Source organism: Lycium barbarum, chromosome 1, assembly GCF_019175385.1.
Source record: "Lycium barbarum isolate Lr01 chromosome 1, ASM1917538v2, whole genome shotgun sequence".
Taxonomy (NCBI): domain Eukaryota; kingdom Viridiplantae; phylum Streptophyta; class Magnoliopsida; order Solanales; family Solanaceae; genus Lycium; species Lycium barbarum.
Genome location: NC_083337.1, coordinates 10,380,788 through 10,452,876, shown reverse-complemented (window position 1 = coordinate 10,452,876; position 72,089 = coordinate 10,380,788). Strand labels below are relative to the sequence as shown.

General features: G+C 35.3%; 3 protein-coding genes across 4 annotated transcripts; 2 read left to right on the top strand and 1 right to left on the bottom strand.

Moving 5' to 3' along the window:
• The first annotated feature begins 20,367 nt into the window (after nt 1–20,367).
• On the top strand, nt 20,368–24,599 carry LOC132627703 (NAD(P)H dehydrogenase (quinone) FQR1-like). Of its 2 annotated transcripts, XM_060343288.1 has the most exons (4): nt 20,368–20,464; nt 22,741–22,834; nt 23,289–23,551; nt 24,185–24,599. In XM_060343288.1, exons 1-4 carry the CDS (start codon nt 20,442–20,444, stop codon nt 24,414–24,416), a joined length of 612 nt encoding a protein of 203 aa, XP_060199271.1. In that variant the 5' UTR covers nt 20,368–20,441; the 3' UTR covers nt 24,417–24,599. The 2 variants fall into 2 exon arrangements, with proteins under 2 accessions (XP_060199271.1, XP_060199341.1); XM_060343358.1 differs by lacking the exon at nt 20,368–20,464 and having other exon boundaries at nt 22,741–22,811.
• An 8,546-nt stretch (nt 24,600–33,145) lies between these two features.
• Nucleotides 33,146–37,856, bottom strand: LOC132631669 (G-type lectin S-receptor-like serine/threonine-protein kinase B120). The gene is made up of 8 exons (XM_060347338.1): nt 37,195–37,856; nt 35,866–36,584; nt 35,109–35,219; nt 34,799–35,013; nt 34,336–34,546; nt 34,003–34,240; nt 33,755–33,902; nt 33,146–33,597 (listed from the first exon to the last, which is right to left on the bottom strand). Exons 1-8 carry the CDS (start codon nt 37,710–37,712, stop codon nt 33,292–33,294), a joined length of 2,466 nt encoding a protein of 821 aa, XP_060203321.1. The 5' UTR covers nt 37,713–37,856; the 3' UTR covers nt 33,146–33,291.
• A 19,213-nt stretch (nt 37,857–57,069) lies between these two features.
• On the top strand, nt 57,070–59,734 carry LOC132609397 (uncharacterized). The gene is made up of 4 exons (XM_060323372.1): nt 57,070–57,162; nt 57,265–58,203; nt 58,308–58,465; nt 58,732–59,734. The coding sequence occupies exons 1-4, from the start codon at nt 57,070–57,072 to the stop codon at nt 59,732–59,734; spliced, it is 2,193 nt and encodes a 730-aa protein (XP_060179355.1).
• Nucleotides 59,735–72,089: the final 12,355 nt, after the last annotated feature.

Here is a 72,089-nt window from a genome sequence, read left to right as displayed (position 1 = left end):
ATAAGATGAAATATGTAAAATATAACCAACTAACCTCCTCATAAATGTATGGGATAAAGTGTGTCAGTCATATACACACATATACATAATCGACACAAGTATACTTAGCATATAAAACTGAAAGAGATGCAGAAATGTAACATGCTTTATAAAGCTGTCCGAATCAATTAACACAAATTAAGCAAGCCAACTGATTACTATATCTCTGGTGGCATACCCGAAATGAGAATATTGAATATTACCTAATCATGAGGAATCTTAACTGGAAAAACAGTGACATTAAACATTCCTATTCAGACACTGACTCAAATCAAAAAGGACTTGAATGTAGCGACCAGATGCAAAGAAGCCAAACAGGGACAGCAATAAAGAAGGCAGCAAAATAACAACCACGAATAGCAATTTTCCCAAAAATAGGCGTCAGAATAGAGAATTTGCTCAGTCCAGTATAGCAACACAGTTGGCTCAAAATTTACAACCGCAAGTTGTTCCTAGGACCACAGGTTATCTGCCATTAAGGACACACCACAACCCAAATGAAACAAAACTTGTCTATAAAATAGGCATCAGAAACCAGACCAGTTCCTCTAATAAGGCAATGACCTTTTCTTCAACTTAATACTTCAAACCAGCAAATAGCCATAACAACGACAAAATGCAATAACCTCTTTCCATCAAGCGTAGCATTCATCAGAGTGGTATTATTTCATGACAAACAACAAACAGCCGCAATTCCTAGTAGGCTAACTGAACCTTTCAAAAAATGCACAAATTATTATGCTGAAATGATGATTAAAATGCAGCTAGAATCCTCAGATTCAGCAGACCACAACAATAGCAGCAAGGCAAAAACCATGCAGGTGGCAATCTTGTCCCAACTGAATGTCGACAAATAGAGGAATTGGAGATTAGATAGGACTGATGTTTAATTAAAACAGAAGAACAGGGAAACATATTAATAGCTAACATTGTTACTATACTTAGGCCAATGATCACATGAGAGGAATCTGACTATTAAAGTTATCTTAGATGACAATATACTTGCTAAACATAAGTATCTTAGATGGCCAAAGTCAGTTTCAATCTACTTGCTTGAAAGATATTAGAACAGATAAGAAATGTGGGCTTAACTAATCTAACTATCAGTAATCCTTGTTAAAATATTAAGACGGATCCCAGTAACTTAGACCAAACAAGGCTTACATTGCTGCTTCAGCATTACCAAATCAAGATGGAAAAATGCACTAAGTTTAACAATGATCGTAGACAGGGGAAAAGCCGGATATGCAGTGGTTTAGTTAACTAAATTGGACTATCGTTTAAGTACACCTAAATGAGCTACTTGGTCCCTTTAACTCTAAAGTCATATAAAAACTGATCATTTCCTCAAAATCTCTATTGTTTTCCAGCCAGTTTCTTATTAGTATCTCCTAGACATACATCATAATTTAGGCTAGTTTACAGCTAGCATATCATTTTGACCCTAAATGATTTTCAGAGAAAAGTACCAGTTGTCCAAACATTATGACCTCTTTTAGACCTTGTTTTAGACAAATGAATATTTAAGGTAGGTGGTTTTAGCCTTATTAACATTTTCAAACATTTAACATGAAGCGCAAAGTGGACATAGTTCTCATGTGGCGGACTAACACAAATTTCCTATCATTTTCAGTTTCATAAGTTCAGTAACCATATACTCAGACTAAGACACAAGTATTTCAATTCAAAATAAACCAAAATCTTAGAGCAGAGTCATTATCAAATCCTACAAGAACATGACAACACACAGACCAATCCGAATAGCGTGAACAAATCAGTGATAGATTCAGGGGTACAAGGTGACATTACGTAGTTGTACAGACCAACACTACCAAACACATTGGCATTTGCAAGGCTAGACAGGCCCTTATGTTCATACTAAACTTAAGTGAGTCGAGATAAATAAGGAGGATGCTGATCAGGAAGTTAAAATAAAGGCATATTGATTCAACACAAAACTATTAAGCTATACTTAACAGAGTAGTATAAGCCATTTCCCGAACGACTACACTGATATTTTATGCCATTTTGATCTGACCTCCGGATACTAAACTCATGCTTGAACATTAATTCGACTATGTCTACTAACAAAACCAACAAATGATGAACCATACAAGCATTTAAGTAGACTAGATATCAGATAGATTCTCAAGCATCCGAGCTACGATAGACATCTTTCAAATTCGATTAACGATTAGTATTCTATCCTAACAACATCCAAACATCAAACAAACAACACGACGACAGGGAAAATACATAATTAACGAACCAGAGCAAAAACTAGAGACTGAAAATAAGAAACGTATTCAAGATTTACCTTTTTTGTGCGCAGTGAAGTGGGTATGAGTCTCGGATTCGTACTCGAACTCGAAGAAATCGATTAAAGTAACAAAGTTTCCAACCAAAAATTAGAGTAATCGTTGGCTGATCTTTTCCAGTAATCTTTGATGGTTGAAACTTTTATTTGTAGGGGGATTTTCGTGGTTCCACCTCTCCCTTTCAATTGAGTAATTCCTCTTCATTTATAGAGTGGGGATGAGGAGGAGCGTATGAGAGAGAGGAGCGGGCGTGATGGAAGTGTCAGGGAAAGATGGCAGAGGCGTGGGTGTGGGGAGAACGTGAAGAGAGAGACGAAGGTGTGGGGGGACAAGGTGAGTGGAGCAGGTGTGGGAGGAGAGTGGAACGTGAGGCGGACAGAAAAGAATGGAGAGAGCACGAAGATGACAGTCGAAGTGGGGAGAACGTGAGGCGTGGAGATGACGATGAAAGAGAGACGAAGGAGACGAAGAGGGAGAGAGCTGAAGGGGTGAGCGGCGATGAAGGATAAAGAGAGAAAGGGGGAGAGAGGCGGAGAAAGAGTGAGGCGGCTGTGAAGAGAAAAGAGAAAGAGAAAGAGGTTAGGGATTTAGGGTAAAGAATAAGGGAATTGGGTCGGGTCTGATAATATTTTGGGTTGGACCGAATTAATAAGGGATGTGGGTTGGTCTAATTAATTAAAGTGTGGTCTAATAATTGTATTTTTATTTTGGGCCGTTACTTTGGCTGAAAATTGTTCAACCTTCCTCCCCTATTTAGTTTATTTTTTGGGGCTTCTAATTTAGTAACTAATACAATATATTATACTATGATAACTAGTGATTAATATGTACAAAATAAAGGATTTGACAAAGTGTTGTCTAGTAATTACTTTAACGAATCCGAACCCGAAAACGAAACGATGATTAAACGTTTAAAATCTGTGATAAAGTAATGCTCATAATGTTGAAAATAAAAGTAGTGATATTAATAGTAGTAGCAAAAAAATATTGTGAAAATAAAGTATTTAGCTCGTCAGTAAATTTAGAAACCCCGAGTAAATTAAATAAAAGAGGGACAAAATTGGGTGTCAACATGCACAATAAGCAGATTTGTAAATTCTTAGGGATAAAAGACAACTTTCCCGAGATCAGCAACTAAACTGGGCATTTAAACTATTTTTTATACAAGAACTTTAACTGCATGGGATCAGTATTAACGAATCACACTTAGAGACAGCCAGTTCTTTAACTTAGACAGAAATTTACCAGAGGGAAAGGGAGGCATTATTCTAAGGGACCAGGCAACAACTTTCAATATCTAATCAAGCAACATTTAGTGTCAAGACTGCCAAACACTCAAATGCATTCAGAGGAATAATCTTGGAAGTTATTTAGGTATGATAGCACCTAATCCTACAAAAGACTAATCCTGGACAGTCTACACTAGTTGATTATTGTTTCAAAAGAATACTTGCAAACAAACGACATAATGAGGAACGAGCAGATATGCCAAAGGCTATGTTCAGAAGTCATTTTTTATTAACCATCCTTAAGGTTCAAACAAGGACAGATCTGGAGTTTTGTTTCAATTCTACAATGAAACTACTTCAAACCGTACACAATGGAAAGAGAAATAAAACCAGTAACGCTCGAGGAAACTATATTCACCCAAAACAAAATTCACTCTCATACCATCATTTAAACTTATTCACACACAGCTAATGATTTAAGGCATTCTACTTATTGTTGGAAAGCGGAGGAGTTTCCAAATATATTGTCCCATAGATTATATTGTCTCGCAACCCAACTGTAGGATTTTAAAACCAACTTAAACAGAACAAGCCGAACCTTAAGCTCATATCGAACTTAAGCCATTTCCCGAACGACTACACTGATATTTTATGCCATTTTGATCTGACCTCCGGATACTAAACTCATGCTTGAACATTAATTCGACTATGTCTACTAACAAAACCAACAAATGATGAACCATACAAGCATTTAAGTAGACCAGATATCAGATAGATTCTCAAGCATCCGAGCTACGATAGACATCTTTCAAATTCGATTAACGATTAGTATTCTATCCTAACAACATCCAAACATCAAACAAACAACACGACGACAGGGAAAATACATAATTAACGAATCAGAGCAAAAACTAGAGACTGAAAATAAGAAACGTATTCAAGATTTACCTTTTTTGTGCGCAGTGAAGTGGGTATGAGTCTCGGATTCGTACCCGAACTCGAAGAAATCGATTAAAGTAACAAAGTTTCCAACCAAAAATTAGAGTAATCGTTGGCTGATCTTTTCCAGTAATCTTTGATGGTTGAAACTTGTATTTGTAGGGGGATTTTCGTGGTTCCACCTCTCCCTTTCAATTGAGTAATTCCTCTTCATTTATAGAGTGGGGATGAGGAGGAGCGTATGAGAGAGAGGAGCGGGCGTGATGGAAGTGTCAGGGAAAGATGGCAGAGGCGTGGGTGTGGGGAGAACGTGAAGAGAGAGACGAAGGTGTGGGGGGACAAGGTGAGTGGAGCAGGTGTGGGAGGAGAGTGGAACGTGAGGCGGACAGAAAAGAATGGAGAGAGCACGAAGATGACAGTCGAAGTGGGGAGAACGTGAGGCGTGGAGATGACGATGAAAGAGAGACGAATGAGACGATGAGGGAGAGAGCTGAAGGGGTGAGCGGCGATGAAGGATAAATAGAAAAGGAGAAAGGGGGAGAGAGGCGGAGAAAGAGTGAGGCGGCTGTGAAGAGAAAAGAGAAAGAGAAAGAGGTTAGGGATTTAGGGTAAAGAATAAGGGGATTGGGCCGGGTCTGATAATATTTTGGGCTGGACCGAATTAATAAGGGATGTGGGCTGGTCTAATTAATTAAAGTGTGGTCTAATAATTGTATTTGTATTTTGGGCCGTTACTTTGGCTGAAAATTGTTCATCCTTCCTCCCCTATTTAGTTTATTTTTTTGGGCTTCTAATTTAGTAACTAATACAATATATATATTATGATAATTAGTGATTAATATGTACAAAATAAAGGATTTGACAAAGTGTTGTCTAGTAATTACTTTAACGAATCCGAACCCGAAAACGAAACGATGACTAAACGTTTAAAATCTGTGATAAAGTAATGCTCATAATGTTGAAAATAAAAGTAGTGATATTAATAGTAGTAGCAAAAAAATATTGTGAAAATAAAGTATTTAGCTCGTCAGTAAATTTAGAAACCCCGAGTAAATTAAATAAAAGAGGGACAAAATTGGGTGTCAACAGATGCCCCTCTTCGACCGGAGATGATGTAAGAATCTTCGGGCGAAGAAGTTGACGTAGTAGCCAATTTTGTTCCGACCGACAAACATGAATTTGAGAAAATATGGGTTAGGAGAATTGGTGGAAAATATTATGAAGGCAGAAGGAATTGTGGTCGAACCTGTTGAGCGAATGTTATTTATGGATTTATAACTTTGCAAGGGTTGGGGACAGGTGACGAGAATGGAGCATATGCTTATAGCCTCCTAATTATAAATGTGGTGCACAACACACCCATAAGTAGGACTCTACTAGACACGATGTAAAATCTTCAAAAAAAATGCCCCAATGTTGAGTTATGGAGACACTGGGGATGTAGAAAGGAATATGAGATTGTGAAAAGTGTAGATTTAGTAGAGTTTTAGCGGAGGATGTGAAAGAGAAATTAACCTACGTATCACGTGTTCGTGGACATAGGCGGAATTGAGTTCGAGAGTAGATCCGTGACCTTTGCTTGTGAGTTTGGTATTCCTCTTCAGCAAATTTTCCCCAGTTCACTGCGTAAGATAAAGTTCCACGTTGTGTTGCGTCCCTGCAGGTTGTATTATCTGCCAAAACTGAAATTCACGTCAAAATTAGTAATAAAGCTGAAAGTGTAAAATTATAAAGAGTGTAAAAATGATGGTAAATATGAGTGTGGGAATGAAGATGAAGCCGTGTGGCCAATGTTGTCTTTGGTTGTCTTCAGGGACTTGAATGAATGTGTGATGCGTATGCCGAGGATGTGATAAGTTCTCTAGTTGCAGTTGAAGATGATAGTGATAGGCCTCCGGCTATCTTCCGGGACTCGATGATAAATGATATCTGCGAAATTTAAGGTAAATTCGTTAAAGTAGGTAAAGTAGATGATGAAATAAAGAAATTAAGTAGGGAGTAAAGTAAGTGTATAGCCGTTTGGCTTATGCAGGTGAGGCCGGGTAGCCATGCGATATCTCCGGTTGTCTTCGGGGACTTGATGATATGTCTCCGGTTGTCTTCGGGGACTTGATGATGCATCTCCGGTTGTCTTCGGGGACTTGATGCTATGTCTCCGGTTGTCTTCGGGGACTTGATGCTGTGCCTCCGGTTGTCTTCGGGGACTTGATGCTGTGTCTCCGGTTGTCTTCGGGAACTTGATGTTGTGTCTCCGGTTGTCTTCGGGGACTTGATGCTGTGTCTCTGGTTGTCTTCGGGGACTTGATGTTGTGTCTCTGGTTGTCTTCGGGGACTTGATGCTGTGTCTCCGGTTGTCTTCGGGGACTTGATGATATTCCTGTAAAGTTCAAGGTAAATCATTAGAGTTGATGATGTGTAGCTGTCTGGCTTATGCATATGGGGCAGTATAGCCAAGTGATGCCCGGTTGTCTTCGGGACTTGATGATCTGTCTCCGGTTGTCTTCAGGGACTTGATGATGCGTCTCCGGTTGTCTTCGAGGACTTGATGATACATCTCCGGTTGTCTTCAGAGATTTGATGATGTGTCTCCGGTTGTCTTCAGAGATTTGATGATGTGTCTCCGGTTGTCTTCGGGGACTCGACAATAATTCCTGCAAAGTTCAGAGTAAAATGGTTAAAGCTGGTGAAGTATATGATAAAGTAATTGGTAAAGTATGGAGCAAAGCGGTAGAATATCTGTTTGGCTTATGATGTTGATGGTATCGTGACAGGCTGAACTAATGACGTGCGATCCTGATTTAATTCGCCTCCAACTTCGTCAACCTACAAAACAGGTGTATAAAGTCATAAAGTTATTGTGATGAAAATAAAAATTAAAGATAGAGTTAGAAATAAAGTCGTTTGGCTTTTTAGGCGAGGCCATATTGAGCCAGATGATGCTTTTCTGCCATGATTGATAGACTTGACTGTTGATCTCGCGGTCTTAAGTTCCTGCACTCAAAGAAAAATTCTTAGTTTGGGAGGGGGAAGTTGATTCGTGTTGACTTGAAGCTTGACGTGGTTGGCGCTCCATTCGTCTTGTTTGTTTGGATCTTGTGATCTCCGTTTAAGCCTCGGTAGATAAACAGTAGTGAAATAATTGAAAGAAAGTATTTCATTTGAAAGGTAGGTATGTAAGTATATGTATAAGGGAATGTAACTATACGTATATAAGTTGTGAAATATGTATATGTAAACGTATGTATGTAAGGAAAGATATATATGTAAATATATGTATATAAGGAAATATATATGCGTAAATATGTGTATGTAAGTTGTAAAATATTTCTGCCAACTTCAGATTGTGACACTTCTAAAGTAATTGGTCTATAATACTTCCTATCTGGTAGCCTTAATCTTGTCGATGTCCAACCGTTCTTTCGTCTATATCTTTTCAAAATATGCCCCAGTTTTGGGTTCAAAAGGGTATGCTAAACTTATGTTGTGGTGTGACCGAACCTTGTATAGGTTGCCTTCGTATCCGCCAAGGAATCAGGTCAGAACGTAGTTCATGAAACATAAAATGGTCTGAAGTTTTCTAATAAAGGGACCGAACCCGATGTGGATTGCCTACGTATCCCACCAAGGGAATCAAGTCAGCGTAGTTCTGTTATATAAACGGTAAAAGGTTTGTTGGATTTTTATCTAGGTGCGACGGATCTGTATGTTGATAGTCTACGAATCCCGCGAAGGACTCAGGCCGTGTGTGGTTTTCTTTGTGTAATGTTTTTTTAGATTTCTCTGTTATAAAGCAACCGAACCCTATGTCGGCTGCCTACGTATCCCACCATGGGAATCAGGTCGGAACGTAGTTCGTACGCATGCAAAAATGGGAAAAATTCTAACCTAGTATGACCGAGTCCCTATGTGGGCTGCCTACGTATCCACCAGGAATCAAGTTAAGCGTAGTTCGCACGCATAAGATATTTTTGGATTTTTTTTGTTGTAAAGCAACCGAACCATTTGTGGGATGCCTACGTATCCCACCGCAGGAATCAAGTCAGCGTAGTTCGTAACCGGTTGTTAAAGGAAAGGTTGCAAACTAGGTTGTCTTACCAAACGTCGTCCTTTGATCTCTTCTTGGATTGCTAGCTTTCAGGCTTATGTTATCACCTATCGGCTATTTCAGTTCTTTTGAGTGGAATCTTGTCTTGTCCCCTAGCTTCTTTGTTACTCTCTCGGGATGTATGTTGTCTTATTCGTACATTTCATGTCACAATCGTAGAGTTGACAGTTTTGATAAATAAAGTAGAAAATAGATGATTAAGGAAAATCAGAAATGCATTCATAGTTTTTGCAATTCAAGCCTCCACAAGATGAAGCAAAACAAACAAAATCTTGGGTACGGTTCAAGCATCAATAAAAGAAAACAAGTTCACTACATGTTCATGCTACCAAGGCTCCCGACGGATCGGGGACGGAGTACAAGTCCAATTCTTCAGAGTCTCCCCTGGTTCGGCACTTCGTGTGATAAGTGTCTCGATGTTGTGAGTCGTTGTAGCAGTAATCTTCATGTGTGTTTGTCTTTGGATTGTAAATGGGAACGACAAAAGTTGATGATATGACCCTTTCCGCACTGGACTCCTTTAAATCTTGGCACCTCCGTGAGCAGGCAAAGGATTGCTGACCCCATTGGGCTTAGCTTCAGCGAGCTGGATTACTCCTTCCTTAATCAGGTCTTCGATTTTGTTTTTAAGTCCATAGCAATCTTCAGTGGCGTGCCCAACAACTCCAGAGTGGTATGCACAGCGTTTGGAACCATCAAACCATTTTGGGATAGGCTCGGGAATTTTTCCTTCAATCGGTTGTATTATGCCTGCTGCTTTCATTCTTTCGAACAATTGAGCCAAGGGTTCAGCGATCTGAGTGTAATTACGGGTGTTTTTGGTGTCAGGGTTTGGACGGGCTCTAGGTATAGTATGTGGTCGATTTTGGTAAGTTGGAGCTTGGTTGGGTTGATACGGACGTGGGTTTTGATGTGGAGGCGCTCGGGGTTGGTAGTAGTTAGCTTGGGTGTTGTAGACATGGTAAGGAGATAGTGGAGCTTGGTAGGGTTCAGGATAGTGGTAAGGGTATAAAGTTTGTTGTGGGTGGTTAAAGTATGGAATGGCTTGGCTCGGCTCATGCCCTCGGGCGTTCATGACTGCAGCGACATCTTCCTTCTTCTTTTTAACCCCGTTGATAGAACCAGATTGGATAGCTTTATTTATTGCTTGTAAAGCAATGAGATCCTGAATTTTCCCCGATTTTATTCCTTCTTCTAAGGCTTCTCCCATTCGGACAACTTCTGTGAATTTTTGTCCCATCATACCTATCATTTTCTCGTAAAATATGCCAGCATGGCATTCAATGAAGGTAGCAGTCATTTCTCTATCATTCATCAGAGGTTGAACCCTAGCCGCTTCTGATCTCCAACGTAACGCATACTCGCGGAATGTCTTAGCAGCTTTCTTGGTTAACTTAGTCATGTAGACTCTATCCGGTGTGATGTCGGTGTTGAAACTGAATCGGTCCATAAAGTCTTGGGCCATGTCACTCCAACCACGCCATTTACGGACGTCTTGTTGTGTGTACCAAGTAAGCGCTTCGCCAGATAAGCTTCTTATAAAGAGCTTCATCCTTATGTTCTGGTCTCTGCCCACTCCAACCAGTTTGTCACAATAAACCCTTAAGTGTGTATGAGGGTCGCCTGTTCCATTGAATGTATCAAATTTTGGCGGTTTGTAGCCTACGGGTAAATCGACGTCAGGTTGAACACAAAGATCTTCGTATTCCACACTCTTAGTTCCCCTAGCAACTTGAAGGTTTCTCATTGCTTCTTTGAGACTGTGGATCTCTTTTAGCAATATGTTATCTGCCCCTGCCTTTGCATCCTTTTCCATTTCTTCGTATTGATCTACCTCGGTTTGGAACCTGACCGTTACTGGGTTGGTAAAGGCTTGTGTTTCTGTGGCATATACCGGAGGAACATATTGTGCATTTGGGGTGACAAAGTGTGCCCCGTGCATATGCTGGGTTGGATAAGTTTGGACGATGGGGGTGTTTTGGACAAGAGGTGGTGTGTTATAATTGGTGTTTATAGGTGGTTGATTTGGTGTGTTTAGAGGAGTGGTCGTGGGTAGTGGATTAGTGTTGGCGGGTAAAGGAACATAGGGAGTATGAACTAGCGATTGACTTGGTGGGTTGGCGGGTGGTGGATTATGAGTAGCATAGGTAGTGTAGGTGGGTGGTTGATTTTGTGGAGGAGTATAGCTAGTGTAAGTGGGTGGTTGACTTTGCGGAAGAGTATAGTTAGTGTAAGTGGGCGGTTGACTTTGTGGGGGAGTATAGGCGGATGATGGATTTGGTGGATTTGCGGGGGTGATCGGAGGTAGATTGTTGTTGGTAGGCACATTGTTTTGGGGGGGAAAATGCTCGGGAACTGGCGATTCGAGTGATGGGAAACGAGGTGGTTCTGGTGCAGTATTGCTAGGTTCAGAAGGTGAATTTTGGAGTGTGATGGACAAATTGGTCAAGTCCCTAACCCGATTTAGTTCTCCACGTAGATTCTCAATTTCTTGAGTCAGACGGGCGATATGTTCATCCCGTTGAATAGCAGTTCCGTGTTCGGAAGTCTCGGGCGGATCGCTAGAGATCACGATGTTTTCTACACCAGTCGGAATAGATGCGGCCGGATCAGACATAGTAATTTCATTTCCTTGGACAACCCAACTACGTTCAGGTAGCGATGACGTCTTTGACCTTGTGATGTAAGGATGGTCGGCCATCGAGTGTCAACACGAATCAACTCTCTTTTGGGAATAAGATAAAGAAACATACAGTATAAACGATGTTAGTCTCATGAACATATCTAGGTAAAGTCATGATCACGTAAAGTCCAGTAAGGCATGTAGCAAATAATTTATCAAGTAGAGTTAAACAAGTTGTCAAACAGATGATTATATCAAAAAATAATAACGCGTCCTAAGATGTATGTGACCTCTTTGTGCCAGAGGTAGGCCTATCGTTTGTTTGAAGGGTAAAGTGTGTCATAATACGTCATCCCGTTGCTTTGATTAATTAAACAAATTCTACTTCCCCAAAATAAAGTACAAAAGTTGTGTAATATTTATTGCATATCAAATGAGTACAACATAAAGTATTTCTTGATCTAAGAAAAGTAATACAATTTCCTATGTCTAAATTTCAGCTCCGTTTTGTGATGTCATTGATCTTCGTCATTCATTGTACTCCAATGCAAATCCATACCTGTCATAGAAACGTTAGTCATGCCCTCCCTCCTAAAGTTTAATTAATTAGAGCAAATAGTCAATATTTAGGCACAATTATCCTTCAAACATGCACATAAAGTATGATTGGTGTCACTCGGGGTCGTGAACCCGCTTGGACGTTTGGGTAAAGTCATCTAATGGATTTAATACACCAAGGGTATTAAACCTCCTAGGTAACGAAATGTATGCTCCTAATAAAGGGTGTTGGTTTAGCTCTATCTTAGGCTGACTAAGAGTTGGCTTCCTATGACCCAAGGTTCCCCCAAGCGGACAACTTGGGAGTGGAAAGTCCGTGGCCGTCGACTGCACCGCCGATCGCCTAAATCCACAACATCAATCCAACTAAAAGGGTAATTTAGTAGTGCACGGGCGCGAACCGCGAAGCCGTTTTAAGTGTGTGAATATGTGTGAGTTTTCCAGAAGTGGAGGAAATATGAACGGAATGACAGTTTATCAAAGCAGTAACACATAAACAGTTTATATCAAACAAACAGTTTATATCAAGCAAACAATTAATAGCATGTAAAAACAGTTAACAAATAAATAAAGTAATTTTCGATAAGCACACAAAGCCTATTAAAACTAAGTTCGTTATGGTTAGAACCTAAGTTTGCCTCCCCAGCGGAGTCGCCAAGCTGTCACACCCCATTTTAACCCGGGAGTTAAAGTTAGAAGTACGACATATTGGAGATTCCTGTTTTTGTTGTTTTTAAGGAGTCGCCACCTAATTATTTATGGTGAATTAGGACACCTAAAGTTTATTAAAGTTATGTTTAAAGTTAACTCTGTTTAAGGTCTGCGAAACTTAAGATTCTAGGTAAGGGTTCAATTAGTCTAAAGGAAAGGTATTAGGCATCCTTTAAGACCCATTAACAATGGTTAACCGACCGGACTTATGTTATTTAATTAAGGCTAAATGTAGATGTAAATGTTTAAATATTTAAGAAAATACCTTGTAAGTATTGCTAAAGTTATTTAAAGTGAAACTTATAGAAAATAATAGTTGCATAAAAGAATTTAGTTATAAATGAACTAAAAAAGAAACAGAATGTGTAATGTTTATATGTTTTGGAGAAAATGACTAACAAATTTAAAAGAGTTAATAAAATCTTATAGAAAGACTATTAGTTCAACGTATATTGTGCGAAGGTTATTTTAAACAAATATGTATTTCAAGTGTTGGACAGAAACTAAAGTAAAAAAAGTTATCCGTTAAAACTAATTTGCTTTTTATTTCTTAGAATAAGCTAACGTTAGTGTAAGATTTGTGACGTTTTAAACTCCTAAGATAGTAAGCATGAATTATGATTCTTTTAGCCGAAATATGTAGTCATGCTGTTTTTGAAAATCAATTATTCTAATAAATAAATATTGTAGATACTCTAAATAGTTTTAAAAATAGAAATGAATGTAATTTGTGGAATTAACTACCCATTACCAAACTAAAACCCTTAATGCCACTAAGGTTTATCTTAATTAACAAGCACGAATATTAGTCATACAATACACATTAAATGCACACAACAATAAAATGGAGGAGTAGATATAATATAAATGGGCTCAGCCCATTTTAGGAAGGCTGTTGTCCGCTGTTGACTGTTGGGCTTCGGCCCAGCAGCCTTAATATGTTGCCGCGAACTGTTCATCACCTATTGGACTTCGGCCCAATAAATTTCTTTGTATCGTTGCTACTTAGCTGCTACTATATGGGGGCTGACTAGAGGAGTTACGCTGGGCTTTGGCCCGACGCCAAAATGCGGGAGAAGATGACGAGTCGCTTGGACTCATATGCGAGATGTCATGTATAAAAAAAAATGAAAAGAAAAGGATTAGTATCTACTCGACGAATAAGATGAAATATGTAAAATATAACCAACTAACCTCCCCATAAATGTATGGGATAAAGTGTGTCAGTCATATACACACATATACATAATCGAGAATTTGCTCAGTCCAGTATAGCAACACAGTTGGCTCAAAATTTACAACCGCAAGTTGTTCCTAGGACCACAGGTTATCTGCCATTAAGGACACACCACAACCCAAATGAAACAAAACTTGTCTATAAAATAGGCATCAGAAACCAGACCAGTTCCTCTAATAAGGCAATGACCTTTTCTTCAACTTAATACTTCAAACCAGCAAATAGCCATAACAACGACAAAATGCAATAACCTCTTTCCATCAAGCGTAGCATTCATCAGAGTGGTATTATTTCATGACAAACAACAAACAGCCGCAATTCCTAGTAGGCTAACTGAACCTTTCAAAAAATGCACAAATTATTATGCTGAAATGATGATTAAAATGCAGCTAGAATCCTCAGATTCAGCAGACCACAACAATAGCAGCAAGGCAAAAACCATGCAGGTGGCAATCTTGTCCCAACTGAATGTCGACAAATAGAGGAATTGGAGATTAGATAGGACTGATGTTTAATTAAAACAGAAGAACAGGGAAACATATTAATAGCTAACATTGTTACTATACTTAGGCCAATGATCACATGAGAGGAATCTGACTATTAAAGTTATCTTAGATGACAATATACTTGCTAAACATAAGTATCTTAGATGGCCAAAGTCAGTTTCAATCTACTTGCTTGAAAGATATTAGAACAGATAAGAAATGTGGGCTTAACTAATCTAACTATCAGTAATCCTTGTTAAAATATTAAGACGGATCCCAGTAACTTAGACCAAACAAGGCTTACATTGCTGCTTCAGCATTACCAAATCAAGATGGAAAAATGCACTAAGTTTAACAATGATCGTAGACAGGGGAAAAGCCGGATATGCAGTGGTTTAGTTAACTAAATTGGACTATCATTTAAGTACACCTAAATGAGCTACTTGGTCCCTTTAACTCTAAAGTCATATAAAAACTGATCATTTCCTCAAAATCTCTATTGTTTTCCAGCCAGTTTCTTATTAGTATCTCCTAGACATACATCATAATTTAGGCTAGTTTACAGCTAGCATATCATTTTGACCCTAAATGATTTTCAGAGAAAAGTACCAGTTGTCCAAACATTATGACCTCTTTTAGACCTTGTTTTAGACAAATGAATATTTAAGGTAGGTGGTTTTAGCCTTATTAACATTTTCAAACATTTAACATGAAGCGCAAAGTGGACATAGTTCTCATGTGGCGGACTAACACAAATTTCCTATCATTTTCAGTTTCATAAGTTCAGTAACCATATACTCAGACTAAGACACAAGTATTTCAATTCAAAATAAACCAAAATCTTAGAGCAGAGTCATTATCAAATCCTACAAGAACATGACAACACACAGACCAATCCGAATAGCGTGAACAAATCAGTGATAGATTCAGGGGTACAAGGTGACATTACGTAGTTGTACAGACCAACACTACCAAACACATTGGCATTTGCAAGGCTAGACAGGCCCTTATGTTCATACTAAACTTAAGTGAGTCGAGATAAATAAGGAGGATGCTGATCAGGAAGTTAAAATAAAGGCATATTGATTCAACACAAAACTATTAAGCTATACTTAACAGAGTAGTATAAGCCATTTCCCGAACGACTACACTGATATTTTATGCCATTTTGATCTGACCTCCGGATACTAAACTCATGCTTGAACATTAATTCGACTATGTCTACTAACAAAACCAACAAATGATGAACCATACAAGCATTTAAGTAGACTAGATATCAGATAGATTCTCAAGCATCCGAGCTACGATAGACATCTTTCAAATTCGATTAACGATTAGTATTCTATCCTAACAACATCCAAACATCAAACAAACAACACGACGACAGGGAAAATACATAATTAACGAACCAGAGCAAAAACTAGAGACTGAAAATAAGAAACGTATTCAAGATTTACCTTTTTTGTGCGCAGTGAAGTGGGTATGAGTCTCGGATTCGTACTCGAACTCGAAGAAATCGATTAAAGTAACAAAGTTTCCAACCAAAAATTAGAGTAATCGTTGGCTGATCTTTTCCAGTAATCTTTGATGGTTGAAACTTTTATTTGTAGGGGGATTTTCGTGGTTCCACCTCTCCCTTTCAATTGAGTAATTCCTCTTCATTTATAGAGTGGGGATGAGGAGGAGCGTATGAGAGAGAGGAGCGGGCGTGATGGAAGTGTCAGGGAAAGATGGCAGAGGCGTGGGTGTGGGGAGAACGTGAAGAGAGAGACGAAGGTGTGGGGGGACAAGGTGAGTGGAGCAGGTGTGGGAGGAGAGTGGAACGTGAGGCGGACAGAAAAGAATGGAGAGAGCACGAAGATGACAGTCGAAGTGGGGAGAACGTGAGGCGTGGAGATGACGATGAAAGAGAGACGAAGGAGACGAAGAGGGAGAGAGCTGAAGGGGTGAGCGGCGATGAAGGATAAAGAGAGAAAGGGGGAGAGAGGCGGAGAAAGAGTGAGGCGGCTGTGAAGAGAAAAGAGAAAGAGAAAGAGGTTAGGGATTTAGGGTAAAGAATAAGGGAATTGGGTCGGGTCTGATAATATTTTGGGTTGGACCGAATTAATAAGGGATGTGGGTTGGTCTAATTAATTAAAGTGTGGTCTAATAATTGTATTTGTATTTTGGGCCGTTACTTTGGCTGAAAATTGTTCATCCTTCCTCCCCTATTTAGTTTATTTTTTTGGGCTTCTAATTTAGTAACTAATACAATATATATATATTATGATAATTAGTGATTAATATGTACAAAATAAAGGATTTGACAAAGTGTTGTCTAGTAATTACTTTAACGAATCCGAACCCGAAAACGAAACGATGACTAAACGTTTAAAATCTGTGATAAAGTAATGCTCATAATGTTGAAAATAAAAGTAGTGATATTAATAGTAGTAGCAAAAAAATATTGTGAAAATAAAGTATTTAGCTCGTCAGTAAATTTAGAAACCCCGAGTAAATTAAATAAAAGAGGGACAAAATTGGGTGTCAACACGCACAATAAGCAGATTTGTAAATTCTTAGGGATAAAAGACAACTTTCCCGAGATCAGCAACTAAACTGGGCATTTAAACTATTTTTTATACAAGAACTTTAACTGCATGGGATCAGTATTAACGAATCACACTTAGAGACAGCCAGTTCTTTAACTTAGACAGAAATTTACCAGAGGGAAAGGGAGGCATTATTCTAAGGGACCAGGCAACAACTTTCAATATCTAATCAAGCAACATTTAGTGTCAAGACTGCCAAACACTCAAATGCATTCAGAGGAATAATCTTGGAAGTTATTTAGGTATGATAGCACCTAATCCTACAAAAGACTAATCCTGGACAGTCTACACTAGTTGATTATTGTTTCAAAAGAATACTTGCAAACAAACGACATAATGAGGAACGAGCAGATATGCCAAAGGCTATGTTCAGAAGTCATTTTTTATTAACCATCCTTAAGGTTCAAACAAGGACAGATCTGGAGTTTTGTTTCAATTCTACAATGAAACTACTTCAAACTGTACACAATGGAAAGAGAAATAAAACCAGTAACGCTCGAGGAAACTATATTCACCCAAAACAAAATTCACTCTCATACCATCATTTAAACTTATTCACACTCAGCTAATGATTTAAGGCATTCTACTTATTGTTGGAAAGCGGAGGAGTTTCCAAATATATTGTCCCATAGATTATATTGTCTCGCAACCCAACTGTAGGATTTTAAAACCAACTTAAACAGAACAAGCCGAACCTTAAGCTCATATCGAACTTAAACAGACACAATTGTCTAGTCCTAAGTATAAACAATGTGCTTGATATCCAGTGATCTTCAAACCAAACAAAATGCATAAATGCGTGCTAAACTAATTAGACGAAACAAGAATGCCAAACATGTGAATTCATACTGGAAGTTTAACCTAGAAAATCAACGAAAAATGCAAACGCCTGTTGAAACGAAGACACATATTACCAACAAACATAAAAATAGAAAATGTGTTAATATTCAAACCAACCTAACAGTAACGGTAAGCACAGATTCGAAGGAAATGATAACAATGAGACCTCAAAACATGATTTCTTTTATGCGAACATAGAATCTGAAAACTGGAGAAGAACAGGTCGTAATAAAATCAAAATTTTACCTGTTCGTGGTGCAGTGAACGAGGTGTCGAATCTACACTCGAACTCGAAAACCCGATTAAAGTGACAAAGTTTCCAATCAACAGATAGAGTAATCGTTGGCCATTCTCTTTGGAATCCTCGCTATATTTAATGATTAAACTCTGGTTTTGTAGGGAATTTTTGGGTTCCAGAATCTTTGTTGATTTTTCTCCCTTGCCTAACGTTGATTAGGTTTCCATCCGAAAAAAAATCCCCCCAGATTTATAGGGTTTCGTTTGGTTTTTTAAGAAAAGAGAGAGAGGAGCGTATGAGAGAGAGGAGCGGGGGACAGAGAGGGACAGAGGAGACAACGGCGTGGGGGGACAAGGGGAAGTGGAGAGGAGCGTGAGGAAAGAGGAGAAGTGGAGAGGAGCGTGAGGAGAGAGGAGGGTGGAAAGAAGGAGGAGGCGGCTAGAAGATGAAAGGAAAGAAAGAGGGAGGGAATAAGGTTTTAGGGGGGAATTGGACCGGGTCGGGTAAAATTGTGATGTGGGCTGGTCCGTTTATTTAGGGGTAATGGGCTGGTCCGTTTAGTATTTTAGTTGGGTTAAAATGTGGGTTGGGTATTTAAATGTGGGGTTGTTTAGTTGGGTAGGGAATAATGTGGGTTGGTTGAATTAATTAGAGTATGGGCTGATAATTTGACTGAAAAATATTGGTCCTTCCTCCGCTATTTTAATTATTTTCGGGCTTCTAATTTAGTAACCAGTACAATATTTATTATGTGAAGATAAATAGTAATTAGTATATGGAAAGTAAGGATTTTACAAAGTATCGTCTTGTAATTAATTTAACGAATCCGAACCCGAAACGAAAATGATGACTAACTGTTCAAAATTTATGATAAAGTAATGCTCATAACGTCGAAAAGTATAAGTAATGATATTAATAGTAGTAGCAATAAAATATTTTGAAAATAAAGTATTTAGCTCGTCAGTAAATTTAGAAACTCGATAAAATTAAATAAAAGAGGGACAAAATTGGGTGCCAACAGATGTTGCATTCAAATTATATATTAAGGTCTAGTTTTTTTTATTGTCATGAGTCTAGATAACTTACTTTTTAGGATTTTGATTGATATTTGGTGTATCTCTGCTTCTTTCTAGCTGATCTATTTCCTCCGTGGTCATCTCCGTATCAGTAGCTTCCTTTTAAGCAGTCATGTCTGTCAGAAGTTGCATTTCAATTGAAAGTCTTGCGTTTCTTTTGCCTTCACTTTCTCTCTCTAGTTAAGTTAGAGAGAGGCTAGAACATTTTGGTCTTCTTTAAGCTATCGTAGCGAGCATTAAATTAAGTGGGGCTACCGAACATGCAAGACATGTTGAGAAAAAAAAAAAAAAAACCCTCGTGAAGTATCTTTCTTTATAATCTACTGATATTTTATATTCACTTACTGATTAATTCAAATTCATATCGCAGAGTCAATTCAAAACCTCATGTAGTGAACATTACAAATGATGTTTTTTTTGGGGGGGTGGGGGAGGGGGGAGGGTTTAACAAAGTGGATCTTAAGGGCGTAGGCAGGTGTAGGCTCAATAGATTGAGAGTGAGTTGTTAGAGTGGATAAAAACCTCAATAGGTTAAGGGTTGTGTCTAAAGTTGGAGTTAATGACTCGATATGCTGAACTGAGAGCAAATAGTCCACACTAGTGTCCAATCAGTTGAGTTAAGGAGAAAAAAAAAACACCTAGCTAGCTAGAGCAATAGATTCGTGGTGAAAAAAGAATGGTGAGCACAAACTTGTCGACATATGATGACTATCATAATATCACGTGAAAAAATCTTAAAGTCTAACACGTGGCGACGTTTGCAATTAGTAGAGTAATTTGGGATATAATAAACAATTATTTGAAAATCCTTACACAACAAATGTAAAATACATTTTAGAACGCTGAACACCATTCACGATATAAAATAGTTACACAATCAAGTTATTTATATGTAATTATAAGAAAATTTCTTAATTAGCATTAATTGATTTTTTTTTTTTTGAAAAGTAATAAATATAATTATTAATCTGCTATCAATGTTAAAATTCAGTAACAGTATATGAAAAATTACACTCTCCGCACACATAACTTAAATCCAAAATTCAGGTGTATAAACATTTCCTTTGTTTACCCTAACCCTTCTTTTTCTTTTCCAATTATGAAAGAAAAAAAAAGTAAATTATTACGTTATGATGATTTTAGCATGACATCAGCAACCTATTTTTAGGATATATAATTGACAAATAACCATTCAAATGACGTAATTAGTTTACTATGATCTGAGAAGTCTCTTAATTTGTTTTTTTATTTTCTTTCCATGAACAGAAAAGTCATTAATTATTTTTTTGTTTTTTCGTAAGTCTCTGACCAAAAAAAATTGAAATGGTCAACTCAATGGCCATTGGCTCCCCCACTATATAAGCAGAGTGATCCTAGCCCATTTTTCTCTATCCCCTCTCTTATTCCTTTATAAAATATATACATAGAACGAAAAAAATTCAAGATTCTGAAATGGCAACCAAAGTGTACATTGTGTATGTATTCCTCTTTTTCTATTTCAGTTTCTTGATATGTATATCAAATGTATATTTGTTTTTGTGTGTGTAACCTTTTATTCATTGTTTTCTGCAAAGCAGTTTTTCAGTCTTGAAGTTTTCTGTTTGAATTTTAAATTGGAAGGGGATGTGGGTATGATTTAGTTTTGGTTTTCTTGATAGTCTTCGTCAATTCTTTTGTTAATTTTAATGTTTCTTTGTTAATTCTTTATGTTGGTTTCTTCATCTTCAGTTCTCAACTATGAATATCAGAGTTCATTGCTTAAACGGTCATTGAACTATTGGAAATAGCTGGACAAAGTCACTATTATTTTATTTTTTTTAATCAGAAAAATCACTTATCTTTTATAATTTTATTCGAAAGATTACACAAGCCGGAGAATAATATATCTGAAAACTTTTAATAAAGTGACACCTGTTTTGTAAGACAAAAAAATAAAAATCAAAAATATTAGACCCAAGTCCACTTTAACCAAAGGCCTCATATCACCCATAAATTCCTTTAATGCCTTTGTGGAGGAAGTTGTCTTTTATTTAGTTACCATAGTTTTCAATGTTTGTTTATTCTCTTGATTTAAGGTTGGAAGTCCTTGCATAGAAAATGATTGATTATTTTTGCCTAAATGTTTAGGTATTCGTCATGACATGTTTTATGTTAAACCTATAAACCTGAATAATTTGGAGTTCAGAGGATACGTGTTCGAGTCTTAGGATTGATTTTTTTTTTTTCATATAAGGAGGACTTTCCCTTTTAACGACCCTATATGACACAAACCTATATTAGATAGGCCAGTAGGTACTAGACACCAGATGGTTACAGAAAAGAAAGAATAGCTTAGAGTTTTTAAAAAAAAAAAAATGAATAGTAATTTTGTTTCTTAAAACTAATTTAAATTTGTAAATTCTTATTGTTCTTTCAATAGAATAATCTCTTTGTTGACTATTAGTGATGATTTATTGCTCTCTGGTTTCAGCTATATACTAGATGATGAAAGTCCATGCTAGCACGGCCAACACAAAAAATAGTATTACATTTTTTGTAGTCTGTCTAAAAGAGAATGATATATTTTTATATTTAGAAATCATTTAACTTTAAACTTCCTCTTTTACCTTTAATGAAATGATTTAAATTCACACAAATATCTATAACTTATTTTAGACCACAAGTTTCAAAGATCTTTCCTTTCTTTTTAAATTTTGTGCCTAGTCAAACTATGTCACATAAATTAGGACAGAGAGAGTACCTTTTAGTAATATAATTATGAAATTTTTATTATAAAAAGTATTATAATTCAATTAACTGAAAATATCAATAAATTATTTTATTTAGTTCGCTTCTCTCATATATGACTTTTCTGATTTGGTTCCCCAATTGAAAGATTTGAAATATATCTTCTCCTATCGAGTTTCATTTCATATTCAATAACACTGAAAAGCGCTTTCATGTGTCAGCATCTGCTGTAGTCTTAAATTTTTAAGTATAGACTAACTTCATCTTTTTAAGAAAATATATGTATACATTTCTTGAATGTTTATATTTCGCCTTCTTGATGTTATTCCTCATTATTTGTGTGAGACGTATGTGTCTAAACTTATACCCAAAGGTATAAGTTTTAAATCTTTTGGTTTTATGACTTCTTTAGCGGTTTATGTGCAAATTTAAATCGTTATTTTTTTTCCCAAATTTCTCTTCTTTAAATTTTCTCTAAGCGTACCTTTACCATTTTCTGAACTTATTATCATTATTTAAATGTCCTATTTTTTTTTTGTTACAATTATCTCGTACTTCTTCACGTGGAACCCACCTTATTATTTTTTTATTTATTTTTGCAATTGTCTCCTAATTCGTCATTTGAGCCTCACTTTTTTTTCTACTATTATAAAAGAGTGACCCTTCATTTTTTTTATTATTAAAGAGCGGGCCCTTAATTATTCTTTTTTTTAAAAAATTTACTATAGATACATGAGTTTCTATATAGAAAGTGGGTCCCTTGGGGTGGACGACTATACTATATAGAAACTCATGTTTCTATATTAGTAGAAATATTGTCCTGTTGTAGTTTCTAGAAGCATTTTATCAAATTGGATTGTCATGCTTATCTGCTATATTCCAAATGTCTACGTGGACTTTCTACATCTTTTCAAAGTTGGCTTGCAATTTGCAGTAGAATTAAAGTCAAAGTTGTGGTCCTGTACATATAAATTTTTATTCTTGGATTTAAAAACTCATGAACATATATATTAAATTTTGGCAGTTACTATTCCATGTATGGGCATGCTGAGAAGCTGGCACAAGAAATATTGAAAGGTGCTGCATCTGTTGAAGGTATTGAAGCTAAGCTATGGCAGGTCCGTTAAGTTCTGTGCACTAATTATGTACAGATTTTTTATACCCTCAGATTAAGTTAACGTATAACAATAGATCACTTTATAATAAGCCTAATCAGGTAACTTTAAAACAGTGTAATAACCTCGTATATTCAGTTCTACACTGTCAATATATACAACTTAAATTCGTTAAAAGGTCCGAAAAACGAATGATGGGCATGTAATGCACTTATATCATTAATCTTATATGCCAATTGGGTGGAGTTTTTCTTAGTTCTATGCACAGGCTGTGTATAGATTTTTGACTCCATAAGATTAAGTTAGACCTATAACAATAGATCACTCTGTGATACGCCTATTAAGGCTTCTGTAAGAAAGTGTAATAACTTCTTGTATTCAGTTGTACACTATCAGTATATATAACTTAAATCCGTTTCTGTCGTTAATCTTATATGCCAATTGATATATGGAACAGGTGCCAGAAATTCTTTCAGAAGAAATTCTTGCAAAGATGAGTGCACCTCTAAAAGGTGATGCACCAGTGATTACACCAGATGAGCTTACTGAGGCTGATGGCTTTGTATTTGGATTTCCAACAAGGTTTGGGATGATGCCTGCTCAGTTTAAGGCTTTTCTTGATGCAACTGGTGGTCTCTGGAAAACTCAAGCACTAGCAGGCAAACCTGCTGGCATTTTCTATAGCACTGGTTCTCAAGGAGGCGGCCAAGAAACTACCGCGTTAGTCCCTTTTCCTCTCTCTCAATAATTAGCTTCAAATTGCTGTCTTTCTATAGCTATGTTATATGAATCCTTCTCTAATGGGCGTGACAAGGGTGTGGATAGAATGCATTGGATGCCTAAACTTACTGTATATGGAAGCTTTCACAAGTTGTGTCAACATTTAAAGAAGTGAACAAATACAATGAACAAAATACTGTAGCAACATCATATGAAGAAAAAAAAAAAAAAACACAATTCAAGTACATTACTGCAACATAGCAGCCCTCGACGAGTTTTCATTTTTTCAAACGTATTCACAATGATTTTATTAAGAAACAGTACTAAGTACTTCTTTCTTCTATATAGGCATCAAACAACCCCGACCTATATTAGATAAATGACGTACTTGATCAGTAGGCTGGGAAGCATTGATCGTCAAGTGCTGTCATATTATTTTATCTATGCCTTATGTATATATGGTAAAATTTTCAAATGAAACCGGTGCCAGATGATGCAGGTTGGCCTGAGCTGCATCTGCCCCTGAACTTACCCTAACGGATATGTACATTCAAGCAAATCTATGTAATTCAGATTCTTAGCCTTGAAGTTCGAAAGTTTCACATTGCCTAAATGTGATGATATATTGTGCAGGTTGACAGCAATTACACAGCTTGTTCATCATGGAATGATATTCGTTCCAATTGGCTACACATTCGGAGCTGGCATGTTCGAGATGGAGAAAATCAAAGGCGGAAGTCCATATGGTGCTGGTACTTTTGCTGGTGATGGCTCTAAACAGCCTACAGAGCTTGAATTGGAGCAAGCTTTTCATCAGGGGAAATACATTGCCACCATCACTAAGAAGCTCAAAGTCTCTGCCTAAAATCTCAGTTCACCATTTGCATTCTATAGTTTTTTCTTCTTTCTCTTTAGAAACATGGTTTGGTTTAAAATTAAGTTGGTACTGAACTAAGTGTGTGATGTCCTGTTTTTATCACCGTATTTATAGGGATCATTTGGTCAGTGTTTGTTACAGGTTCATTTTACATGTTTATGAATCTTGAAATCTTCTTTTTGTGGCCCAAATAACTGGATGTTGTACCTGGTGTGCTTAATTGAGAAACAACTAGCTATATATATATATATATATATACTAGCAACATATTGTTAGGATTTGAATCCCAAATCCGACTTTTGTAAGCAGGTTCCCAGGAAAGATTGGAGGGTCACAGCTGGACCACTTAAATACCAACCTCCTTAGACAGAACCTACTTACGCCGTGATGTAAGCGAAGAATAAATAGCACACACAGATTTATAGTGGTTCACCCTCAATGTGAGAGCTACGTCCACGTTGCTGCTGCAGATCTTATTAAAGAAGAAATATTACAAGTGTTTACAACACTCAACCTCACAACCCCAATCCCAATTACACTCAAGAATTTTACCACAGAAAATTCTCTCAAAGACCTTCTCTTACTTAGGCCTTTCACTAAGAGTATTTCTCTTAGATTTTTTTCTCTCTTGTGTATAGCAAATGATCTTAATGATATCTTACAAATGAACCATAAGCTACCTATTTATAGGAATGAATTTCCTATGATGAGGTAAGCGCTTACATCACAACTATTATGAGGTAAGCGCTTACATCACAACTATGTGAACAAAAGAATTGACTTGTTTGGCCAATTCCACACCTAACAAATCTCCCACTTGAAGACTAATTTTAATTTGTCTTCACACTTTGATCGATGCAGCAGCTCTTTCCTACTTTCATACTTCGTGCAGGCCAACTGAAGTTGAGCATAGCTTCAGTTTGTCTATCGTCACTGCCTTTGTCAGCATGTCTGCTGCATTCTGACTCCCTGCGATCTTCTCAAGCACTAGCGCTCCATCTTCCAAAGCTGATCTAATGAAATGGTACTAGAGTTGTATGTGCTTCGTTCGAGCATGGTAAACCGGGTTCTTTGCCAAATGAATGGCGCTTTGGCTATCACAATATAGCACACTTCCCTCGTGGTCCTGATCCAATTCCCGCAGAAAAGTTTGTAGCCACATCATTTCCTTTGTGGCCTCCGTCACAGCAACGTACTCAGCCTCACAACTAGAGAGAGCTACTATCTTTTGCAACTTGGAAACCCAAGAGATTGCAGTACCTCCGAAGGTGTAACCATACCCGGATGTGCTCTTTCTGCTATCAATATCACCACCATTGTCAGCATCAACATACCCTTGCAATCCTGTTTTTGATTTTCGGAAATACAGAGCTGAACTCGAGCTGCCTTTCAGATATCTGAATATCCACTTCACAGCCTCCCAGTGTTGCTTTCCCGGATTGCTCATAAATCGGCTGACAACTCCCACTGCATGTGCAATGTCTGGCCTTGTACATATCATTGCATACATAAGACTACCGATTGCAGATGCATAAGGTATCTTGTCCATCTGCTTCTTCTCATCCTCGGTTGTCGGCGACTGATCCTTTGACAACCGAAAGTGTCCAGCCAAGGGAGTGCTGACTGGCTTGGCATCATGCATGTTAAACCTTTTGATAACTTTCCTCACATATTCTTCTTGTGAGAGTTTGATGCCCTCCTTGCTTCGGTCGATTCTCATCCCAAGGATTTGCTTTGCAGCTCCCAAATCCTTCATTGCAAACTCTTTCGATAACCCTTTTTTCAACCGATCAATCTCCTGTAGGTTTGCTCCTACGATTAGCATGTCGTCGACATAGAGTAGCAGTATCATGTACGAGTCTTCAAATTTTTTGAAGTAACAGCAGTGATCTGCCTCGCACCTTGAAAAATCAGCTTTCTTCATAAAGCTGTCAAACTTTAAATACCACTGTCTTGGAGCCTGTTTTAGTCCATACAGACTCTTTTGAAGTTTGCACACCAGATTCTCCTTTCCTTTGATTTTGAATCCCTCCGGCTGTCGCATGTAGATTTCCTCGTCTAGATCACCGTGAAGAAATGCAGTTTTCACGTCCATCTGTTGCACATGTAGATTTTCCTTTGCTACCAGCCCAAGAACAGTTCTGATAGTCACCATCTTGACTACGGGAGAGAAGATCTCCGTATAGTCAATGCCTTCTTTCTGTTGAAATCCCTTTGCAACCAGCCTTGCTTTATAACGCTTGCTTCCATTGGGTTCTTCCTTTATCCGATAAACCCATTTGTTTTGCAATGCCTTTTTATCCTTTGGCAACTCGGATAATTCCCATGTATGATTTGCCGATAGTGAATCCATTTCATCCTTCATTTCCAGCTCCCACTTAGTCGATTCATCGACTTGCATTGCTTCTTCATAACATTCTGGCTCCCCTCTATCAGTGAGTAGAATGTAGTTGAGGGATGGAGAGTACCTGTGAAGCGGCTTCCTGATCCTGGATGATCTATGCAGCTCTGTGATTGGCGTCTGTTCATTTGTTTCAGAATCAACACTTTCATCAGCACCTTCTCGGATTGTTTGTTCCTCTGCCTCGGTTGTACCTGGCTGCGGCTCAGGTGCCAGAAAGTCCTTCAAATCGACTATTTCCGATTCCTTGTCCTGACATTCTGAATTCTTTTGCAGCTTGTATTTGTACAGTACCTCTTCGTTGAAGACAACATTCCTGCTTCGGATGATCTTCCGATTTTGTTCATCCCAAAATCGGTACCCAAGCTCGGTGTCACCATAGCCAATAAAGTAACACTTCTTTGATTTTGGATCAAGCTTGCTTCTAGCCGTATCATCATTATGAACATATGATAAGCAACCGAACACTTTCAGAAATGAAAGATTTACCTTCTTGCCACTCCAGACTTCTTCTGGAATTCTGAAATCCAAGGGAACTGACGGTCCTCGGTTAATTAAGAAGGTCGCGGTATTGACTGCATCTGCCCAGAATGTCTTGGGCAGTCCAGAGTGTATTCTCATACTCCGAGCACGCTCGTTCAACGTTCGGTTCATTCTTTCGGCTACTCCATTCTGTTGCGGCGTTCCAGGAATAGTCTTCATCATCTTGATCCCATTATCGGCACAGTACCGTTTGAAATCACCATCAGTGTATTCTCCGCCGTTGTCGGACCTCAAACACTTCAACTTGAGGTTTGTTTCATTCTCGACCATGGCTTTCCATCTTTTGAATACACTAAACACATCGGATTTATTTTTCATAAAATAAACCCATACCTTCCTGGTTGAATCATCAATGAAGGTCACGTAGTAGTGTGATCCTCCAAGGGAGGGTACAGTGGTAGGTCCCCACACGTCTGTGTGCACCAATTCCAGCTTTTCGACCTTCAACTCTCTGCCTGCACTTGAGAAGCTTACTCGCTTTTGTTTTCCGAGAATGCAGCTCTCACACGTATGAAGGTCCACCGTCTTCAGCTCCGGAATTAAGCCATTTGTCACCAACAGCTTCATCCCCTTCTGGCTGATATGCCCCAGCCGACAATGCCACAAATCTGTCTTCTTTGTGTTGTCAACCACAGCAACAGTATCACGACAGCTAGTCGTCATGTAGAGAGTCCCAATCTTCTTTCCTCGGCCAACTACCATAGCACCTTTCGCCACCTTCCAAGACCCATTACCAAAATTGAGATCATATCCCTCATCATCAAGCTGACCTACTGAGATCAGGTTTCGCATCAGCTTTGGAACATGTCTAACTTTTGTAATCTTCCACGAGGATCCATTTGACATCTTCAAATTAATGTCTCCCGTGCCAACAACGTCTAGCGGCTCTCCATCGGCTAAATAAACTTTGCCGAGATTCCCAGCCACGTAGTTTGTCATTATATCATGATGTGGGGTGGTATGAAAGGACGCTCCTGAGTCAAGCACCCAAGAGTCTATCGGGCTGTCAACCGATAGCAACAACGCATCGCCAATGTCTTCCGTAGCAGCGTTGATTCCAGCCCCCTTGTTGTCCTCCTTCTTTGGCGCCCTGCAGTTCTTCTTGAAGTGACCTGGTTTTCCACAGTTCCAACACTCATGTGTTCGTCCTGGTCTGGATTGACCCCTGCCATTCCTTGACTTCGATCTGCCCCTATTTCGGTTGTAGTTTCTGTCATAATTTCTGCTTCTGTTTTCAACATTAAAAGCAGAACTCGTCGATGCCTCTCCAGAATCTGTCCTGCGCACTTCCTCAGCAAGGATACGATCCCTAACATCGTTGAACTTTAGTTTGTCACTGCCGACAGAATTACTAACCGCTGCTCTCATTGGCTCCTAGCTATTTGGTAGGGATGCCAACAAAATTAGAGCTTGCACTTCATCATCGAAATCAATTTTTACCGATGACAATTGATTTACAATGGTATTGAATTCATTTACGTGTGCAGCAACATGAGCATTTTCCATCATCTTTAGATGAAATAGTTTCTTCATGAGAAATACCTTATTATTTGCCGAAGGTTTCTCATACATGTCAGATAATACCTTCATCATATCTGCGGTGGTCTTCTCCTTTGCCACGTTGTGAGCAACGTTCTTCGACAGCGTCAGCCGAATGACTCCCAGAACTTGTCTGTCGAGGAGATTCCAATCTGCTTGCTTCATCTCCTCTGGTTTCGGACTCAGAGGTTCATGAAGCTTTCTGCCATATAAATAATCTTCAATTTGCATTCTCCAGAACGCAAAGTCTGTACCATCGAATTTACCGATGCCGTGCGTCGTACCATCTTCGCCTCCCATCGTTTCTAAATCACAACACAGCCTGTTGCTCTGATACCAGTTGTTAGGATTTGAATCCCAAATCCGACCTTTGTAAGCAGGTTCCCAGGAAAGATTGGAGGGTCACAGCTGGACCACTTAAATACCAACCTCCTTAGACAGAACCTACTTACGCCGTGATGTAAGCGAAGAATAAATAGCACACACAGATTTATAGTGGTTCACCCTCAATGTGAGAGCTACGTCCACGTTGCTGCTGCAGATCTTATTAAAGAAGAAATATTACAAGTGTTTACAACACTCAACCTCACAACCCCAATCCCAATTACACTCAAGAATTTTACCACAGAAAATTCTCTCAAAGACCTTCTCTTACTTAGGCCTTTCACTAAGAGTATTTCTCTTAGATTTTTTTCTCTCTTGTGTATAGCAAATGATCTTAATGATATCTTACAAATGAACCATAAGCTACCTATTTATAGGAATGAATTTCCTATGATGAGGTAAGCGCTTACATCACAACTATTATGAGGTAAGCGCTTACATCACAACTATGTGAACAAAAGAATTGACTTGTTTGGCCAATTCCACACCTAACACATATGCCCGTGGGATGCACGGGCCGAACATGTCTATTCGCTTTAATTAACCAGTCTTTAAGGTTTGTATTTTGAAAATAACTTTTAAAAACATTCTAATTGTTATTATATATACAAAATATATTTTATGTACTATCATTTTAGTTGTAATTAAAAGTCTTTGAGATGGAAAGAGTCGGACATTTTTATCATTATCATGACAATGAAAGTTGTTCATTGATGTAAAAGAAAATTAGTAAGAATATGAGGGAAAATAAATATTTTGGTTCTAAATTTTTTCTTTTAAATTCTTCAATATTTTATATGTATACCGACAGGTTGATATTCATTTCAATTAAGTAACTGTTCAGATCCAAACATAAGAACCATTTTGTTGTATATATTGGATTAAAATATTTTTATTAAATTAATATTAATTGTTACAAAGAAATCAAAATTAGAAAGATATATGTTATATCATTAATCACCAAATTTTAATTCTGAAATGAAAATATAAAGTAATACATTATATAAATGTAAAGAAATAATAATTAGAGACTACAAAGGAGAGTAAATAAGTAAAGTATTGACAATGAAGGAAAACGGGAATAAATGTCACTCTCTCCCTATACTTTTACTTGTCGACGTTAACATATCAAGGAAAAAAATCACGGAAAAAAAATCATCTTCTTATTTTACCTCTCACATTAGTTATTCATTTTCAAATCATTTTTTGAGTCTATTGAGACTATATACCAATAAATATGGATATTATGATAAAATATATACTTTATTTATTAATTTTCAAAGAACGTGAAAAGTCAAAAGTGAACAAGTTATGTGTAGGAGCATTAAAATAACTTTTGGTACAAATTTGCATTGTTATTGTTCGTCCTCTCTTCACATTTAAAGTGTTGACAAAGAAGAAAAACGGGGATAATAGAAATAGAAAAGAAGATAAATATAGAATAGAAAAATAGACATATATTTTTAGTAATGCGGCCAAGTAATATGGACGAAGGGAGTACTTCATTTTTATTATTTTTAAAGAACGTGAAAAGTCAAGTATAGTAATGTGGCCAAGTAACATGGGACGGAAGAAGTACTTTATTTATTAATTCTTAAAGAACGTGAAAAGTCAAGTATAGTAATGTGGCTAAGTAATATGGAACGGAAGGAGCACTTCATTTATTAATTCTTAAATAACGTGAAAAGTCAAAATGAACAAGTAAAAGTGCACGGAGGAAATAAATATGTGTCGGAGAATTAAAATAGAAGTGTACACGTGTGTACATGAGAAGAGAATAAATATTCAGCACTGTGGCATATATCCACGCAAGATTTATTACTTCTCAAAGAATGTGAAAAGTCAAAAGTGAACAAATTAAAGTGTATGGAGGAAATAAATTTGTGTAGGAGAATTAAAATTGAACTGCATATGTCTATACACGAGAAGAGAATAAATATTCAGTTAGAACACGAAAAGTCAAAAGTGAACAAGTAAAAGTGCACGGGGGAAATAAATGTGTCGGAGAATTAAATTTAAAGTGCATACGTCTATACATGAGAAGAGAATAAATATTAAGTATTAGGACACATGTCTACATGGGATATAAAAATAGTTGAATAAAGTGTACAAATTATATAGCTCATGGTACAAGAATTTAATGCGGGTACAATTCGTGAAGCTGTAGGTACAAGCTTGGGGAGCCGTGTTCGCCCCCCCAAGCCGCTTATATATAATAGATAAATAATAGAAATGTAAAAAGCCAAAAGTGAACAAGTAAAAGTGCATGGAGGAAATAAATTTGTGTAGGAGAATTAAAATTGAACTGCATATGTTTATATATGAGAAGAGAATAAATATTCAGCTAGAACATGAAAAGTTAAAAGTGAACAAGTAAAAGTGCACGGAGGAAATAAATATGTCGGAGAATTAAATTTGAAGTGCATACGACTATACATGAGAAGAGAATAAATATTAAGTATTATGACATATGTTTACGTAGGATATAAAAATAATTGAATAAAGTGTACAAGTTATATAGCTTTTGGTACATTTTCTATAAGAATGTAAAAAGCCAAAAGTGAACATGTAAAAGTGCACAGAGGAAATAAATTTGTGTAGGAGAATTAAAATTGAACTGTATATGTCTATAGATGAGAAGAGAATAAATATTCAGTTAGAACACGAAAAGTCAAAAGTGAACAAGTAAAAGTGCACGAAGGAAATAAATATGTCGGAGAATTAAATTTAAAGTACATACGTCTATACATGAGAAGGGAAATAATATTAAGTACCATGACATGTGTCTACATGAAATATAAAAATAGTTGAATAAAGTATACAACTTTTAAAGCTCATGGTACAAAAATTTAATGCGGGTACAATTTTTAAAGCTCATGGTACAACCATGGGCTGCTGTGTTCGTCCCCTTACGGGGCTTCTATATATTAGAAATATTCAATACATAATAACTAACACATGCATCTGTTTAGAAGGGAGTGCCAGAAATTTTGTCATTTACTATTGAACAAGTCTAAGCTATCTCAAATGTTAACTCAGAATCACCAGAATCTTGTTAACATATCAATCACTTTTCTCATGAACTTCATTAAGTACTAATCCAATCAATACATACAAAGGTAAGAATACAAAGACCTTCTCATGAAACAAAATCTCCATTGGGCCCTATAACTCCAAGAATGAAGAAAGTACTCTCATATGTAGTCAGCTAAATTATAAACCATCTGCAATTACATATAAATAATCAGACTACCCGTATCAGCATTAGAAATGAAAATTTAAATGCAATTCCTCAAGCAATTTAAAGAATTACAATCCAGTGTTTTTGGTGATTCAACAGCTAAATTATCGGAAAAAGCAAACTTATGAATTTATAATTTGGTGTTCGTTTGTTACAATTGATTAAAATGTAAAATACTTATTTCCATTTTTTGGCAAAAGAAAAAGAATTTAGTTTTTCAAGAAAAGTGAGTCGGTTAAATTATAGAAACAGTTTTCTCATCTTCTTATATTTATATATGCATTAAAAAACTCACTAAATATCTATAAATATTTGACTGTGAACCTAATTATTATTATTATTATTATTATATATTAACTTGAGGTCGTTGTAAGAGCTCATCAACTTATTAGAGAACAGAGAACAATCTCCCAACTCTATAGAAATTATAGAGTTAGCAAACTCTTGATTGAAAATTGCATAGCAAACTCTTAATTGATCTTTCATCATTCTTATTGATGGGAAAATATAATTCTGCCCAATCTAAAATTTTATTTGCCTCTTAACTGAGCTAGTGGCCTCATTTCCATAAAAACTTGTAAAATACTTATCAATAAATTTCCCCATATATCAGTTTGATGTGCAGTTATATTTACTGAATATAGTTTTGAATTGAATCATTTCTTATAGACATCTTGCTGAAAAGTATAACTAGATAGCACAAAATTATGAATATAAGTATAACTTGATCTCATATTTCTGCAAAATAGCAGATGTCATCTACCGACTATAACACTAATCGTGACATTGTTTGAGGTAAATTCCTGCTTGTCGTTCCATATATCTGCATCTTCATATTTTCTCATTGAGGTATAAGTAGGTTGCCTAGGCAAGGGCAACCTTATATTGTCCGTCTCCAACATTAATACGACAGAAGACATGTTCGGTCTGTGAACTGCCATATCTTGCACACAAATTAGTGCCAAGTGTATGCATCTCAATGCTTCATCGTGTTGACACTCGTCCCAAATTGAACGGTCCACTAAGTCCATTGGCGTACCTTCATCCCATTTCTCCCATGCCTGAAAATTTTCCACAATAAAAAGGAAAAATAAGAGAAAGGGAAAACCACTGTTTTCGTAGTTGTAGTTTATAACAGTAGTATTCTTTACAAGACATAAAGCCTTTAACTTCACAAACAGACACTGAAAAGTAGTTGAGAAAGTTGATTGGACATACATAACCAATAATGCCTGAGTGTTCATCTGAGCGAAAGCTTGTGTTCCTCTGACCACAAATGATCTCCAGTAGTAGTACACCAAAGCTGTAGACATCAGATTTTCCGGAGAACAAGCCTTCCATTGCATACTCGGGAGCCATATATCCGCTGGTTTAAGTTAAAAAGGAATCATCGATAGAGTTAGCTCTCAGAGCAAGTTAATGGATCATTAGTGTCTCTTAACGGTATAAAATTGATGGATACTCACTATGTGCCTACTACCCTGTTTGTATTTGCTTCATTTTGGTTTCCTCCAAATATCCTGGCCATACCAAAGTCTGAAATTTTCGGATTCATCTCTTCATCTAGCAAAATATTACTAGCCTTTAAATCTCTATGGATTATCCTGAGTCGCGAATCTCTATGGAGATACAGGAGCCCCCGGGCGATCCCTTCAATAATGTTGAAGCGTTTCCTCCAGTTTAATTGAGCTTGCTTAACAGGATCTGGCAAAGGTAAACCAGCAAAATTAATTGTAAGTAATCAATCTATATATCCAAGGGAGAAAATATATTAGGATTTGTAGCATTTTAGAGCTAACCAAATAGAAATGAATCTAAACTTCTGTTGGGCATGTACTCATAAAGCAGGATTTTTTCTTCTCCCTCAATGCAGCAGCCCAAAAGTTTAACAAGATTCCTATGTTGTAATTTGGCAATTAGCATAATCTCATTCTTGAACTCCTCTACACCTTGTCCTGACTTTCTTGAAAGCCGCTTCACTGCAATTTCTAGGCCACATTGTAGCTTGCCCTAAAGAGAAGATAAACATCGATGTTAGTCTACGGCCTCATTTGTTTTTATAAAGATTAAGATGTCGGAATCTGAATCCACATCTGAATATTAAGATGTGCATTAAGAATTAGATGTCTGAATCAGTATACACATCTTAATATTAAGATGTTGTATTAAAACCTGAAATACTAAATAATTAAGATTGTTTGTGATTTCAACATCTGAATGTCTAAAATCTGTCTTTACATGAAAATTAATATAGCAATCAACCTTGTAGACAGGGCCAAATCCTCCTTGTCCCAGCTTGTTTTCACTAGAAAAGTTGCCGGTTGCTGCTGCTACACTGCTGAAACTGAAGAAAGTTAGTTCGCAACCACTTCCTTGATGCCCTTCAACACTCAAGTCTCCTGGCCCCGATAAGTCCATAGAGAACTCTCCGCTCCTAGTTTGCTCGCTTATCTCCATTTGGTTGATCCTCTTGGATGCTAAAAATAGGAAATTAAAGATATAGGTACACTATGTAACAGGAAATAACTGTTGTAAAAACAAGTCGAAAACACCAGCTATTTTGAAATTTTACCTCGAGTTTTGGCTCTATACTTGCAAAGTAGCAAAACTGCCATACAAACAACAAAAGCCCCAGCTGCCAGAATGGATATTAGCACAATTTTCATTGTCCTGTTCTTTTTACCTGTTTCAAGAAAGTTTGTAATGGGGGACATCTAACAATTAGAAAAGCTTCAAGTATTTCCTAATCATTCTTCAAAAGAACTTGAACAAACACAAGAAGATAAAACATATTGGATAGGCTAAAAGATAGAGATAAGAGTATAATAAAATACTGGCATCAACTGTTAGAAAATAGGAAAACGAAATTGAGGAATTTCGAGTTTGCTATGAAAAATCATTGTCCTTAAAGAAATATTGCTCGTATATTCTTTAGGGGTTTACAAGCAATTTCCTTCCGGATTCAACAAAGCCCTAGTATACTGCAAATTTAACTACGTTACTTCAAGAGAGTCCATATACTTATAGAATTTGAGAGATAACTTTTGACGAGAAGTCATTTTGTTACACGAATAGATGTGTCTGTTCAATTTAAGAACCTACAAATATTACAAACTAACTCAACAGAAACTAATCAGGTAGAACATGTTGCCACAAGCATTTTGAGACCACAACTGCTGAAAATGACAAGCAATTCACATTTTTTGGACCAAATGACAATTGCTTAGCATTTGGCGAACTGCAATATGATGCAAATTTTAATGATTGTATAAATACCAAAAACAATTAGTAGTAAACATGTTACTATTTCAGCAGATTGTAATGCTTACTGAATTCAGAATGAGCAAGGCGAATATAGAGAGTATTTCCCCCTTCCTTGAACTGCTGCAGATCAACTAAATCTCCACTCCATATCATGCAGTTTATTCCGTTAACAAAAGCATAAGCAGTGCAAGAACAATTTTCTGAGCACTTTCTTTTACACTCGTTGATGTTTTGTATAGCTAAAGTATCAGCAAAATCTGGCAACTTGATTTTCTCAATCTCCAAAAATCCATCCCTCTTTCCACCATCACTACTATTTCCCCTGCATTCCAATCTTGTTCTCCTAACACACCCTTCTGACCAGTTTCTCGCATTCCACTTTCCCCAATCTTTCGGTACAAATCCATCTAAACAGACACACTTTTGCGAATTTGAGGCATCACATTTCGCGAAATTCCCACAAAAGTTATACAGGTCACAACCATCTGATGGATGAAACTGTATCATGCTCCACTGTCCCTTATCGTTATCCCACCTTTCTTGCAACTCGTATCCGGTTGGACTAATATGGAACCTCACTAAATCAGAAGCATTTGCTGCAGTGTAAGTGAAGTATAGCCTATTCCCCTCGTTGTAAAGCTTGAAACCATGTAAATACACAGCCTTCATATCTGGAACACCTGTGAATAAGAGTCCATCCCAATATCCACTTCTCCAACGTCTATTTGGTCCATCCCATATCACAATCTGTGGTGATCCACGAGGATTAACTCCCAAGGAGTACCTGTCGAAAACATAATTAAGTAAATAAAAGTGTGCTCTCAGCTTAAACTTTTAGATGAGATGGTCACACAATGCAACACGATATCAGAGTTGACAAAATTCTTGCTACTAATTAACTTATATTATTAGATGAGATGGTCACATAATGCAACCTGATATCAGAGTTGACAAAATTCTTGCTACTAATTACTAACTTATACTATTAGATGAGACAGTCACATAATGCAACACAACATCAGAGTAGATAGAATTCTTGGGTTCAAGTCGCACCACCACTTATGGATTATTAAATATTCAGACCACAAGTGAGGTAGCGTGTTTGAACAAAACACTACTTAAAAAACAAGAACTAGGATGGACAAATTCTATTGCTAAACAGTAAAATTGTTGCTAATCCTACTTAGCGGCAGACAAATTCTATAGCTAACCAACAAAATATGTCGCTAATCTTATTTAGCGATGAGACTATGAACAATTTAGCGACCGCTTGGCGATGAAATTCGTAACTAATTCCAATTCTTTTCTAAGAGAAAATTAAGTAAATAAAAACGTGTTTTCTCCAACCGTTTAAGTTTTTAGATAAGATGGTCACATGATGCAAGATTACATACCTTCCACTTGAAGGGTCACTTTCAGTAGTCCAAGACCTCAAAACTCCATCCATATAAACCTTCATTTGTGGCAAAAATGTGTCTGTAGGATGCTGAAAACTCTGCCACAAGTCCCTGTTATTACTATTAACTATGACAAGATTGCCATTGTCCAAAAGGGACCCCGTAGAATTCGTCGTATCAACAGTAACATTCGTCGACCATAATAAATCGCCACGACCATTTTTAACAACTAAATTCCCATTTTTCTCAATTGTAAAGACACCATTTTTATCAGAAATTGGTTTATCTCTATTTGCAACCCAAACAACTGAATCTACTGGAACATCAGCATACCATATACCAAGAAACCTTTCTTTAGATCCTTTAGGACTAAAAAATCCCAAAATAAATTTCCTTTTTGGAGAAATAATAGTGTCACCATCTCTTAGAATTTCTCCTTGTCTAATTTTATTGGCTGCACAAGAAATAATGAACAAAAAAATGCACCAGTGGGAAATAATGAGACCACTGGCCATTCAAGAATTGGAATTATTAAAAAATAAAGATTTCAAGGATTTTGATGAAGAAGGAAAAAAATAACAGATTGTAGTAGAGCATTAAGGGTATAAGATGACTAGAGAAAGAAGAAAAATATGATGGCTATTTTTGGTTGGCTGTGTGTGAATTTAATGTAAAAGCCTAGAGAGATATTGACTTGACAAACTTTGATTTTGTAGTTGAAGATTCTAGGCTGACCAACCTTTCCCTGGCCCCACAAGTGTACTTTTAGAAATTTTATAAAAAATTAATTTGGACAGTTTAAATAATTTTGTAACCTTATTTATTTTACGGAAAAGGTCCAAAAATACCCCTTAACTATTGAAAAAGGCTCATAAATACCCTCCTTCCACCTTTTGGTCTAAAAATACCCTTCCATCCACCTTTTAGGTCTAAAAATACCCTTAAGGTTTGTTTTTGGCTCAAATATACCCCTCAAACTAACAAGTTAAAATTAACTCTTTTAAAAAGCCAAATGACAATTTGTAATTGGTCAATAATAAAATTCCGTAATTTAAAAAAAAATCCAAATTTTAAAAAAAAATTGCCAATAATAAATTTCCAGTAATTTAAAATTCCAGATTTAAAAAAAAATTGTCAATAATAAAATTCCGTAATTTACATATTTGTTTTAAAAAAATTGTGTGGAAACTTAAAAATTAAAAACTAAAAAATATGAACGAAACTGTTTTTATTTTTTTTTGCATTTCGTGAATAAAAAAACGAAATAGGAAATTATAATTTTTTTTGCATTTCGTGTATTAAAAAACGAAATAGGATAAAAAAAAAATCGTTCATATAAAAACGAAATAGGATAATTTTTTTTTTTTCGTTCATATAAAAACGAAATTGGAAAATTGGACAAAATATATTTTCCAATTTTGTTTTTATATGAACAAAATTAATTTTTTTATCCTATTTCATTTTTCAATACACGAAATGCAAAAAAAAATTATAATTTCCTATTTCATTTTTTTATTCACGAAATGCAAAAAAAAAAAAAAAATTCGTTGATTAATTCACGAAATGCAAAAAAAAAATCAGTTTTGTTCATATTTTTTAATTTTTAAATTAAATAATATATGTGTCCAATCACAAAATGCCATTTGGCTTTTTAAAAGAGTTAACTTTAACTTTGTTAGTTTGAGGGGTATATTTGAGCCAAAAACAAACCTTAAGGGTATTTTTAGACCAAAAGGTAGAAGGAGGATATTTATGAGCCTTTTTCAATAATTCAGGGATATTTTTGGACCTTTTCCGTTTATTTTAACATGTGATTAAGACGTTAGTTGCCTTATTTGTTTAGGTTAAAAATTCAATTTCCTAAAAGATTCACTCAACTTTCATTTTATTGCATCAAGTTTTATTTTTTTGCAACATAAAGTCAGTCGACTTTGCGCAAACATCACAAAACTATTCATCGTAACAACAAAATAGTAATTGTCATTGCTTAAGAGTCCCAAAAAGTCACTAGAAATGTGTTTCTCTAACAAAAAAAATATGTAATTTTGCCTAAATATAATGCTTTCTCTGTTTTAATTTATGTGAACTTATTTTCTTATCAGTCCATGCAAAAAAGAATGACTTTTTTCTACATTTGAAAACAATTTACCTTTATGCAATTATTTATAGCCACACAAAATTTATGTGACTTATTTAACACCATAAGTTTAAACGTCTTCTCTTCTTTTTTAAACTCTGTGTCTAGTCAAATGGGTTCATATAAATTGAGACAGAGAGAGTATACAATATCTCTTTTATTTTCTCCTAATGACTTTATTTGATATTTAGGTAAAGTTGCATGACTTTTCTTTTGCAAACAATAGTTTAGTGGGTTTGGCAATAATACTTTAGATAAAATTAAGCAATTTCTTCGTTACAGAAAGTTTACTAACCTTCATACTATAAAATGAAAATTGAATGACTATCTATAAAATTAATCCAATGATCTAATGATATACTTTAAATTTTTATTATTATGTGTATATAGAAGTTAATCAAAGATGAGTCATCGTCAAAGAAGAGGGACATAGATATTGTGTACTTTAATCAACTAGGAGTACTATTACCAACAATGGTTGTGATGTAGTGGTTGGTATTACTCCATCCTTAATCAAGGTCTCGAGTTCGAGCCCCCTTAGATACTGAGTCACCATTGTTAGAAAGTGTTTTGCCCCTCAAAGTGGGACTACCCGGCACGAATTCGGATTAGTCGGGCTCCAATGCGAGTACGGACTATCGGATGAGAAATCAAAAAAACAACTGGGAGTACTATTTTAACGTGAAGAGAAAAAGTAAATGGTCAACTACTACTTACTATTTTGAAAACGTGCTCGCAGACAAAAGTAGATGACCATAGTCATTTCACTTTCCGTAGAGCCGAAAAATAAAAATAAAGCAAAATGTGTTTCACATAATTGAAAAATACAATTCACCTACTTCTTCTTTTTTCTCCTTCCGTCCATCACCATTAAACAAAAAAGTGATTAATTAATGAGTAACTTAGATATTTCCTCGTCCAAATTTATGAGATATAGTTTGATTAGGAGCGGAGTTTTAAAAAAAAAAAAATTATGATCTAAAACAAGTCATAGATATTTATGTGGCTATAAATTATTTTTTTAAGAGTAAAAGGGGAAGTTTAAAGTTAAATAAATTCTAAGTAAGGAAATGTATCATTCTCTACGACAGGCTAAAAAGGAAAGTATTCACATAAATTAGGACATAGAGAGAGTATAAGATTTTGAACATTAATTACAGTTTGTGTTATTATTAAAAAAAAAACTGGAATTTTATAAAAAAAAAAAACTAATTGAAGTTGTGTATGAATTTTCACGATAACTTTATCGCTTAATCATAATTAATTAATAAACGTATAGTCAAGAACAAAACAGGCTTTTGTAACTCTATTTTTTCACGAATTGAAGTATATGCTAATACAAATGTGGATATTTTTCTTAACAAATGCATAAATTGGTTACTGTGACGAAGATAACAAATCGGATTAGGGAAAATGACATCAGGTACTTACTTAAGACTCTTTATTACAAAATATATGGATAGTTTTCCTTATTTACAAAACATAACGATATTTTATGAAACATGACAGATTTTCATCTATTTTTCAGAAAATAATTTTTTTTTTCAAAATTTATTTTTAAAAAAAGTTAATTTTTTTTTCGCTTAAAGGCTTAAAAAATTACCTGAAATTTTTGTGTATGAAAAATGTATGAAATGTGTATGTGTGAGCGAAATTTTTAATATAATTTTTATACACAAAATTGTGAGTGAAAACTTTAAGCCTTGAATATTGTATGCAAGTTGCTACAATGTTGTTGTAGTTGTATTAATTTTCCAGAAACCTAATATGAACTTTATATACGAAAAATGCGAATGAAATTCTAAGTCTTGAGCAAGATATACACATTTCATACCATTCTCATACATAAAATTTTGAGCGTAATGTTTAAGCATTGATCGAGATAGACACATTTCATACGTTTTTCATACACAAAATTTGAGCGAACTTTTTAAGCCTTGAGTAAGATATACACATTTCATACACAAAAATTTGAGTATTTTAAGTCTTGAATGTTGTATCAAAGTTGTATACAATGTTGTTGTAGTTGTTTTAATTTTACAGAAATCTAACATGGACTTTGTACACGAAAATGTGAGCGAAATTTTAAGCCTTGAGCAAGATACAAATTTCATACCGTTTTCATACACAAAATTTTGAGCGGATTTTTTAAGCCTTGAACGAGATATACACATTTCATACGTTTTTCATACCGTTTTCATACACTAAATTTTGAGCGAACTTTTTAAGCCTTGAGCAAGATATACAACTTTCATACATAAATTTTTGAGCAAAAAAAAATATTTTTTAAAAAAATATTTTTTTTAAAAAAAAGTTTTTGTAAAAAATTTAAAAAGATTTTTTTTTTAAAAAAGCATGTTTTGTATAGGGTTTGTAATGTTAATGTTATGTTTTGTAAATAGAAAATTATCGTCACGTTTCGTAAATATTTCTCCTTAATATGTATATATACGTACTTTTCCCTATAACTTATGCTTATAAACCATAAGTTATAAGCCCATCCAAATGGGCTCTAAGTGGATCTATAAACCAAATTCTGAATAAGTCGGGTATTCCCAGTTCGTCAAGCGAAATCGGTGGTTTTACGCTATGATGAGCTAAAGCTAAAATTAAGTTCCACGTGGTATCTTGTTGATGACACTACTGTAAATCTCATACTAGACCCAAGGTAATTCCACAAGTGGGGTCTGGGGAGGGTAGAGTGAACACAAACCATACCCCGATCTTAGAAGGTAGAGAGGATGTTACGGTAACCCTTAAATATTGAGCTCATTTGGGATTAATTAAAAGAGTCGTTAGTCGAAATTTTGAGCTGCTATACCTTGGGGCCTAAACAAGACGAGCCGAAGCGTGGTGTATATGTATACATACCCCTTATATAACTATGTATCTCACAGTCACATGTATATCTGTAAATATCTCCCCAGTACATCTATATATCTCATGTATATCAAATATATTTGTCATAGTTATGAAAATGAGTGTGTGATATATATACGTTACACACGTATGACATACAGTGTCATAGGATGTTTCCAAGTAGATTTCAAATCTAAATTTTACTTCAAACTAGTCTCACCTCTGATCTTTTTCAAAATTCGTAGATAGTTTCATCCAAGTATTTTCAACGAATTCCAATCACTTTCACTCGGGTAATAAAATACTAAATAGGATGATTTGGCTCGTTGCTTGTAACTAAGATTGTTAGTTTAGTCATTAGTAAATATTTTCTAATTTTTTATATTATGAAACTTTCCATTAGTTTTTACAAAAACTTAATAATTGGAGATCGTCTCACGTGATATTATAATCAGTGGAAACGCCGTTAACTTGAGTCTTAATCTTTCTTTTTCCTCTCATCATTATTCTTTCAAAATAATCTAGTACAGGGAATGATTGTCTTTTTAGTTTCTTTTTTCTTCTACACATTTGGCAGTCAAATACTAGAGTTCACATTGAATATAATATGACTTGCTGTTGGTATGTCGAATGATAATCCGAAAAAGACATTCTTTTCATACATTTTATTTTATTTGCTCGAAGCTGATTGGCTGAAAATTTAATTTTACACAAACTTCTATTTCAAGTTATTTTTGTGTTTACATTCGGCTTTTATGCTACTCTAAGTCTTAAATATCAAAGTACTTGTAAGTGGTTGTACACAAAATCAGTAGGGTTCTAAAAACCAAAATGAAACAACTTTATCTGAAAATACACTCATGGGTATTTAAATTGTTTATGTGCTGAATAATTTACGTGAGTATTAATGGTTTATTTTAATAGCTCTTTGGGTCTTTAATTACTCCTTATAAATGTATTGCTAACATGATTATTCATATTTCACATTATATCTTACATAAAATGATATATTAATTCTTGTATTATATATGCGAGCATTAACAATACGGGGTTTAATAAAGCTAACCAAGTGACGTAATAGCTAGGTTAAGAGGCAATATAGTCTAATAAGATGCAAACCCATGATTTAAACTTTACGGGTTCTTACAACAATCTCAAGTTAATATACAATATAATATAATTGGGTTTACAATCATATATTTATGTATATTTAGTGTATTTCTTAATACATATAAAGGGTATGGATAAAAGCTATTGAATTTCCGTAAACCCATATGTATTCTTCTAGATCCGCCCCGAGTCTAACATAAACGTTTTAGATGACAAAATGAACACCTCTTCGTCCTCGCCTTTTCTTTACTTTTTTTGTCGCTCTTTTACTCGTATTTTTAGTTTGAATTTTATTTTTCTTAAAAGTTTCTCAAAATATTCTAGTTTAGACAAGTATGTTCCAACATTCCATCTTCAATCTATAGCTATATATCTATATCTCTATCTATATATAATATAAAGATAGACATAAACAGGTGATGTGGTACCTCTCTATGCCCTCCATTAGTATTTATCTTTTTTCTCTTTTTTTGAATTTTTTCCTATTAATTTCCTCAATCACTCTATTTAAAAGGCTAAAATATCTATATTAAATTGCCAGCCCATTTATTTTTTGTAATAAAGCCAAATAACCGTTTCTTTTCAGAGAATTAAAACCAAAATAGAAGACCAAAAGCATTAGACATTAGTTTTCACCAGACGGTGCATTTGTTCCACAATTGTTATTTTTCAAAAGGCTAAAATATCTTCATGAACAGATCTATACTCCACTACATAATGGTTATTTTTTGGTTGATTTACTTTTTAGGATTTTTGATTTTCAATAATTGTCTATTGAATAATTGTTCCATATATGATTGGGAAATTTGGTTTGATTTTTAATGTATTAGTTGTGTTTCGTTAAAAGTGTTCGCAGGGAAAAAATTGAATATTCAAACTTTCATTGGCTGACTTCTTGAACAATATCAGAGAAGAAGTTTCGTCCTTGAGAAATACCCAAAGGTACAAATTCTTCATTTTGTTTATTGGTGTTTTATTTCATGTATTTCTGTATTAAATCTTCCCTTTTTTTCCTTTTTACATCCAATTTTGGCAGAGTACGAGTCCAAGCATGCATGGGAATTCAGATCAATTTTTTTCTTGAGCAACAACTCTTCAAGAGAGACGATAATGGGAATATTCGAACTTCCATTAGTTGACTTCTTGAACAATATCAGAGAAGAAGTTTATCGTCCTTGAGAAATACCCGAAGGTACAAATTCTTCATTTTTTTTATATTGGTGTTTTATTTCATGTATTTCTGTGCTAAATCTTCTCCTTTTCCCTTTTTACATCGAATTTTGGTAGAGCACGAGTTCAAGCATGAAAATTCAAATCAACTTTTTTCTTGAACAACATCTTTTGAAGAGAGACGATACCGGGATTAGTTTGAAGTGAGACGATAAAGATATAAAAACATAGCCAAATATATCTATCAGCCAATTTTTCATAGCAAAATCCATTTTCAACAAATTTTTCAACCATCTCATTATTATCAAATAACCCTTTTTTTTTTTTCTCATTGAACTTTGCTTTGTGTATGATTTTATTCTCATTTTTGTGTTTGTTTCCTCACTTTGTTCTCATAACTCATTTAGTACGAGTTTTCTTAATTGAATATACCAATGTTTTTCTTTAAAGCCCGGGATGTTGTTTTCTCATTTTAGGATGAGAACTATCAAATTAGTTTCGAGCAATTTGAATTCAAACATTTTGAATATGCATTTAAGTAAAACAGGAACTTGAAGGTTTCTTTTCGTTAACTACGTTTTGGTCTTTGTTTAGTTGGATTTTGAGTTATTAAAAATTATTGTATTGGTTTAGTAAGAGTTGAGACTAAAATCAATTTAAAATAATGATCAAATGTATAGAGAAAATATAGATGAAATTCGTCAATTTGATGTGCAAAAATATTTTCACTTCGCCTGTTATGATTATTATAAAAGTTTCATAGTAATCATGAAGAAATATTTGATAAATAGAGAATTATTTTCTTTTACATGGCATAAATTAATTAGTTATATTTTATTTTTCAAAATATATATTATATAAAGTTAGGCATTAGAAATGTGAAGTGACACCTCTATTAGCTCAAGAAACTAATATTTGTTTCCCATTTTTTACCTTTTCTTTTAATTTTTCTGTTAAATATGGAGTGTAACGGTTGCAACAATCATAGTGGTACAATTAAAATGTAGTAAATAATCTCTTTAAATTCTACAATAAGAATAGAACGTGGATGGCTAATGGATTATTCAAGTGTAACAGCCTAGACTTCTACACTTATTATGCAATTAATATGTTTAATTTGCTTTAGTCATAAATCGTGAAAGGCCAAGGGATTATTTTTTTATCCCTTTTGTTCATATATATATATATATATCTTTTTTTCCTTTTTGAGATGAAAATTCCTTTGCCTATACTTTGTACAATTCAGTTTGACGTAATGACCTTAATTAAGGTATTATAATTATACATATTCACCTTCCTTACACGTATATAAAGTTTTATAAAGGTACTATTATAAAGTTTTCCCATATGTAATTACTTATGCTTTTAGCTTTTCTTTCCTAGCATTTATTCCATACAGGTTTATTTTTGGCTTTTGTTTCGACACCATATGTTCTCATTAAACTGTCAAATTATTGTTGATTAGAAGAAATTAGTATGTCTTGAATTTGTAGATAATGTATGAAGCTTCGTTGAAAATAAATATTTTTAGATCAATATATGTGGTATATATATGATGATGTTGAATGTGCAGGTAGCCAGGTACCGCTATAGAAAAAGAGGACAAATTTGTTGGAAGTTCACAAGGCATAAAATTATACACTCTGAAATGGATAATGAGGTTTCAAATTTTTTGGACATGTTTCTAAATAGTGGTCTTGGTCATTACTGAGAGTAAAATCATATTTATATTACGTTATACTTTCATTCTTTTTAGTTTTTGTAATGGCAAATTAATGGGTCATTTGTTGTTTTGGAATTTTGATTTTTTCTTATTTTGAGAGAGAGGGGTTTGAGGCTAACGACCACGTGCTATATTTTTATTCCCCTGTGTTTTCATTTTGATCTCCGTATTCTCTTTCGTTTTAGTAAATCTATCATTTTTATGTGGCAAAAGCGCTTGGGACCCCCCTGAACTTGCAACTTTTTATACAGTGCACACCTAAATTATGCGGAGGCTTAAAAAACCCCCCTGAACTTGCAACTTTAAGTGTCCACACCCCTCAGCCGTGTAAACACGCGTTGTACACGGTGTAAAAAATGTTGATGTGGTTGTCCACGTAGATATCCACGTAGATAATTACAACCCGACCCAAGTAACCCATTTATTTTAACTTTAAATTAAACATAGGCATTTAAACCCCATTTTACTCTTTATCTATCAAAATTTTTAACCCTAACCGATGGTTTGTCTCCCACATATGTTCTCCCCAAAAAATCAGAGTTAAGGGTTTACTTGTAAGTGAGCAATTTCAAGTGATTCCGATTAGTTGCTGCTGTTGCTTCAATTGTTGCTTCAATTTTCAATATTTTGGATGAAATTCTTACAAGGTAAGTGATTATCCGCTGTTAAAATGTGTTTTGTGTTTGTTTTCATCGTGTTTAAGCTTGTTTCTTTGTAGGGTTTTTGTTTATTATTCCGACTAGGGTTCAGTCATGGGTTTCATCTAGTGTTCCGATTAGGGTTTTGATTTGTGGTAAGACTATGATGTTAATGAGTTTGTGTTCTTATAAATTGATTGTAATGTGTTGAAATTTTCAATTTTGTGCATGCATGGCTGTTAGGGTTTTCTTGTAATTTCTTCTAAAAATTAGGGCATTTCTGTAAAACCCTTTTTCTATTGTCTTAATTATTAGATTATGTTTAGTATTGTTAAAAATTGGGGTTTTTTGTAAATAATTGATGCATTAGTTGTATGTTTGTGTCTAATTGAACATTTGATGTCTGTTTGTAAAGTAGTTGTTTATTTGTATGTTTATGTCTTAATTTTCTGGTTATTATTCATTGTTAATAGGTTGACACATGGTTTCTAAGTATGTTAACTTAAGGTTCAAAGTTGGGGGTATGTTGGTTAGTGAGGTAGGGTCAATCTACATTGGGGGTAAAACTTAACATGTGTTCAATGTTGATGAAGATCACATGTCTATTCCTGAAATAGTAGATTATTGTAAGTCATTTGGGGTAACTAAGTTAGGGAAAACATATGTAGTTCCATCTCAAGGGGGTGATTTGGTTGAATTGCAAAAAGACAGGGACATTTATGACATTGCACTCTTCTTACATAATGGGGACACAATAGACATTTATATGTGTGATGCCTCAGTTATGGAGGATGTGGGTCCTACTGGAGGGCAAAGTTGTCACGCCCCGAACCTAGGCCTGAACGTAACACGGCACCCGGTGCCTGACTACATGTGACCGAGCGAACCAACTGGCTGGCTGAATCAACATGTGATACCAAAACATAACTAATTTATAAAATAAAACCAACACATGCTGATTAACTAAAAGTCTCACTGAAATATCATAATGTGGAAATACTCAGACAATCTGAACATATCTGAAAGTAGCCAACATGGCTAAACCAACCAACTAAACGACTGCCAACAAGGCTAACATAATAAATATCTGACTGTCTGAACTGTGTCTATGAAGCCTCTAAGAGTACTGAATAATAGAGCTGTCTATAAACTGAAATAACTGGATAGCTAACAACGCCCCGAAGGAATTTGGGGCTTACCAGTAGCTGATACGTGCACTCCTAAATAGCTGAGTCGTCAACCTGTATATCGTTTCCTGCATCGCGAGATGCAGGCCCCCAAGCAATAAAAAGGGACATCAACACATTTGAATTGTACTGGTATGTAAAGCAACTGAAGCAATAAAATACTGAAACTGAAACTGATAACTGTAACTGTAATAGCAAGGAAGTAGAGATATGAATACTCCCTGCTCTGTATCTGAATCATCTGTATTTTCTGTGTTTGTATATGTGGGGCCTCGGCCCAATAATAAATGCACGCTATGGCCTCGGCCTAGTAGTGCGTCAGTCAATGGCCTCGGCCATGTATATACGTATACACAAGACTATGCTGTGCCCTCGGGCAAAATCACATATGTATAATTATGGTTAATTAATAAGGATTGAGACCATAACAACAATGAACAATGCTGAACTGAAATAGACATGATGGACTGAATTGAAAACACTGACTGTTTCTGAGCATACTGAATTTCTAGACTGAAACTCATGTGGTAACAATACATAAGTCTATAAAGATTACGTGCTGAGTTCATGATATTCAAAGTGACAACCATGAACGAATTCTGTAACTGCAACCTAGAAGATAACAGTTGTACAACATATCACGAAACTAGGGCTAAATTGTATTCTGAGTCATATTACTGACAAGTATGAAGAATGAGGCGTAGGGAGAATCATGAACATTCCCTAACGTAGATAGTTAACCTCACATACCTTAATTCCAGCCTTTGAGCGTAATACAATGTTCGTCAACCCTTTCAACTTTGATCTATATCAATACAAGTCAAAGGGATTCTATATTAGCAATAATATTCATGCTTTGGTCATCTAAGCATTTTATCAAACACTTAGTGGGCATGAAGCTCCACAACCTTCATTAATGGTGTTTTCTTCACCCAATCCCCACTCTATTACTTCTAGCTGATTCTACAATCTCAATTAGGTGTAATTAACATCATTCTTCATCACCTACATGAATACAACAATCCCAAGTCAACAATCCAAAACTCTAGCATAGTTCATATAATCCTCTTTATCAAACCAATTTACTATTCTCCCAAGAACCCATCAATTCACAACTATAAATGTTTAGAGAGTAGAAACATTACCTTTTTGAAGTCCAATCCTCTTGAATTCGGGTTCTAGGGTTTCCACATCCAACAATAATGTTCCAATCCTAACTCTATGGATTAGAAGAGTTTACTCAAGTTAGAAAGGGATTAGGGATTTAAATTCAACCTAGAATCATGATAAAAACTTACCTTGGAAGATCTTGAGGTTTGGGACTTGTTCTCTATGAGTTTAGAGAGAATTTTCGTGAATGGGGGGCTGGGGAAATAAACCCCAAGTCCTAAATATAGCTTAAAACGCGTAAACCCGACTTTTGACCCGAAACTGACCCTGTTATGCGATGGTCGCGCGACGCACATGCAGCACACGACCATACTCAGATCATTAGTCAGAGTACGGGTTTTTGTGCGATTGGCGTACGGCGCGGGGCCATCGCACGCGCCCGCACGCGCCCTCACAAGCGGCAGGTGTCGGTTCTGCACAGCGTTCGGTAAAATAGGCATAACTCTTTTTACGAAGCTCTGTTCAAGACCCATAATATACCGTTGGAAAGATATTTCAAAGGGATACAACTTTCATCAAGGAAGTTTTCCCAAATTCCAAATTAATAGAGGGGTTATGGTCGTTGGAAGTAAGACCTTCTATAAACTCACTTGCAAACATGCCCCGTAGAGTGGCTTCCAACGTTTCTTTGCCCAAAGACATTTCTTATGACTTAATTGGTTTTCAAAACACTTCCTATAACCCTCATATTGGTTCCATTATATTATCATCTTATGAGTCAAACTTTCGCCCGAAGCTACGAGGTGTTACAAAAGTAGTCAAGTTACAAGTGTAGGTGGAAATTTAAGTCAAGTAGATAAGTATTTTAATGCACCTGTGGCTGGAAACAGGGAATCTGATTCCCTTTTTGTTCCCTATGGTGGTTCTCAAGATCTAGGGTTAAATCCTTCTTCTTCTACTATTCCAAGTATTGAAAGGGTTGCTAATGAAGGGGTAGCATATGGTTATTCTTCAATAGATTGGACATATTTTGAAGAAGAAGAAGAAGAGGTTGCACCAATTGTCCAAGAAGAAGAGGCTGCACCAATTGTCCAAGAAGAAGATGCACCTACTTTTGTAGAAGAAGATGCACCAGCTGAAGATGAACAGAATGTAAACAATGATGATGATTCTGAGTCTAACCAGTCTGTTGATTATGGGTCAGATGTACATGAGGAGTTGAGGATTGTGAAGCAAGATATGAGAAAGTTTAACAGAGAAAATAAGAGGAACAAGAAAAAGGAAAAGCCAAAAGGTTTTCTAGGTGAAGTTGGAGTGGACGAAAGGTATGATGATATTGATAAAGGTAAGAAAAACTTTAATGGTAAACTGACAGGAGATGAGCCATATTATGATAGTTCTTATTGTGAAAGTTTTGAATCTGATGATGAATTTTGTCCTGTTTCTGATGATGAACTTGAAGGAGGGGAGTTAAGGAGAAGAAAAAAAAGTAATAGAGTGGTCTATGATCCAACTTGTGAGGTTGTAATTTGGCAGTGTGGTTTGGTTTTTGAAAGTGTTAAAGAACTTAGAGAAGCAATCACAAAATATGCAATAAAAAAGGGGGTTGAGTTAGAAAAGTTTGTGAATGAACTTACTAGAGTAAGGGTGAGATGTAAAAGAGGTTGTCCATGGTTATTGTATGCTAGCAAAGAAGGGAGGAGTTAAAATTTCACTATCAAGACATATAACCCAAGGCACAAATGCACCAGAACCAACATAAATTTTCTCTATAATTCTAAATTTTTATCCAAGTATTTGAAAGATATGATTGTGTCACAACCTACTATCAAAGGGTGGGAAATTCAAGATTGGGTTAGAAAAGAGTTAGGTGTTTATGTTGGCAAGGCAGTGTGTTTAAAGATAAGTAAAATGGTGTTGCAAGAGGTAATGCGGGACCATGTGGCTAAATTTAACAGAATCTTAGACTACAGGGATGTATTGCTTCAAACAAATCTTGGCAGCACTTGTCTTGTTAAGTTGACACATACAGAAAATGGCATCAAACAATTTCTTTATTTCTATATATGCTTTGATGCTATGAAAAAGGGATTCACCGATGGGTGTAGGAAGAGTATAGGGCTGGATGGGTGCTTTTTGAAAGAGTTTGTAAAGGTTAGTTGTTGGTAGCTGTTGCTAAGGATGGAAACAATCAAATGTTTCCAATAGCATGGGCAGTAGTTGGTCTTGAGAACAAGGATACTTGGAGATAGTTTTTAATGATTTTGAGAGAGGATCTGAACTTAGGAGGAGGTTCCCAGCTTACTATTCTCAGTGACATGCAAAAGGTAACTCAAAACAATCAAATATTTCTTTCTTGTTTTTATTTTAGACTAACTCTAATAACAGTATTATGCTTTGTTTTGAAACTACAGGGACTTATAGCTGCTGCTGAAGAAATATTACCTGAATGTAAGCACAGGATGTGTGCTAGACATATCTTAGCAAATTGGTCACAAAACTGGAGAGGCATAGAGAGAAGGAAGAAATTTTGGGCTTGTGCTAGAGCAACATTTGAAGTAGATTTTAAGTATAAGCTTGATGGTCTAGCTAGGTTGGGTAGAGGTATTGTGGAGGACCTCATCAAGTACAACAAAGAGAGATGGTGCAAAGCATACTTCCAAACTTCCTCCAAATGTGACAGTGTGGATAATAACATGGCAGAAAGTTTCAATGCATGGATCTTGGGACCAAGGCACAAGACTATTGTTTCAATGTTGGAAGAAATCAGAATTAAGGTGATGAACAGGATTCCTAAGTCAAGAACATTTGCTGAAAGCTGGACGGAGGATGTATCTCCAATGGCAATGATGGTGTTCCATGTCAATGTAGAGAGATCAATGCAATGCAACATTGATTGGAATGGTGATGAAGGGTTTGAAGTGCTAGAAGGGTCATATAAGCATACTGTGAATTTGGGTCAACAAAAGTGTAGCTGCAGATCATGGGAATTGAAGGGGATCCCACGTGCTCATGCTATTGCAGCTATGAACCATTTTAATATGGATGCATCAAAAGCAATTTCAAGCTGGTATAGAAAAGACAAATATTTGAAGGCTTATTCTAACTTCATTCAGCCAGTTCCAAACATGAAAATGTGGCCAGACAGTACCAATCCAATTGTTGAGCCACCTAAAGTGAGAAAGATGCCTGGTAGACCAACTAAGAACAGAAAAACAAAAATTGGAGAAGTGAGAAAATCAGGGAAGTTGCCAAAGTATGGGATAACAATGACTTGTTCAATCTGCAGAGGAGCCAATCATAACAAAAGGGGTTGTCCAAAGAATCCTATGGCTAAGACAAAATCAAGAACCACACCACATGTATACTTGCTTACATTGCTTACTATTTCTTATTACTTAAATTGCTTAGTATACTTACTTACATTGCTTAATCTGATTTGTACTACTCTAGTGTGCTGCACCCTCACAACAGTCCTCTAATGGAACTAAGAGAGGTAGAGGTCAATATGAAAGGGGAAGTACTAGCAGTAGAGGTGAAGGAAAAAGTACTGGAACTAGAGGCAGAGGAACAGGTGCAAGAAGTGGTTACAAGAGGCCAAGGTTTGTGGGACAAGGTGTATTTGTTTCTGGAACTGGATATACTGCAATTAATGTAAGTGTCGTCTTCTTAAATTGTTAGCCTTGTGTTTTCAAAAGTGAGCCCAAAAAATAACCAAGTATTATTTATGTTGCAGCAAGGTTTGCCAAGCAAAAGGAGGGTCAGTACTGGCGTGACGAGTTCTGCACATGTGACTGGTGATATTGGTTATCAACCAACCAAAGGAATGAAGTGGAAAGGCAAACAAGTTGTAACTCAAAGAGAACTTGGAGTCCAAAGTGTTGTGCATCGCATTCAAACCAGATCAAAAGCTACTGGGATTCAAACAAGGGCACAAGCCAAGGCTAAGTCACCCTCAAAAGCTGCTAAGGACAAAGTTCCCTCTAAGAGTGCAAAGACAAGGGCAAAAGCTAAGGGAAAATCTCCTGCAAAGAAAGCTTCTTAGTTCATTTGTGGCTGGTGAATGTTACTTAGACTTTGACTAATGGTATTTTAGGTGTATGTGGTTGTTGTTGAACAAAACTTAAACTTATGTGTTTTTTATGTTGTTGTGAATTTTGCTGTTTTAAGTGGTTGTGTATGCAGCTGTTTTTGGTTGAAACAGTTAAGAACTTTGGTGTTGTTATGTTCATGAAACAATTAGGCACTTTGGTGCTGCTATGAAATGCATCTATTTATGTAGTAGCCAACGTGTAAATGTGTGTGTTTTACAGTTTGATTTCTTTGTGAAATACAATGTTGATGTACTGTTATTGGTAGTAATTCTCGGATAAAATACCAACTAATTCAAGACATGTTAGAAGTAGCACACATATTGCTTTAATCAGCAAAAACATACACTTACATCCGTCAAATATATCCCCGTCGTCTAACTTAACCAAAATTTACACAAAATGTTCCTTTAAGTCAGCCAAAATGTGCCCCCTTCCATCTAAGTCAAGCTTAAACTAACTACATCCGACATACTTAGTCTTAAATTAGCGGGAAATTAGGATAAAGTACATTATCACATTACATATCAAACTTAAGCACAAGACTATCTTCAATGTCCTTCTCCACTTCAGCTGTTATTGTTGCTTGTTAGTTTTCTTTAACAACCCCGAAATCACAATATTTGCTTGAATTAGAAACTCCGGATCATACCACTTGAAATACTTACAAGGAGTTCGAAATAGGGACTGCATCTGTATAAAAAACAAAATAATCAATGTTAAGAAATTTAACTAATAGAAATCAGATTAAAAATTATGAATATTACATACCCCATAATGCGTACATCCGAGAAATCTACGCCTGGGATTGTCATCCGACCATGAAATTCTTGTGACTGGAGGACACCCACATGCACAAACAAGCCTAGTATTATAAGTCATAGGTTCAAAGATTAATGGAAAGGAAGAAAGTTGATGGCAAAGAGAAGAAATTTAATGGAGGAATTCTTGAAATTTCTAATATATGGTGGAGGAGAAGGGGTTATGGTGTATAAATAGGAAGAAAAGAGAATGAGAGACATTGGGGAAGGAAAATATTAAAGGAAAAGGTTTATTTTAAGTTTTTAACCGCTGGGGGGTCTAATGTGGACAAAAAATAACACCCTCACGCGCCATTAGACGTTTGAAGCCACTTTCTGTGCCATGTGGACACTTAAGGGGGATGCGACGCGTAAAGTTGCAAGTTCAAGGGGGTTTTTAAGCCTCCGCATAGTTTAGGTGTGCGCTATATAAAAAGTTGCAAGTTCAGGGGGGTCCCAAGCGCTTTTGCCTTTTTATATTTATTAGCATATTAATTTTAATTTTTATACATTTATATTGTAATTTTTCCTTTTTTGGGGTAGAAACAATTGCTTTAAACTAAATGTATATACCTCTATTTACTTGTGTATGATAAAAAAAAAAACTATATTCGATTTTTATAATTGTAAGAGAAAGTATATTTCACAATCGCGCGAAGCGCGGACCCTTTCACTAGTTATTGTTAAAGTGAATGGGACGTCATAGGGGCAGGTAGGGGTGTACAAAGTAAACTGACAAACCGCACCAAATCGAGAAAAAAATTCGACTAGTGGTTTGGTTTGACTTGGTTTGGTGTTGAAAAAAAAAACCCGACCATAATTGGTTTGGTTTGGTTTTAGCTAAAAAAAGTTAAACCGAACCAAACCAACCTGACATTACATGTATTCAATTTTAAAAATATTTATTTGTAATGTAATTTATAAATATTTCTTAAATTTTTTCATAGTTTTTTATCTATTATCATATTATTCAAGTTTGGATTTAGAATTTTGAATGTCAATAAGTTTTATATCATATGGATGTGAGTAACTCATATAAAGTCCAAACCAAAACCAACTCAACACTAATACTAACAAAAGAAATTCAATTTACCACTAGGAATGACAATAATGTTGGATAACTATTATTTAGTTTTGCATAATTGGTTTAGAGAGTAAAAATACATAACTTAAGTTTTTTTTCTTGTCATGTAGTTAATACGTATTAGCCGTACTTATTTTAGCATGACTTAGTATTTTTAGATTATGGTCATTTTCTTTATGGATTATTAATTAGCAATATTCATTTTAACCGATTTTATTATCTTTTGTTGAATATTTTAATACAATGTCATCACTCTTCTCGCATTTTTTGTTATTTTGTTATGAAACACCTTAATTATATAGTTGTATCTTACTAGGACTAAAGAAATATTTGAAGTAAAAGTTATATGTTTTGTATCAAGACTATTTCGAAAAAAAACCCGAAAAACCCTAGAAAACCGAATAACCCGAGAAAACCCGAATTTTATTGGTTTGGTTTGGTGTATAAATTTAAAAACCCGACGCAATTGGTTTGGTTTGGTGTTTAAAAAATCGAACCAACCCGGTCCATATACACCCCTAGGGGCAGGGACAGAACCACAATAAAAAATATTGGTTCCGCACAATTTAGTAACTTCGATTCAAGCTGTATATTTTTAGTAAGAAATTCACTTTACTTTTACAAATAATTTATTTCGAACTCAATAAACAAAAAAATGTTATAGTTCAGATAGAGATGAAGTCATGATTTGAACTTTATGGATTCTAAATTCTAGGAGAGCGTCATTAGGTGTTAATAATTGATTTTCGAATTTCATTTTTCTATATATTTAGTAAATTTCTTAATACAAATATAGAATTTGAACTAAATTACTGAGTTCGATCGAACCTACACGTTGGCTTCTAGCTCCGCCCCGGGTTCAAAACCCATAAATTTAAAAACAGCTACACCTCTACATAAGGGAAGGACATTATTTACATGCCCCACATATTCAATTATTCAAACAAAACATTACATTTATGTCCGAGATTAATATATGTATCTATTGCATTAATATTTCAGTTTCTAAAACTTTGAATAGCTAATTCCATCTACAGTCAAATCTGTCTATAATTGTCATTCGTTATAACAGCATTTCACTATAACGGCTTGCTTTTCTCCGGAACCGATTTTTTATGTTATATTTTACTTCTCTATAACAACATTCTGCCTATAACTGTAGAGGAACTGCTCGAGTGTACTGCAGTTCCTTAAAGCTGAGCTGCTGAGCTGGTGCATTTAGTTAGTTATTAGTTAGTTAGGATTTGAAGTTAGTTATGATGATTAAGTTAGTGGGCCAGCTAATGTACAGCTGTATATATCAGTATAAGTGGTTAAACTTGTATATATAGATACACTCTTTGTAGTTGAATGATCAATGGAAGATATTTTCTCATTTCACTAACTTGCTCAATACTTCTTCTTTTTCTTTCAACTGTTCTTCGTATAATTTGAGCTCTTCCATTACAATTGCAATGATTATGTGATGATATTACAGAGATTTAACATGGTATCAGAGCATTAACCAATCAGATTTGGGAATTTCTTCAACAATCTAGAAGAAATTGAGAAATCGAGGTCAATTTTTTCACTTTCTGTTAATCGAGTCAATTTTTTCTCTGTTTTTGATCAAGTATATCCTTGAATAACAACAATGACGGTTGAAGACATTAATGCACAAGGACGAACTCAACAAGGTGATGAAAGAAATGAGCAAAGGCAAAATCAGCAACGTACTGTTGATACTACTTTGGATCACAATCATCCATTGTACATGTATGCATCTGATGGTCCTGGTTCCTTATCAGTAGGAATTCAACTGATAGGGATGGAAAACTATGGATTGTAGTGTCGTGCAATGAATCTAGCTTTGCTAGGGAGGAATAAAATTGGATTCATCGATGGTTCTGTAAAGACTAATAGTTATGTACCAGCTCACCAAAACCAGTGGGATCGATGCAATGCGATAATTGTGTCATAGATCATGGGGAATGTTGCGAGGGAATTGTTAACTGGTATCCTTTTCTGTTCAGATGCACACATAGTTTGGCAGGAGTTAAAAGAGAGGTTTGATAGGGTAAATGGTTCCAGAATCTATCAGTTACACAAAGAAATTTTCACACTCACACAAGGTACTTCCTCAATCTCAGTTTACTATACTCGACTGAAGGATTTGTAGAATGAGTATGATTCAATCATTCCACCTAGACCTTGTGATTGTGAAAAATCAGCAAAGTCAGTAGAGAATCTACAATACCAAAGGATATTGCAATTTTTTATGGGACTTAATGAAGGATACAGTCAGGCTCGTAGCCAAATTCTGTTAAAAACTCAATTGCCTAGCGTCAATCAGATTTATGCAATGCTAGTTCAGGATGAAAGTCAAAAGATGATGACTGGGAGCAGTTATGCAGCTATAGAACACATTGAGCCTACAACACTGTTTACTGCTAGAGCAACAGTTCAAAGGCCTAGAAGGAACTTCAATCTTGTGTGTAACTTTTGCCACATGAGAGGACACACTAGAGATGGTTGTTACAAGCTGATGAAATGTGAATTCTGTGGTCAGAAGGGCCATGTGAAAGAGACTTGTTACAAATTAATTGGCTATCCAGCAGATTTTAAATCCAAGAGGAAAAATGGTACAACAACTAGCACTTCAAGTGGATACATGGTTCAAGGGGAAAACAGCTGTGCAACTGGAGAACATTTGACTCATAATGGTAGTAGCAACTTAAGGCCAATAGGTAAATACATGACTCATGGAGAGAGCAATGGTTCACATGCATACATGGCTCAAGGTGAAGGGAGTAGCATGAATAATATGCACATGAATGCACCAGGAAACCTCTTTACCAGAGATCAGTTCAATCAGATCTTGACCTTACTCAACAAAGCAGGAGTGAACAACACCAATGATAACACAAATGCAGGTGGAAACTCAGGACCAAATGTTGCAGGTGGTAATGCAACAAACCACATGATTCATAATGACAAACTAATGTTAGATGATACAAAAGTAGGAAACAATGGCAATGTACAACTGCCAACTGGAGATACTACAAGAGTGACTTATACTGGAGATTGTCCTTTGTCTGGAGGTGATGTGATCAGGAGTGTATTATGTGTTCCAGCCTTTAAATTCAACCTTTTGTCTGTGGCGAAACTGACAAAAGAACTGAACTGCAATGTGAATTTTTTTCCTGGTTTTTATATCTTCAGGATCTCTTCACTGGGAGAGTGAAGGAGATTGGTAAAGAGCAAGAAGGATTATACATTCTGCTATCACAAGTGAATAAAACCAAGGTCCGGATGGACAGCTCATTTGCAGCAACAAGATCAGCAACAAGAACTGTTGATCCTACCTTGTGGCATCTAAGGTTGGCACATGTCCCCATGGGAGTCTTAAGGAGATTGTCTGTTTTTCAAAATAAAGAGAAGTTTCATTAGATACTTGTGATGTATTCCCTTTAGCTAGGCAGACTAGAATTCCATTTCCCCATAGCAATAGTAGGATGACTGAATCTTTTCACTTGATTCACATGGATGTATGGGGTCCTTACAAAACCACCACTTATAATGGAATGAAATACTTCTTGACTCTAGTTGACGATTTTTTTTGATGGACTTGGACTTTTCTATTGAGGGTGAAATCAGATGTAGCTGAATTGTTAAAATCTTTCCTTGCAATGGTCTCAAACCAGTTTGGCAAACAGGTCAAAATGTTTAGATCAGATAATGGATCTGAGTTCTTTAAACAGTCATGTGGTGAACTTTTTAAAATGCATGGCATAATCTATCAAAGTTCTTGTCCCTACACCCCACAACAAAATGAGGTGGTAGAGAGAAGACATAGGCATATTTTGGAAACTGCCAGGGCTATTAAATTCCAAGTATGCCTACCTGATAAATTCTGGGGTTGTTGCATTGAAAGTGCAACGTATGTTCTTAACAAAATTCCTTTATCTAGTTTGGAGTTCAAATCTCCATTTGAAATGCTTTACAACAGGACACTATCCTTACAGCATATGAGGGTCATTGGTTGCCTTTGCTATGCCACTAAGTTACCCAAAGATGACAAGTTTAGTCCTAGGGCAGTCAAGGCAGTTTTACTTGGCTATGGTTTGCATCAGAAAGGCTATAGGATTTTTGATCTTGTCAATAAGATTTGTTTCATTAGTAGAGATGTTGTATTTCATGAACTTATCTTTCCTTTCAAAAATCCTCAGAATAGCATTAGTGATGATGGTATTGGTGGTTCTCTCACTTCTTTTCCCCTCGTGCACATTACTCATACTTCACCTGTGACCGATCTTGCATCATCACCACACATCTCACCTGCAGTTGAGGATACTGTTCTTGTCCCAATCACTCAGAAGATGCCAATTCCTCCTGAGTTAGACCATCATGCAGAGTTCAATGAGGAGGTTGTTCCTCCTATGATGGATATTGCAGACCAAGATGAGTATGCCAATCACTATGAGATTGTGCCAACTGCTCATGAGCAAGGTGCATCCAGGACTGTTAGGGCAACTAAACCTCCCATTTGGTTGAAGGACTATGTCACCTTGTCTAATAGCAAGCAGAAAAATGGACCTAGTGTCAGTGCTTGTTCCTATCCCTTGTCAGATGTCCTGAGTTACAAATGATTGTTGTCTCAATATTAAAGTTATATTGCTCACTTTTCTGCAGAGACTGAACCACACTCTTATTCCAGTGCCATCAAGGACCCTAGATGGGTTGAGGCAATGCAGCTAGAGATCAAGGCCTTAGAGGATAATCACACTTGGTCTGTGGTTTCACTTCCTCCTGGCAAGAAGGCTATTGAGTGCAAATGGGTATATAAAATTAAGTACAAAGCTTCAGGAGAGGTTGAAAGGTTCAAAGCAATGTTGGTGGAAAAAGGTTACAATCAAAAGGAGGGTCTGGATTATCAGGAGACATTTTCCCCAGTGGTGAAGATGGTCACTGTCAGGGCTGTTATTTCTGTTGCTGCAGCCATGAACTGGTCCATCCAACAAATGGATGTATTCAATGTTTTTTTACAAGGAGATCTCCATAAAGAGGTGTACATGGATTTGCCTCAAGGGTTCAAATCCACCTCTGGTTCATCCCAAGTTTGTAGACTGCTCAAGTCATTGTATGGCCTTAAGCAGGCTTCTAGGCAGTGGAACATCAAGCTCACCACTGCACTCATTTCCTATGGTTTTGAGCAAAGTCATCTGGATTATTCCTTATTCATTAAACATGATTTGGTCTTGGTTTATGTTGATGACCTACTTATCACATGTGATGATGATATCCTGATCCTTGCTACTAAAACTGCTCTTTAATATTCTTTCAAGATCAAGGATATAGGTGTGTTAAATTATTTTTTGGGCATAGAGTTTGCTAGGAGTTCAGAAGGGATCCTCATGCATCAGAGGAAATATGCTCTTGAGCTCATTTCTGATCTTGGCCTTGCTGGTGCTAAGCCCATGAAAGCACCAATGGAGTTGAACCACAAATTGACCACTGCTGAATTTGACTCCTATTTTGGTCCTCATGATGACATACCCTTACCAGATCCTGGTACTTATCAGAGGTTAATTGATAGACTGCTATACCTGACCAACGCCAGTCCTGATATAGCATTTGCTGTTCAATGCCTAAGCCAATTTATGCACTCTCCCAAGTGCTCTCATATGAATGCTGCACTCAGAGTTGTGCAATATGTAAAGAACTCTCCTGGTTTAGGGGTTCTTATGAAGGTTGCTGATTGCAATAGTTTGGAGGCCTTTTGTGATGCTGATTGGGCATCTTGCCCCAACACTCGCAAATCCATCACTAGATACTTTGTCAAATTTGGTTCTTCACTCATTTCCTGGAAATCCAAAAAGCAGGCTACCATTTCCAAAAGCTCAGCAAAAGCTGAGTATCGAAGCCTGGCTGCCACTGTTGCTGAGCTTGTTTGGTTGATTAATTTGTTCAAATCCCTTGGGGTTGATGTCCAGTTGCCTGTATCCATCCATTGTGACAGTAAGTCAGCCATCCAAATAGTTGTTAACCCTGTCTTCCACGAACGTACCAAACACATCGACATCGACTGTCGTTCCATCCGCGAGAAGGTTCAATTGAAGTTGGTTCAGCTAGTATATTTGGCCTCATCTGAACAACAGACTGATATACTCACCAAGACCCTCACACATGTTCAGCATGGCTATCTATTATCCAAGCTAGGGCTGATGAACATCTTCATTACCCCTAGCTTGAGGGGGGGTGTAGAGGAACTGCTCGAGTGCACTGCAGTTCCTTGAAGCTGAGCTGCTGAGCTGGTGCATTTAGTTAGTTATTAGTTAGTTAGGATTTGAAGTTAGTTATGATGATTAAGTTAGTGGGCCAGCTAATGTACAACTGTATAGATCAGTATAGGTGGTTAAACTTATATATATAGATACACTCTTTGTAGTTGAATGATTAATGGAAGATATTTTCTCATTTCACTAACTTGCTCAATACTTCTTCTTTTTCTCTCAACTGTTCTTCGTATAATTTGAGCTCTTCCATTACAATTGTAATGATTATGTGATGATATTACAGAGATTTAACAATAACAGCAATGATATTCATTATAGCAATACACTTTTTGTAAAATTACCTCTCTATAACAGCCACACTCAAATATTTTGTAAGAAATATATTATCTATAAAATAAAATATTTATGATAATCATCATTAATGTCATGTACATAGTAAATTTCAAGTACGGATATCTAAAAATCTTCAATTATACTATTAAGTTCTTAGACAGCCTTCAAGAGAAAGCTATTGAATTCCCTTTTGCTAAAAGTTTGAACAAAAATCTTCGTCAGTTCAAACGTTATATTATTACTAAGAGACTGGAATTTATGAAACAATCTAAAATTTTAGAATTCTTACATCAAACTTGAAAATTTAAAGTTTCAATTAATTTTAAATGCATATTTAGATTTTAATTCTTTATCGGTATGGTATAAATAGTTATGGATTTCTTAGTAATTTATTAGTCTTTTCAATTTTTAATTAATGAAATATGAAAATCAATTGGGAATTTAAAATTAACAGGTATTTTTGGTTTCGTTTATACTAGCATAAAATGTAAAAAAAAAAATGCGTAGTTTTGTTTATAACAACTAAATGAAATCTAAACATCAAATGTCAGTATACATACATAGCAGCACCTCACTATAGCAGTCATGAAATTTTCGGATAAACGCTGCCATTATAGAGAGGTTTGACTGTATAGTCAAAGGCGAAGCCAGGATTCCGAGTTTATGGATTCGGGATTCTAATTGTTTGAAGTTACTGGGTTCTAAATCAATAATTTGTACATATTCAATGAATTCTTTTAATACAAATACTGATTTTGGACCAAAGCTACTGGATTTGGCCGAACCCGCACTCAATGAACTAGCTCCGCCCCTGTCTATAGTGTGAATAATTTTGTATAATATTGCGACGTTCGTGAAATGTGTGTCTGGTACTCGCTTTGGAGCCCAACTATATCTAAATTCATGTAGCGTAGGGGCTCATTCTGGGGGAACGCTCCTTACCAAGGATTTTTCCATACCTAGGGCTCGAACCGAGACCTCTGGTTAAGGAAAGAGCAACTCCATCCGCTGCACCACATCCTTTGGTGATAAAGGTGATTAATTAATGAGTTACTTAGATATTCTCTCCGTCCCAATTTATGCGATATAGTTTGATTAAGTACGATTTTTTTTTAAAAGAATTTTTTTGAAACTTATGGTGTAAAACAAGTCATACATATTTGTGTGACTATAAATCATTTCATTATGGGTCGTTTAAAGTTAAATAATTTCTAAATAAGGAAATGTATCATTCTTTTTTAGACAAACTAAAAAAAAAAGTATATCACATAAATTGGAATATAGAGTATAAGATTTGGTATCTACTTACTCTAAATACTGGCAAGAAAATATTCTCTATAGTAGATTTTGAACATTAATTACAGTTTATGTGATTATTAGAAGAAAAAAAAAAGAAGGTGAAATTAATAAAATATTTTTTATTGAAGAAACATGTATGGATTTTCACGATATACTTTATCGCTTAATCATAATTAATTAATACACGTATAGTCAAGAACAAAACAGGCTCTTGCGACTCTATATTTTCACGAAGTATACTAATAGAAATATGGATATTTTTCTTAACAAATGCATAAATTGGTTTATTCCTTTTAGGGCAAAGGGGCAAATATATCCCCGCCGTTACCCAAATGGAGCAAATATATCCCTGCCGTTACATTAATGGTGGAAATATATCCTTTTCGCGAACAAAATTTTTTTAAAAATCATTTAGCTTTTTTTTTTTTTAAATTAAGAAAATGTCATGTGGCTTTAAAGAAATAAGTCTACCTGTTTTTTTCAGTAGACTTGATTTTTTAAAGTCACAAAGCAATTTCTTTTTTCTAGTGGGTTGTCTGTTTAGTTGAAAAAAATATCTCCTTCGCTTTAAAAACAAAAAATTTACTCATTTTTTTTAAATGAACCAGACTCGACCCACCAGAAAATAAAATTACCATGTGACCTTAAACAAATAAGTTTACTAAAAAAAACAATGGGTAGACTTATTTTTTAAAGTTAGATGGCATTTTTTTAATTAAAAAGGTATGCTAAATGATTTTAAAAAAAAACTTGTCAGCAAAAAGGGTATATTTACACCATTTGTATAACGGCAAGGGTTTATTTGCAGCATGTTTTTAACAAGGGTTATATCTGCTCTAAATCGCGAAGTTGAGGGATATATTTACACCTTTTCCCTAACATTAATGTTGTTCGTTTTAGGGAAAGTTACATTATGTGTCCGCCAAATAAAATTATTACAATTTGGTCCCGGTATTAATTATTTTATCGATTTAACCATTTTTTTTACACAGTAGCCATGTACAAGAAAAAAGTCATCTTCTTTCTCACTATTCTTCCAACACGTAGTAGTACCACCAGCATTAACACGACTTCCATCTTATACCATTAGGTACCGAAATTATCAAATTTATAAGAAGACCTTGAAATCAATCATTATTGAGCCTGAAATTCTCATATCTAAATATCAAAATCCGAAAAGTGATATAATTTGAAATAGATATTATATTGTTCAAAAATCTTGTTGATGACAATACTGTAAATCTCATACTATACCCAAAGTAATTCCACATGTAGTGTCTAGGGAGGGTAGAATGAACATAAACCTTATCTCGATATTTAGGAGGTAGAGAGGATGTTTCCGGTAACCCTTAAATATTGAGCTCATTTGGGATTAATTAAAAGAATCGTTAGTCAAAGTTTTGAGCTGCTATACCTTGAGGCCTAAACAAGACGAGCCGAAGCGTGGTGTATATGTAAACATACCCCTCCTATAACAATGTATCTCATAGTCACATGTATATCTATATATATCTCCCGGCCAGTTCATCTATATATCTCATGTATATCTATATATTTATCATATTTATGAAAATGAGTGTGTGATACATATACGATATACACACGTGACATATATTGTCATAGGATGTTTCCAAGTAGATTTCAGATCTAAATTTTACTTCAAACTAGTCTCAATCACCTCCGATCTTTTTCAAAAATTCGTATATAGTTTCATCCAAGTATTTTCAACGAATTCCAATCGCATTCACTGGGGTAAAAAATACTAAATAGGATTATTTGGCTCGTCGCTTGTAACTAAGATTGTTAGGTTAGTCGTTAGTAAATATTTTCTAATTTTTTATATTATGAAACTTTCCATTTGTTTTTACAAAAACTTAATAACTGGAGATTGTCTCACGTGATATTATAATCAGTGGAAACGCTGTTAACTTGAGTCTTAATCTTTCTTTTTCCTCTCATAATTATTCTTTCAAAATAATCTATTAGTACTGGGAATGATTGTCTTTTTAGTTTCTTTTTTCTTCTACACATTTGGCAGTCAAATACTAGAGTTCACATTGAATATAATATGACTTGCTGTTGGTATGTCGAATGATAATCCGAAAAAGACATTCTTTTCATACATTTTATTTTATTTGCTCGAAGCTGATTGGCTGAAAATTTAATTTTACACAAACTTCTATTTCAAGTTATTTTTGTGTTTACATTCGGCTTTTATGCTACTCTAAGTCTTAAATATCAAAGTACTTGTAAGTGGTTGTACACAAAATCAGTAGGGTTCTAAAAACCAAAATGAAACAACTTTATCTGAAAATACACTCATGGGTGATTTTGGCTAATGAACTAGTTAGGTAATGATTATGATACATAAATTGTTTATGTGCTGAATAATTTACGTGAGTATTAATGGTTTATTTTAATAGCTTTTTGGATCTTTAATTACTCCTTATAAATGTATTGCTAACATGATTATTCATATTTCACATTTTATCTTACATAAAATAATATATTAATTCCTATATAATATATATGCGAGCATTAACAATACGGGGTTTAATAAAGCTAACCAAGTGACGTATTAGCTAGGTTAAGAGGCAATATAGTCTAATAAGATGCAAACCCATGATTTAAACTTTATGGGTTCTTACAACAAACTCAAGTTAATATACAATATAATATAATTGGGTTTACAATCATATATTTATGTATATTTAGTATATTTCTTAATACATATAAAGGGTATGGATAAAATCTACTAGTATTAAATTTGCATAAACCCATATGTATTCTTCTAGATCAACCCCGAGTCTAACATAAATGTTTTGGATGACAAAATGAACACCTCTTCGTCCTCGCCTTTTCTTTTTTTGTTGCTCTTTTACTCGTATTTTTAGTTTGAATTTTATTATTCCTAAAAGTTTCTCAAAATATTCTAGTTCAGACAAGCATGTTGATGTTACAACATTCCATCTTCAAATATTGTTAAAGTGAACCGGACGTCATAGGGGCAGGGACATAGCCACAATAAAAATTACTGACTCTGCACAATTCAATAACTTCGATTCAAGTTGTATATTTTTAGTAAGAAATTCACTTTACTTGTACAAATAATTTGTTTCGAACTCAATACACAAAAAAAAATTATAGTTCGGATAGAGACAAAGTCATGATTTGAACTTTATGGATTCTAAATTCTAGGAGAGCGTCATTAGGTGTTAGTAATTGAGTTTCAAATTTCATTTTTCTACATATTTAGTAAATTTCTTAATACAAATAGACTAAAGTTATTGAGTTCGATCGAACCTACACGTTGGCTTCTAGCTCCGCTCCTAGGTTCAAGACCCATAAATTTAAAAACAGATATGCCTCTGCACAGGGGAAGGACATTATTTACGTGCCCCACATATCCAATTATTCAAACAATACATTACATTTATGTCCGAGATTAATCTATGTATCTATTGCCTTAATATTTCAGTTTATAAAACTTTGAATAGCTAATTCAATCTATAGTGTGAATAATTTTGTATAATATTGCAACGTTCGTGAAATGTGTGTGAATATAAGAGGAGTCTTATATTGGTACACTGCTTGTGGTGACAAATAGTGAAGCAACACGTGCTGTATAATGTCAAGTTGCCTTCTAAGTTAAGGGTTGATTTTTGTTTTGGAAGAATCTTAGTAGGCATTTGGCCATAGAAATCAAAAACTTTTTCACTTTTTTTTGAAATTTTGAAGTTGGAGTTAGAATTGTGTTTGGCCATTGTTTTTGCAAATATTTTTTTTTTTTTTGTTGAAATGTACTTTTCAACAAGGTTTTGATTGTGAAAAACAAGTTTTTCTTGTTTTTCAAATTCCAAATACAACTAGTTGTATTTGGAATTTTCATGGCCAAACTCTAATTTTTAAAAAAAGTGAAAAAAAATCCGGAAAAAAAGTGAATAATTCTTATGGCCAAACGAGTCATAAATTCTTCGAAGGAGCCAATATACACGTGGTACTTGGGCTGCATCGACCCGATAAATATTTGAGAACATGCCTAGAAATATCAGAATAGGGAGAGATATTCAATTATTATCAAAACTAGCAATACATGCCTGTGCGATACACGGGCCGAACATGTCTATTCACTTTAATTAACCAGTCTTTAAGGTTTGTATTTTGAAAATAACTTTTAAAAACATTCTAATTGTTATTATATATACAAAATGTATTTTATGTACCATCACTTTAGTTGTAATTAAAAGTCTTTGAGATGGAAAGAGTCGGATTTTTTTATCATTATCATAAATGAAAGTTGTTCATTGATGTAAAAGAAAATTAGTAAGAATATGAGGGAAAATTAACATTTTGATTCTAAATTTTTTCTTTTAAATTCTTTAATATTTTATATGTATACCGACAGGTTGATATCCATTTCAATTAAGTAACTGTTCAGATCCAAACATAAGAACCATTTTGGTGTATATATTGGATTAAAATATTTTTATTAAATTAATATTAATTGTTACAAAGAAATCAAAATTAGAAAGATATATGTTATATCATTAATCACCAAATTTTAATTCTGAAATGAAAATATAAAGTAATGCATTTTATAAATGTAAAGAAACAATAATCAAAGACTGCAAAAGAGAGTAAATAAGTAAAGTATTGACAATGAAGGAAAACAGGGATAAATGTCACTCCCTCCCTTTACTTTTACTTGTCGACGTTAACTCAAGGAAAAAAAATTATTCTTCTTATTTTACCCTTCACATTAATTATTCATTTTCAAATCATTTTCTGAGGCTATTGAGACTATATACTAATAAATATGGATATTATGATAAAATATATACTTTATTTATTAATTTTCAAAGAACGTGCAAAGTCAAAAGTAAACAAGTTATGTGTAGAAGCATTAAAATAACTTTTGGTACAAATTTGCATTGCTATTGTTCGTCCTCTCTTCACGTTTAAAGTATTGACAAAGAAGCAAAACGGGGATAATAGAAATAGAAAAGAAGATAAATATAGAATAGAAAAATACACATATATTTTTAGCAATGTGGCCAAGTAATATGGACGAAAGGAGTACTTCATTTATTAATTCTTAAATAACGTGAAAAGTCAAAAGTGAACAAGTAAAAGGGCATGGAGGAAATAAATATATGTGTTGGAGAATTAAAATAGAAGTGCACACGTGTATACATGAGAAAAGAATAAATATTCAGTACTATGGCATATATCCACGCGGGATTTATTAATTCTCAAAGAATGTGAAAAGTAAAAAATGAACAAATTAAAGTGCACGGAGGGAAATAAATTTGTGTAGGAGAATTAAAATTTAACTGCATATGTCTATACATGAGAAGAGAATAAATATTCAGTTAGAACACGAAAAATCAAAAGTGAACAAGTAAAAGTGCACGGAGGAAATAAATGTGTCGGAGAATTAAATTTGAAGTGCGTACGTCTATACATGAGAAGGGAATTAAATATTAAGTACTATGACACATGTCTACGTCATTTTTATTAATTCTTAAAGAATGTGAAAAGTCATGTATAGTAATGTGGCCAAGTAATATGGGACGGGAGGAGTACTTCATTATTAATTCTTAAATAACGTGAAAAGTCAAAATGAACAAGTAAAAGTGCACGGAGGAAATAAATGTGTCGGAGAATTAAAATAGAAGTGCACACGTGTATATATGAGAAGAGAATAAATATTCAGTACTATGACATATATGCACGTGGGATTTATTAATTCTCAAAGAATGTGAAAAGTCTAAAGTGAACAAATTAAAGTGCATGGAGGAAATAAATTTGTGTAGGAGAATTAAAATTGAATTGCATATGTCTATACATGAGAAGAGAATAAATATTCAGCTAGAACACGAAAAGTCAAAAGTGAACAAGTAAAAGTGCACGGAGAAAATAAATGTGTCGGAGAATTAAATTTAAAGTGCATACGTCTATACATGAGAAGGGAATAAATATTAAGTACTATGACACATGTCTATATGGGATATAAAAATAGTTGGATAAAGTGTACAAATTATATAGCTCATGGTACAAGAATTTAATGCGGATACAATTCATGAAGTTGTTGGTACAAGCTTAGGGAGCCGTGTTCGTCCCCCCAAGCCGCTTTTTTCTATTATTCTATTATATATAAGCATGGAAGGAGGACTAACACCGTTTCCCATGCTTGTACCAACAACTTTAGAAATTGTACACTCAATGAATGCTTATACTAAAAGTTATATAACTTGTACTCTTTAACCAACTACTTTTTTATCTCACGTGGGCATATGTCATAGTACTTAATATTTATTCTCTTCTCATGTATATGCGTATGCACTTATTTATTTCCTCCGTGCACTTTTACTTGTTCATTTTTTACTTTTTACGTTCTTTAAGAATTAATAAATCTCACGTAGACATATGTTATAGTACTGAATATTTATTCTCTTATTTACTTGGGCAAATTACTTGACTATTCACGTTCTTTAAGAATTAATAAATGAAGTACTCCCTTCGTCCCATATTACTTGGCCACATTACTATACTTGTGTTACACCTCGGAAAAAAAAATAAAAAAAATCTTCCGTTGGTACGCAAGTGAATGAACTAGCGAAATACGAGTATCGGGTTAATGATGACTTAAGGGCATTTTGGGAAAGAGTTATAACGTCTCTTAGATTAGTATTGAAGTGTTGAACAAGTGTTAAGAAGGTTCCATGAGGATCCGAGATCAAACGAAGTGGCGAAACTAAGTTCAGTGACTGATGAGTTCTACGGCTCATTATACGGACCGTATAATGTTATACGGACCGTATGGTGGACCGTAAAACCATCACAGTGAAGGTTGGTTGCTGGTGGAATTTTACGGTCAGTTATACGGACCGTATAAAATTTATACGGACCGTATAACGAACCGTCGAATGGTCACAGTGAAAGGTTGCTCACTGGTAACGTTTTACGGTCAGTTATACGGACCGTAAAACTGTTTTACGGACCGTATAACGGACCGTCAAGTAGTCACAGTGAAGGGGTGCTGGGCAGACCCATTTCACGGTCTATTATACGGACCGTATAACCATTATACGGACCGTATAATGGACCGTATAATGGAACCCGACAGTTCGGTGATGATTTAATAAATAAAGACCAAGTTCATGAAAATCATTTCCACATTTCCTCTCTCTCTCTAAAACATCTCTCTACAACTTTTGTACAAGTTTTCAAGGGTATTAATCCATCAACCACATTAAACAAGTAAATCCAAGGTAGAAACCCATCAAGGATCATCTAAAGTCAAGAAACCCAAATGGAGAAAAACTAGGGTTTTACTCAAAGTGGAGTATTATCAACAAAAGCTTGTCCCTACAACTTCTAAGGTAAGATTCATGATTTTTATATGATGTTTACGGTATTGGAGAATTAAAATGCATGGATTGTAGAAAACATGGTCCACTAGGACATGAATGATGAATAGTGACGTTTTTGAGACATAGTTTGAATTGAATCATGATTGTTGTTGTATTGTGATATGAGTGTGTTATAAATGACGTTAAGATCATGAAATAAACATTGTATATGGATGAACGAAGTTGGGTGTTGTGACCATAAATAGGGACAAATGGAAGTGAATTGAGAATGTGGATAATGTAGATGATTAATGGCCATGGAAACGATATTATAAATGTGTTGTTGACGTTTGGGGTTGAATTATGATATGGACAAATGTTGTATAGATAAAGGAGATGCTGTCCAATTTTCTCTAGTTCTAGCCATGTGCACTAGTTATCGATACTAATGATAGTATGGCCTTAATGAAGGTAGAAACGTGAGCATCGAAGGAGTACGTGCAAGTGTAGAATAATTCGACAAAGAGGTATGTAAGGCTAACCCTTCTTTCATAAGGCATGGTTCTTTGGCCAAACTCCTAATCCCTCTATATGAGCATGTTGACTACAAATGTTTCACATTCCGAGCTCATAAGCTCACTATCCTTGATTGGTACTACGAATGCGCTACGCACCTCAGGTGACGAGTAAGACTACGATATAGAAGTAACAATAACGATAATGATAGTAATGATGATGGTGATAATAATGATGCTAAAGGTGCCTATGGGCTGTTATACTCATACGTGCCTATGAAGGGCTATAATGAAACCCCGAGCTTATAACGCCGGGTAGAATATATGTGTATGAATATGTATAGAATATGTATACGATTACGAAACGCGCGCACACATCTGCAGATGGTACGGATAACCCTGAAGCCTTGGTAGGGCCAGGTATGAGTAACATTGAGCCTTGGTTGGCCAAGTATGTATATGAAATACTGATCCAATGAGGTCGGGTACGTTATGTAAATGCCATGTATATGAAATGATTATGTATGTATATATTATGTAAAAGAATGTGATGAGACTATGTATAAGAATACGAATGAGGACATGTACACTAATACGAGCACAAGCATGGTACGAGTTTTATTATGGGGCACGAATGACGATGTGAGTAAGTAAGCGACATGATGATGATGATGATATTATTGTCTCCCCTCCTATGCTATTCCATATATTGTTCATTATGTTGTATATCAATGTTAATCATGCTTTACATACTCAGTACATTCTTCGTACTGACGTCCTTTTGTTTGTGGACGCTGCGTCATGCCCGCAGGTGCACAGGGAGACAGATTTGACCCATAGCTGCCTATTTGAAGATTTCATAGAGAGCTCCATTTCCTTCGGAGCCATATCTTTTGGGTACTCATTCTTTTGTGTATATAATTATGGGCATAGCGGGGTCCTGTCCCGCTCATGATATGTCATACTCTTAGAGGCTCGTAGTCATGTGTATGTGGGTAGAGATGTTTGGCCATGTCGGCCTATGTTTTGTATATCTTTTGTTGGCCTCGTCGGCCTTGTATATTTGACATGGCATAGATGCCCATGATATGTTAATTGATGATGGTCGTCCAATGGGACTAGCTTGATTAATGATTTAAAATGCATGAAATGAATTATGGTTCACCTAGATGTTATGATATGCATGATAAGGGGGTGCCCGGGTGG

Bases quoted from the DNA above. Each gene is read 5' to 3' on its own strand.
- LOC132627703 (XM_060343288.1), top strand. From the start codon at position 20,442: ATGGCAACCAAAGTGTACATTGT. The intron at 22,835-23,288 runs GTCCGTTAAGTT...TATATGGAACAG, and splicing joins TTGAAGCTAAGCTATGGCAG to GTGCCAGAAATTCTTTCAGA. The intron at 23,552-24,184 runs GTTAGTCCCTTT...TATATTGTGCAG, and splicing joins GGCGGCCAAGAAACTACCGC to GTTGACAGCAATTACACAGC.
- LOC132631669 (XM_060347338.1), bottom strand. From the start codon at position 37,712: ATGGCCAGTGGTCTCATTATTTCCCACTGGTGCATTTTTTTGTTCATT. The intron at 35,014-35,108 runs GTAAAATTTCAA...TCCTATTTTTAG, and splicing joins GTATAGAGCCAAAACTCGAG to CATCCAAGAGGATCAACCAA. The intron at 33,598-33,754 runs GTATGTCCAATC...GAAAATTTTCAG, and splicing joins ACTCAGGCATTATTGGTTAT to GCATGGGAGAAATGGGATGA.
- LOC132609397 (XM_060323372.1), top strand. From the start codon at position 57,070: ATGGGGAATGTTGCGAGGGAATTGTTAACTGGTATCCTTTTCTGTTCA. The intron at 57,163-57,264 runs GTAAATGGTTCC...AAGGATTTGTAG, and splicing joins TAAAAGAGAGGTTTGATAGG to AATGAGTATGATTCAATCAT. The intron at 58,204-58,307 runs GTATTATGTGTT...TTATATCTTCAG, and splicing joins GAGGTGATGTGATCAGGAGT to GATCTCTTCACTGGGAGAGT.